This window comes from Bidens hawaiensis, unplaced genomic scaffold, assembly GCF_021521415.1.
Source record: "Bidens hawaiensis isolate Kalapana, Puna unplaced genomic scaffold, B.hawaiensis_p1.1 tig00008505_1, whole genome shotgun sequence".
NCBI lineage: Eukaryota > Viridiplantae > Streptophyta > Magnoliopsida > Asterales > Asteraceae > Bidens > Bidens hawaiensis.
The window spans coordinates 348626-409573 of record NW_027491606.1 but is presented as its reverse complement, the minus strand read 5'-3'; the positions used below and the strand labels follow the sequence as shown (position 1 = coordinate 409573).

Below are 60948 nucleotides of genomic sequence, written 5' to 3'. Positions count from 1 at the left end.
TATGACAAACACATTTGCTTTGTATGCATCTAATACTAATTCAAATGTTTCTATAATATAACATCATATTCATCTTTCCCTTTCATGTCCAATCCATACGCACACGACATTTGGCGCTTACATAAAAGACATCAAATGTAGTTTCCAAATATATGTTTGATTAAGATCGTTAAGACCTTATATTTTATAGCAAACAGCCTGCAAATTGCTACATTCAGAATATACAGCCGGCAAATCGTATTATATGAAAAGATATTTCAAGCAACCTAGTACTTATATAACTGCATCTACCGCTCCTGTTTTCTGTTTCATATTCTGGGGATATCATCTTTGTTTCAAAGAGCATGGGAACTCAATATTCAGAAGACGTGAAGTCGACCGTTGACCTAAAGAGTCAAACCGAAGATACACCTAATGTTGTAAGTATCTTACTAAATGCTAAGCTGGTTGGATTATTAAAGATGTGTTTTAGGATAACAGAATACAAAATATGTTGTTTATGTAATAATATTGCGTCCGTAAATATGTGACAACAGGATTTAAGGACAGCAGAGCAAAAGGCCATAGATGATTGGCTTCCAATCACTTCATCAAGAAACGCAAAATGGTATTATGCGGCTTTTCACAATGTAACCGCCATGGTTGGAGCTGGAGTTTTAAGTCTTCCGTATGCCATGTCGAATCTTGGATGGTAAAACTACTTCTACAATAATAAATAGTTATTTGTACTTAAAAAAAGAAAATTACCGACGGAAATACAAAATCAATCTGATTTCAAGTAGAAAACTTACAAGATTCTCAATCAGGGCATGTAACATCATGACTAAACATATTTTTGGGTAAAAGTGAGAACCCGTTATCGGAAAATTCACTGGACCATCAATACTCAGCTAACCAATGAGATAAGGTAAACCGTGGCCTTCAAGGGGTTAAAGGTTGAAAACAAAACCAAAAATTTGGTTTTTGGGTTTTTAAAAACCGTTTGGTTTTAGTTATTTTGGTTTTTGGTTTCTACAATGGGTTCCGTTCAGTTCGGCTTCAATTTTTCACTTTTACCATTTGGGTTTGAAAATTTTGGGCCAGAAAAACTGGCCCAAAATGATGAATTTGGGTCTAAACTTTTTACTTGAAGTTAATAATTAACTGATTACTACACATTTGGACATAATACTGTTTGCCACACCCTTTATTTGTTTCTTGTAAATTACTTGTTGGTTTTTTCAGTTACGGTTCATTATTTTGATTTGGTTCAGGTTTTAGTTATAAAAATGTCAAAGCCGAAGCAAAAGATCAGTTATTCAAAATAAAACCAAAACATTGGTTTTTTAGTGAGTTCGGTTATTTTGATTGGTTATGTCGATTATTCCAGTTACACTTACTTCGGTTTCATGCACATCCTTTATTTGTCGTAACAAACGTTGATCAGAGGATGCAGTCAAAGAACAAAATTTATAGAAAAAAAAAAGATCTTTGATTACAAAATGATATAAACATAAATTTTATTTTCAAATGCTAACAGGAGACTTTTGATGTTGAAAACAGGGGACCTGGTATGGTGATACTAATTCTATCATGGGTAATAACCTTGTACACACTATGGCAAATGGTAGAAATGCACGAAATGGTACCGGGAAAACGGTTCGATCGGTACCATGAACTCGGACAAGAAGCATTTGGTGAAAAACTAGGTTTATATATTGTGGTCCCCCAGCAACTGATATGTGAAGTGGGCGTGAACATAGTTTATATGGTCACAGGAGGAACATCCTTAAAGAAGGTCCATGAAACTGTCTGTGAAGATTGTAAAAAGATCAAAACCACATATTTTATTATGATCTTTGCTTCAGTGCATTTTGTACTGTCTCATCTTCCAAACTTCAACTCCATATCGGGTGTTTCATTGGCAGCTGCAGTTATGTCCTTAACGTAAGCCTTTACATTCTTCTCGTTTTGGTTTATGATTGTAAGTCTAGGGGGTCTAAACGAGCCGATCTAAACCCGAGCTCGACTAGGCTCCAGTTTAGCTCGTTTGACTTGTGAAAGTTCGAATTTGAGTTTGGCTTGTTTCGAGCTTTATTTCTAAAGCTCGAGCTCCGCTCATTTATTATTTATTAATTTGTTTCTATACGTTTTAATTAATTATTATACATATTTTTTTTATCAAAAAGTGTATATATAACAGATTATTTATTATTTAATTGTATTTACCGTGTTTTAATATATAAGAATAGATATTATACATAAAGGTTGTGGAAATAGTAGGCTCGTTTAGGCTCTTGAGCTCACACTCATTTATTAAACAATCTTATTTTTAGGCCTCAACTGGCTTAAGCTCAACTCAATTCGAGCTTTCTTTAGCGAGCCAATCTCGAGTAACTCATGAGCCGTTTGGCTGGTTTACATATCTAATTATAAGCCATTAATAAGATATATAAGAAACACAAAGTATTTAAGGGTTAAATACTTGTGGAAACCACATATACAATTATATCAAATCATCAAACATTATCCAACTAATGAAAGTGATTATGATGTTAATAATACAGTTACTCTACAATTGCGTGGACGGCTTCTGTTAGCAAAGGGATGCAAGAAAATGTGCAATACGGGTACCCAGGAAAGAACCCATCAGAAACCACATTCAATTTTTTCAATGCATTGGGTGACGTGGCATTTGCATACGCGGGCCATAACGTTGTGCTAGAAATACAGGCGACGATCCCTTCGACACCCGAGAAGCCTTCCAAGGGGCCCATGTGGAGAGGGGTGGTTGTGGCTTACATTGTAGTTGCCTTGTGTTATTTCCCGGTTGCTTTGATGGGATATTATATGTTTGGAAATGAAGTGGCTGATAACGTTCTTATTTCATTGCGGAGGCCTAAATGGCTTATTGCATCGGCTAACATGTTTGTGGTCATTCATGTCATTGGCAGCTATCAGGTAACAATCAAAATATCAAATGGTCAATCCAGCTTCTTACTTCAATGATTTATAGTATTTAAATAGATTGGGCCAATTCAATGCACCTTCTTGGATGGGTCAAACCAAAGTACCAAACATTGGTATGTGTGTGAGTTTTCTGATTAACGGGTTCATATGATTGACCAAACAAAAAGACTCTCATGGTTGAGTCTAAAAAATAAGTTTGTTTTAACTAAATAATAAATATCATGTTATAAATAAAAGTTAAAACTAAAATGTACAAATAAAAGATTGTTATAAGTGTATTTTAAAAATTACATAATAAACAAGCCAAGCATGAGCCACACTCGAACTTAAAAAACTGCTCACGAGCCGAGATCGAGTTTTAGAAATAGAGATCGAAACGAACCGAGTCCGAGCTCTTGTAAGTTCAGTGAGCCAAGCTTGAGCCTAGACAAGCTTGGATCGGCTTGTTTACACATATTTAAGCTTTCCTTGATGATGCTAACAGACTTCTATTGTTTTTTTTTCAACTTTTCACAGATTTATGCAATGCCAGTTTTTGACATGATTGAAACCTTGTTGGTGAAGCAGTTAAACTTCAAACCAAGCAGAATCTTGCGTTTTATAACGCGTACCGTTTATGTAGGTTAGTAACAACCTCAATCAATGGTTACACATTTTTAACTTATTATCTTTTAAATAAGGATTATTGACCTATTTCAATAATTTGTCTTCAGCATTCACCATGTTTGTTGCTATAACCTTCCCTTTCTTCGGAGGACTCCTCGGATTCTTTGGAGGCTTTGCATTTGCCCCAACGACCTACTTTGTAAGAACGTTAGACTTTACCGATAATAACTTATACTCATTTTCGGCATTTCTTAGAATCATAATATTTTTTTGTTTTGTTAAATTTTTCTGTTCCTGTTAGCTCCCATGCATAATGTGGCTTGCTATTTACAAGCCCAAGAAGTTCAGCTTATCTTGGTGCACTAATTGGGTACGTTAGAGCCCATAATAGGATTATTTATATTCTATAATTTTTAACATTGAAACTTTTTCTTTTTCGAACGACCAATGAATAAAGTCCAGTTATCCAGGGTAACCGGAAGGCAAATTTTATAATATTGAAGCTAACACTTATTTTTTGAATTTCAGATTTGCATCTTTCTTGGTCTCTGTTTGATGATTCTATCTCCAATTGGAGGGCTTCGCAATATCATAAAGCAGGCCAGCAGTTACAAGTTTTATAATTAATCATCTTTCCACAAAGTAAACCTATAAATAAATAAAAGCTTACCAAACATTTGATGTGATTTGGATTTGGGCCATCATTCATCAAAGATATATACTATTCCTAATTCCCTACTTTGCATAATACATGTTGTCTCCTTTTCTTATTTGTTTGTTTTTTCAGTTAGTCATCCATTTGGCTTACTTTGTATCATATGCTCAATTGCCTATACTGTTATTGAACTTTTCATGATGCGTAAGTAAATTTAGAGCAGTTTGGTAGAATAAACTGTAGAGTATATTCACCTTTTCAAGAAGCAAAATTAGTGAGATAACTAGTAGGGATGAGCAAAAATCAAACCATAACCAAACTTGAACCGTTAACCTAAAAACTTAACTAAATTAACATTAACTGAACAAAATCAACGATTATAGTTAAGTAAATCTAATTAACCAACCATTCGGCTATAGTTACGGTTAATGGCTCTTTGTTAACCGACTTTAACCAAACCGAACCTAGTATGTTTGTGTTTTTCCAAATTTTATACCTCTATTAACATCTTTATACCTCCATTTTCAGCTTCGAACACCATAACCAAGCTTGGAACTAACGTATTTCAACTTCGAAACTTTACAATTGATCTTGGAACACCATAACCGAACCATTTTCACCTAAAGTAAAGAGAAAAAACCGGCTTGGACAATTAACCAAACTTCACCAAAATCGACGGCTAACCAACCATTCGGTTATGGTTAAGCAATCTTCAATAACCGAACTCGGTTATAGTTATGGTTAAGTCCTCATAACTCACCCGAACTGACTTTGCACACTCTAAAGGCAACTAACTCAAACATCATGATACAACCATGAGTAAAACAATAGTTTTATTTCATAAACAACAATTTTTTTGTATGATTCTCTTTGATATACAGATTACAGCAAACACTCCATTTTCCTACCTAATTTTCTTCTCTGTCAACCTTAAAGACTCTTTCCCTATACAACTCAATCCAGTTATTCGTAATCCAAAGAATACTAACCGAAATCGCCATAACCACAACACCAATCCAAGAAACCCAAAGCCACTTAGGCACCACATTATCCGCAGCACCAGTCGCATAAAACGAAACCATCCTATAAACAAACACAGGCGCGGCAAACCCCCGAACCACTGAATACAAAGCGTAAAAAGGCGGAGACAAAATGTCAAACACCTGGGCTGCAACTTTATTATCCCCCTTTCTGGCAGCGGCCAGCGTCCAAACATTCTGAAAGAAGCTGGTGATCTCGGCTAACAGCAGCAAAACGAGGACTGAATAGGCCCCGTGGAAGGCGAGGTAGCGGCAGGTTAGAAAGACGAAGAGGGTGGCCAAATGGTGGGCGATGAAGAGGATATCGGATGGGTAAAAGGTTAGGTAATGGCATAGGTCCATTATGAAGTAAGCAATGCTGTATTCGAGTATGGCGTTTTGGAATGGGGTGTTGGTTGAGGCGAAATTGTGTTTTGGGTCGGAGGTGATTAAGATTCCGGCGAGGATGGAGGCGGGAGTGCCGTGGGCGAGGGAGATGAGGCAGCTGGCGGCTTCGGGTCGGAGTTTGGGGCTCCAATTGCGGAAGATGATGAAGTGGGCGAGTAGGTAGATTGTGAAGAACATTGCGAAGAACAGGGGGAGTGGTGACGCTGTGAAATTCAAATTCAAATCCATGGTTGGGAATTTGGAGCCCTAATTGACGGAATATAATATTATGAAGAAGAAATGAAATAAATATTTGGGAGGAAGAAGGCGTGTGAATGAATTTATAAGGAGTTGATGGGGATCATTAGTCAACTCAACCGCCGCCAACCAAAGCTATTGGTCAAACAGAAAAGCTGTTGTTGGTAATATTTGTACGAGAAGAGACGCAATGTCGCTGGTTCATCCATAGATGCCGTAAGCCAAGTATATTTATTAAGGAAGTTGTTTGGTATGAAATAATGATAAGTGGAATGAAAATTGGATGTGATTTAATAATAGAGCACTCATTTTACCAGTGAGAGGTAGGGGTTCAAACTTCATTATCATCAATTTATATGAGAGATATGAGGACGGATGACCCTGGCTTGTTAGGGTTCGAGTCCTGATCTCACCCGGTTTTACCGGCTCCTCGCTGTCGTGTCGTTTGGCAGGCATGGGGTCAGGTTTTATCCGGGGAATCCCTCAATTGGTGGACCGCTAGGGTTTCCGTCCGTCCGGACTCGTGGCCGGCTCGGGTTAACTTTAGTCAATGGGGGCCGCCTACAGAGTACTCAACGTTACTTAGTTTGTCATTCCGAAAAAAAGATAGCTGGAATGAAATAAATCATTCCAAAGGAATAAAATAAAATAAGTTTGTTGTCATTCATCAATGGAATGAATCATTCTTAAGGAATGCAATTCCTTCCATATATAGCATTTTTGATTCCTTAGTAAATGGTGGTTTTTCTTTTATTTTTTCAAGGAATGAAATGAAAAATGACCAACAATTAATATTATTTTATTATAGTATAACTATTATTAATTTATAACAATTATTATATTGTATCATGTTATTCCCATTCCATTAATGATAAAAATATTATGTGTGTATAGCTTACTATTTAATAAAAAAAATATAATAACAAAGTTATGATTCATTTCAGCCCTAAGTGGTAGTCAAACAAGACAATGAAATGGTAGTGATTCATTTCATTCCTTTATACATTCCATTTTATTGTCCATTTCATTCCCTCGTTCTTTTTAAACATTGTTGGAGATATAGGATGAATATTTGAATGGTTTCAGGAGGGCCTAGACAAAAGGTTGAAAAAGAGTTTTACCGTGTTACAAAAATACACATCGGCGGTTAAACAATTGGCAACTGGTAATCCTCGTAATGGATTCCATTCGATGAGTATATAAGCATGAACAAAAGGACTTCACAAGAGTGTTTAGAATATTTCTGAAATACCATAATTATTTTATGAGGTAACGAGTTATTGTGTAAACTGACTAGCTACAACGTCGCACTTATACATAATGTACATTGAGAAAAAAATGACATTCAAAGGATCTATACAAGAAAAAGAAAAATACATATTATCTTTTGAATATATTCAAGTTCTTATAAGATGGCAGCAACTGCAAACATTACTCGAATATTTTCGTGTATTACGGTAGCTAACCTAGAGTCTTAGGTTACGACTCTCAAAAGAGTCAAAGTCGCTTGTTGTTCAAAAACATGAAAAATAAAAGTTGGTTTGTAAAGTGTCTTGAAGTTGACTCGATTGGTAAACTGGCTAAACTTATAATTCTACTTAAATTAACCATGCTTTTGAGAATAACCCAAGTAAAAGGCATTCAATCTTAAACCGGACTCTTCAAAATTTGCAATCCAATCCCATCAAGATTTCTTTTTACCTCGTTTTCCAATGTTTTTCATGTTGCTTTCTTTGGTGACACTTGAATTTGATACTTTGAAGGTGGTTGGTGATTGTCGTTTATAGTATGATTAGAAGTGACAATGGATCAGAGTTTAAGAATGCAGCGATGGATGAATTTTTTTCAAGAGTAAGTGGTCCTACTCATCAAAATACTTTTCGCTGTTACCATGGTAGGTCATGCCGTACTCGTTTCAACTTGAACATATAATAAACTTTTAATATGTAGAAATAGTTTTAAAAAAATAAATTAAAAAATAGCACACCAGTGTACACATTATTTAAAGCAAAATAAATATAATAAAATATAAATAAACTAAACCTGTGGTAAAGATTAAGATAAATTAAAGCAAGAGATAAGTATCAAGAAGTCATTTAATACAGCGTTCAAAATGACTTCAAAGTATATCTATAAATTCAACACTTTTATAGGTTTCTCTATCAAGTTTTCTATAGTTTGATGAAAATCTTTTAGTTATGGATAATCTCTTTAAATAGTACTCTAAGTATATAAGTCGCTAACTATTTTGTTGGTACTCTTAAATTTTTATAGCATATTTTAAGAGAACCAAAGAATGAGTAACAAAATACTTTTGGAAAAAACGTGTATAAAAAATAATCACAACCAAACACTCGCTTTTTATAGTTTGGAAAATTATCACGACTTTAGTAGAAACTCTTCACTAAAGAGTATTTGTTAATGGTTAAAACCGTAACCATTATTCGGCTAAATCAATAAGAAAACCTTTATAGTTAACTTAGTTAGGGCATGTGATTGGCCTATCAACGGTAACTCAGTTAAGTATGTCTACCCAGGTTATTGTTGATGACAAGTTGCCACATATGACCGATTACTGTTGATCAGAGTTACTATTGCTCATAGTTGATGTTGATTTCACTTGTTAGCCGGTGGCAACTTGGTAGCCACTAGCCAGTGGCAACTTGGTCCCTTGATAAGTGATAAATATTTGTTTCTAACGATCAACTTTTATACAACTTTCCATCGTAAATCGGTAACTTTTCCATTAGCGGTGTTCAACTTCAGATATCCGGAGTTTCAGATATAGATACATACATTGAAACCGATATTCCTATTCTTTTTTAGAAAAGAAAAAAAACTAATTCATATAAATTATTTAATAAGAAAAATCCAATAAACTTATTAGTTTATGAAACCAAGTTAACGGATATAAATCTTTATGTCGATACAGTGGTGAATCTAAACATGAATATGAAGGGTAACACTTATAACTTGTTTACCCGTATTTCATACAATATAGACGAAACAAAAATAGAAAACACGATAGTAACCGAATTAAAACGCATGGGGTGCGGATTTCTCCTCTTTGGTTTTTGAAAGCTTGAAATCGAGTCATCACATCATCTTCTTTTACTTTATAAAACTTTTCTCTTTCGATCACACAAATTAAAACATTGTTCAATGCTTATCACCCATCCAATTACGCCAATCTGTCTTGACAAGCTTCATTTTAGAAAAAACATCTTTCAACGGTTGCGGTTGCAACCGGTAAAACCAACGCTAACTTCAGTATTCGATAAACCAAAGGAAAAGTGGCATGCTTTCTGGTTTCCACCATTACACGAGTAAGGTTACACATTCCATCTAATTTTGCAAATTTATCATATGCCTTTAAAGTGTGATAAAACGAAGTAGCGGCTTGATGCTCGGCCTAAACCAACAAGTAACAAGCTAATTTTTTGAAAAGGGTTGATGGGTTTTAATTGGTTTGGGCTTTAAACTATGGTTGTTCTTTAATTGGTTTGAACTTTTAAATTGGTTGGACTTTAAATATATAGGGGTAACATTATCTTTTTTCAAGGGTAACGAAATGCAAAAATCGACCAAAAAAAAAATAAAATTTACACTACCGATGAAAAGTTGAGGGATAGCGGAGGCTACCCCTGGAAATAAGCAAGGTCCACCCTGTATCGATACATCAGTACATTTAAAACATTTTTTTAATATAAAGGTAAAATAACATAAATCATGAACAGTTACAATTATAATAGAGAGACTTGTAAATTGTTAACAATATGCGTCGCAAGCCCGCAACCTCTTTTGAAATGCCAAAACCAATCCTATTAAAAATAAAACTATTGTTCTTAGGCATCAATAAGTTACTATGCATGACCCGTCGGACTCGTTTCAGAAACGCAACAACTTCGGAGGCAAGTGACCCAAATATTTCAAAAGAAAAGGGTATGAAAACTCGTTGATTCTCAGCATAGACCTTTTCATGCTTTGCAACTTTCCATGATTCCACCTTCAACACATTTTTCCTAGCAACAAACTCGTTAGCCTAACAAGATGGGACACTCCTATAAGAGCATCCACAATAAGAAGTTACAACAACACCAAAAAATATACCTAGTCTGCTGACACTTCATTAAAACAATTTTTTTAAAAAACCCACCAAATAAGAAATTTTAAAAACACCCAAAAACATTGGCACATTATTATCACATTTTACATTTTTTTTTGTTTTATTCAACACTCCATCACCCCCACCCCCTCCTCCATCCCCTCACCTAAAAAAGAGCCTTGTTATTTCTAGTTTTGTGGAAGAACTTATGTATTTCTCCTAAAAAGGCCTTCCGCAATAGATAAAAATTTGTATAAAACTTTGGGGGGGGGGGGGAGTGGATAGTTTTCTTTTAAAAATTTCTTCTTTTTAAACTTTAGTTAAAGTTTAGAGTGGAAGAACACTTGTTGTACATGCTAATAATAACACAAGTAAGTACGTAAAGAGTTCAGGAAAATAGATATACAACAGATGTTAGAGGTTCACTGGATGCTAACTAATCCACCTTACGTCCTCTTTCCGATCCCCGATCAAGAGTTTTCTTCACTAAATCATCTACCTAAACGGTAGGGATCACCTGTACAAATGTCTGCCTCTTCTAACCAAGTGTCCACTATGTCAAGATAGTGAACTCTCTCAAACACTATATCAAGATAGTGTATTCTCTCAATAATAATAAACTCTATGTCGAGTAGAGTTTCCCAACCTGATACAATAATTACACTAGATCAACTATATCAAGATAGTGTGTTCCTCTCAAATCGTCACTTGTCAAATCACTAGAATAACCTATAGTGACGATCCCTCAAAATACTAGTGTGAATGAATGAATGATGTGTAAATTGAAGCTCTTATTTTTGCTCCTGATCTTGATCTCTTCTCTATGAATTGAAGCTTCAAATCTTCTTTAAATACGGAATATATTATCTATATACGTATGTGTGAATATTGTAGAGCAAATGAGTGAAGTCTTGTGAATGCATAAGTCTTTTATTTGTAGCCCAACATGTGAGAAAGTTGTTTAAAGCTATATCTATAGGTGAAGTCTTGTGAATGCTTGTCCTCAATAAGCGATATATCAGCAACTATATGTAACGCCCGCTAATTTTCGGTTCAAGGATTCGAAGCTTGTAAAGTATGTATATTTCTAGGGATTTAAATGATATCTCTCGGAAACCTTTTCGTCATCCCGGTACGTAAAATCATTTAGCTTTTCTTTCAAGTTGCCATATCTTTCAACTTTAAGGAGCTAGAATGAAATATTTTATGTTATAACACAAATAAAAAAAAACCTAACCCTAACCTCCTTTAGTCCGATCGGCAGCTTCCAGCCCCCCCCCCTGCGAATTTCTTCTTTCCAACCAAGGTGTGAGCGTAAAACATTAATTGAAGGTTAGTTCTACGATTCCCCAAGTCTTTTACACCTTAATTGATCTTTATATTACGCGTATTGATCGATAAACGACTTGTTTTAGGTTAACCGGGTGGCTGTCCAATTGAGCGGTTTCGGGACCGTTTTGGTTGAGTTTTTTGCAACAAAATCTTCCTAGGTATGTCTAGTATAACATACTTAAAAATCATGTTCATTGGTGTTCGGTAGATTGGTCAACTATTTGTAGTTTAATTGTTAGTGTTCGGTTGACTAGAATTGTAGTTTGATGCGTTTAATGCGAGGGTTGAAGTGATTAACGACCAATTCAGCTCGGGGAACTTGGTTTGATGTACGGGCTGTTGAAAAATCATTTTTATAAGTTATGGGGCTGAATTGGTTGTCGGTTACTCAAACGGGTCGGTACAACGTGCAATTGCGTTTATTGAATAGTTGGTGTGTTGTACTTGCGAGTTACCGACCCATTTGACTCGTGTAGCGTCGTGTAGACTTGTTGGCTGTGATTTTATCATATTGGGTCCACACGGGGCTGAGTTGGATGTTAACGGCCTAAACGACTCTTAAACGCGCGTGTTAGTGTCACCTAGTGCTTTCGGGGGTAAAATTGGGAATTCGTTATTCCCGGGAGTGTCTAAGGGCCATGTTGGTGAATGTAAGGCCCCGGGGGCTATTATGATTGAGTTTGATGAGATCGAGGCTTTAGGTAACTTGAACCATGTTAGAACGTCTCGTAGGATAAACGAGTCCTTTCGATGTCAATTGTAATGTTTGTATGTAAACCGACAGGTGTTTGAGTTTTGGGATTACTGAGGGATTACCTAGCTCATGGTGAATATTTGTCTTGTGTCAGGTGAGTTCATGATGCCCCTTTTTACTCTTTTAAGATTTGGGTTAGCATGCATACCTAAGCGATTTTGCTTGATGAATTGTTTAAAATTATTTTGAACGGGCTTACTTGTATAGGGTAGGCCTTGAGATGATATTATCGTATGTATGTATGTATTATTGTATGGCCAATATTTGGCGATGTTAGTAGTCGTTATCGACTACGGATGTTACGTATGCCTACTTTGTGTTTGCATACGTTGGATGAGATGTTACGTGTTTGGGTTGTACGTTTGCTCGACCCTGATGTTATATATATATATATATATGGGGATGCACTTATAAGGATGTTTATATATATGTGTGTATATATATATATATATATATATATATATATATATATATATATATATATATATATATATATATAAGGATGATTATTTATTGATGATGATGGCTTAACTGATGTATCCCTTTTATATTTTAAAATCCTTGGAATGACTATTATGATTATTATTATTGATGTTATTTATTAAAACTTGAACTCACTCAGCTCAAGCTGACTTTGTGTGCATGTTAGTGTGAGTTTAAGGTTAGGAGGAGGATGCCTTATCGCTTGGACGTGCACGAAGCTACTTGGATGGTGAAGGACATACATGGATGGAAGATTTCAATATTAAACATTTCTTTTAAAAAGTTTTATCAAATATATTTGAATTGGTTTTGGGCATAATTCCTGGGTTTTGGGAACTATTTTATTAATTATGGTTTTCCGCTGAATTATACTCTGAATTGGTTGTTTTAATGAAATGAACTGTTTTCAGGTTTAAGTATTTTTATAAGTTTTATGGATGAGTACCAACTGTAGGACTACCGGGATTCAGGGCCTCACACTATATTAGAATAAATAACCACTAATGTTCATAATTTCTGTCTATAGGTGAATATAGCCTCAAAGAATAAAATGAGGTTATATACGAAGAAAAACGGGGAAAAATGGTGAATTCAAACTCAACACACCCCATGGTGAATCGAGGCATGACCATGCCTAGAACGTACAAAGAAATACAAAAATTAAGGAAGACATAACACGGCCATGTTTTACCAAAACATACCTAATGTTGAAAGTACAGGAGGAAAAGACAAAATAGAAGATTTTGAAGCTAAACATGGTCATGTTTTACCAAAACACACCCCATGTTGGAAGTACAAGAGAAAAAGACAAATTTGGATTCTTCTGGAAGTCACCACGACCGTGACTAACTCTAAACGGCTATGTTCCCCTCTGCGGTACGATCTAACGACGAGCATTAATTACCACAAGACAAAAGAGTCACCATGGCCGTGTTTTGCTTAACATGGTCGTGTTTTGATAGTCTGAATAGCCTATAAATTGAATGCTCATCTTCCATATTCAATACACCTTAGAAGACCTCACACACCTCCTTTCACCACCATTAATAAGGGAATTATCATATTAAGCTTGTGGAGAAGTCATTAGCATCAAAGACTAGTCATCCAAATTGGTTAGATTGTTTTGATTTAATCATGTTTGTATCTATCACTTTGATGGATAACATCATGTTTACTATTGGCTAAACTTTTATAGTATCATCTTGGTTTTTAATGAGTCTTAATTGATGTTTGATAATATAAGTTAAACATGTGATTGGTTCTTAATAATTAAAGTTTATGTTGCAATTATCACTTAATAATCACATGTGGCTAAACATGTGATTGTTTTGATTTAATCATGGTTCTTTTTCTCTACTTTCATTCAAGAGAGTACTAAACATGAAGAAGAGAAAAATAATGAAGAGAATTACTATTGTATGGATTGTTGTTTGAGTTTGCGCTTTCATTGTGTATTATGCCAGTGATAACGAAAGCTGTAATCAAACGTGTTAATATCAACGTCAACACCAAGCCCAAATCCGCGTTAGCATACGTGTCAAACGGTTCAGGTAAGTCCGAACTAATATCTCAATCTGGTGCTCGTTATGTTGGAGCAATGACCGAATTTCCACCTATCTGTCCAAAGTATGGGCTCCCGTTATCGCTGTCATTAGCGGATACCGCAGATCCGAGAGATTCAAACTCATCAAACTAATATCTCGATATGGTGCTGGTTATGTCAGAGCAATGAATTCTTATACCGCACATCTACTATATATATATATATATATATATATATATATATATATAAGCCGATAATTCTTTAATATACGCAAGATGATCAACTTAGAATACCCCCAACTAAACATAAAAATAATAATAAATCCTAAGCTTAAACTTAGTGACGACTGATATGTGTTTGAGTGAACACAACTACGGTCGCTGGTGGTGGCTGAAGGTCAAGATAGTTGGAGTTTGAAGAAATCGAAGAGCCAGATTTGAGATGCCAATACTGAAAACATCCAAGAAAGGGTTCGTTTGACACTGTCCGTTTTTCCCAAAGTAATCACTTTAACTGATCAAGTTGTCCATAACGACAGCAGCCAATAAGTTGGAAGGTCGTTTCGCAATGTCAATTTTCCCATATAAGTCAAGCTACTGAAAACGCCCTTTGCCGAATTCCGAATAATAATATGTTATTAATAAATAAAATAATATTAATAATAACAATTATAAATAACAAAAAAAAAAAAAAGAAAAGTAAAAAAAAGAAAAAAACAAAAAACATAATAAGACAAACTGGTGGGTTTTTCTAGAAAAGCCCACTAATACGCCGCTTATAGCTCTTACGCGGCGTATTAGTTGTGTTGACAACGTAGTCGGCAAAAGCTGGGCTATGTGTCAAATCGTACCCTAATACGCCGTGTATAGAGCTATACGCGGCATATTGTTTTTATGAATTATTGAAGCCCGGCTCCCCTCCTTTTCCCTTATTTCCTTTTTTTTATTATATATACTCGTGTGTTCTTTCGACGTTCAACCAACAAACAACATGGCATTTGTAATATATATACCCACAATGTCTTGGTTTAACCATTTGTTTTCGGAGGAGGAGCCGGGTTACGCCGCTAACGATCAGCCTGGCACGTCGTGGTTACCCGACTTGAACTAGGTTTCGTTATATATTTATTTAGTATGAAGTTGGTAGTTTTTTTTACTAGCACTTGCTACATTACGTTTTGTTAGGAGTATGTCGGGTATGATACCCAGCCCCAACAACTTTAAGGTCAGGCTAGCTCGTCGGGATTACCACATTTGAACCAGGTTTCGTTATTTGTATTTATTTATTATGAAGTTGTTAGTTGCTTTTTTAACTAAAGCATGCTACATTACGTTTTGTTAGGAGCAAATCGGTTATTATGGTCAGCCCGAACAGTTTTATGGTAACACTGCTCACCGGGCTTCCCAAATTTGAACCAGGTTTCCCGTACTATTACCATTGTTGTTATTTTTTTATTACAGTTTTACTAGTGTTATTGTTAAAATGTGATTGTTATTAAAATATTATTATTGTATTATTATTGTTATTGTTATTATTGTTATTATTATTGTTATGAATATTATTACAATGTTAGTATTACTAAAATAGTCTTATTGTAAATATATAGTTACGTTATTATTATTTTAATATTATTATTTATTATTAAAATATTAAATGTTATATTATTATAGGTATTATTATTATTATTATTATCACTAACACTGTTGTTTGATTTTCTAATTTATATATGGTTGGAGTACTTCGTGTCGGATTATGTAGATCAGCTAGCTGGTGTTTACGGTAGTCAGCCGTCGTACCCGTCACCTGTCGCCTGGCCGGATTATGGAGGTCAAGCTTCGTCATCGTACCAGCCAGCTGTAGCAAATGATCCGTTTTACGGAATCGAGTCTTCATCGCACCATTTGCAAAACGATCATGCTGGCGCAAACCCAAATAACGAAGATGAGTACGATGATGACTGCATAAGCGAGGTGACAGTTTCGTATAAAACAGATGCTGTAAGACATCGTGTGTTTTGTTTAAGTTAATATTATTTATTTTTATGTTATTTAATAAACGGCTTAATAAATAGCGTAAAACTGTTCAGATTTTTGAGAGCCGTGAGGAGCTGGAGAAATGGGTCAAAATTAGAGGACGCGAGCATGGGTTTGTTGTTGTGGTCCAGCGGTCAAAGAAAAACGGTGTGGACCTTGCATGTAATCGTGGAGGCGAACCCAAAATAAAGGCGACGGTGAGACGTACCGGAAGCATTAAAAAAGGTTGTCCGTTTAAGATCCTTGGCAGGTACGACTTGAGGGGTGCATGTTTAAGGGTTCAAGTGGTAAACGAGACTCACAACCACGATCCCGTTGAATTCGAGGAGGGGTGTGCGGCTTTTAGAAAAATAAACAGCAACCAGCTGGATATGGTTGAGAATTTACACAGGACTGGTTTGAAGCCCCTTCAAATCGAAGCAGCCCTTCGCGAAAGTTTCCCGGTGTGCAACCTGCAATAAGGGACATATACAACCACACCGCCAAGATTAGGAGGGATGCGTTACTAGGCGATACCCCTATGAAGGTAGTTTTAAACCTTTGTAGTTTGGATGTGTACTTGCTGTGCTTGTAATATTTACTAAAGTTTATTTCATCCAATGCAGGCGCTAGAAAACTTTCTCATAGGCAACGGTTTCATGTTATATACCCGGGTGAATGATACCGACGATAGGACAGAGGAAATTTTCTTCTGTCATAATAAGTCGCATAAGATGTGGCGTGTGTTCCCCGAGGTGTTGTTGATTGACACGACGTACAACACCAACATGTACGAGTGGCCGTTGGTTCAGTTTATCGGTGTGACGTCGACATCACAGTCGTTTTGTATCGCCCATGCGTTTGTGATCAGGGAACGGCAGAGGAACTTCACCTGGGCTCTGGAGAAACTTAAACAAATGCTCGATGACTGCATGGAGCCACGCGTGATCCTGACTGACGCGGACCAGACCCTCATGAACTCCAGCGACGTGGTCTTCCCTAATGCCACCAAATATTTATACAGGTGGCACATATCCGAGAATATAAGGAGAAAATTTAAGTGTAACACCCCGACCTATGGCGGATTATACATCGGGGCGCCACGTATTTGTTTCATTACTCGCGACACTATTTGGGTGTCCATATTTAATAAATACATTTTCATTGCGCACGCGCAGAACACAAATCTCATAAAGTAACATAAATCATATCGTAACTCAAAATATCCAAATAACATAATTTGTCTTGTTACATTTTAATCTAGGTCCAAAGAAAAGAAAACATCCTACGTGTCCTTGAGATTCCAAAAGCAGCTACAGCAAACCTGAACATGTGTTAAAATAAAACGTCAACACTTGCGTGTCGGTGAGAAGTCAAGTTTAATAGATATAAATAGATAATACAAACACTGCGCGCAACATGTGCTTAACTGGGGTTTAACAGAGGGTGTAATCAGATTGTGATCAAGCCTTAGATCATAGCTCATAGTTCAATCCGTGCTCCCAATTGAGCACAAAAACGATAAATCATACGTGCATGTGTAATAAAACAAGAAAACCGTAAACGATAGGTCTCCCGTGTTCATCTAATGGATCCATGAAAACTTCGGAATAGGCCGTCAAAGCGGTTAATGATTCACACATACAAATAAACAGCCAAGTAAACATCCATAACACATGGGGTTTTGCGCACATAAAGTTCATAAACAAGTTTAAGACTCAAGTTGTAAGAACACATGAACATCCCAAAACGTTAAAAATAAAAGGGGATTAAGTACGAGATTACTCACTTGTAAACGGGGCGTTGAAAGATAATGCAAGAACCAACTTTTAAACAAGCACAAGTTAACCTATAAATAAGAGGTTATTGGTTTAACGATTGGTTTTTATGACTTGATTATATGCAGTTACTTAAACAAAATATGTATATATATACCGAGATCAGGGCAGAACAGAAGAGAAGACGGAGACAAAGAGAGGAGTGGAGCTGCTGAGGAACTAGGGCAGAGAGCAAAGGGAGATTTGGGGAGTGATTAAGTGTAGTGTGTGTAGTGTTAAGAAAATAGTTTAATTTATAGGCAAACCCTAGGGAACACAATCCCTAGAAAAGAGGAAAAGATCTCAACAAATCAAGCAAAAGATATTAAAAAGCACAAGAAAACAAAAGCAAAAGATATCCAAAGATATGCCGGCAGCTGCAGGGGATGGGGAAAAGCTGACAGGATACAGGTCAAAGCATGGGAGATGTCAGATAAAACACTGTTCAAGACATGCAAAAGAAGATTTCAAAAGATTATGTCAGTCACTTTTTCTGTCAACCAATAGGATTGGTGCGCATGCTGCGCCGAAAGTGGCTTTTCGGACAGATGTCGGAACTGACCTAAAGCTCAAACAAAAGATAAGATATCAAAAGATACAGGCTGACCTAAACAGAAGAAAAGACTTAAGGTCTAGCGCGAGAAGATTCGAGCGCACGCGAGGGCGAAGGCAGACAGAGAACAATCCTTAGCGCGTCGCGGGAAGAACTACCGTTCTTAGCGCGCCGCGAGAAGAACTACAATTCCTAGCGCGCTGCGAGAAGAACTACAATCCTTAGCGCGTCGCGAGAAGAACTACCGTTCTTAGCGCGCTGCGAGAAGAACTACAATCCTTAGCGCGTCGCGGGAAGAACTACCGTTCTTAGCGCGCTGCGAGAAGAACTACAATTCTTAGCGCGCTGCGAGAAGAACTACAATTCCTAGCGCGCCGCGGGAAGAACTACAATCCTTAGTGCGTCGCGGGAAGAACTACCGTTCTTAGCGCGCTGCGAGAAGAACTACAATTCTTAGCGCGCTGCGAGAAGAATTCGTCTCGCGTATCGCAGGAACAGCCGGTCTTCACGCAGGCTTCCATGTAAGGAGTCTGGCGCGTGGAGCTGCGCAGACATCCTTAGGCGGGAAGAACCAAAGGACAAGCAAAGAGTTAAGAGAAAAAGGGGTTCAAGGCTCAAGGGTTAAGCAGAGGGGCGGGACGGCGACAAGAGAGAAAAGAGGCGGGACGGCGGGATGGAAATTATTATTATTAGTAAGTAATATAAAAAATATATATATATATATATATAATTTATTAATGTTAAATTTACAAAGGTTAATAATCAAATTTTAAGTCATAAAAAGAATCGGATTCGAAAACGGGTACCTGGGTCGGGTCGGATTGGGCAGTTGTCACAGTCTCCCCTACTTTAAGAAATTTCGTCCCGAAATTTATCTCGAAGTAGGATGCGCAGAGAAAAGGTGCGGGTACTTGATCTTCATTTGATCTTCCCTTTCCCAAGTGAACTCGGCTCCGCGCTTGGACTGCCAACGAACTTTGACAATAGGGATGCGACTGCGCTTGGTTTGCTTTACCTCGCGATCCATAATCTCAACAGGCTTCTCAACGAAATGCATAGACTCGTCAACTTGAACTTCATCAAGTGGTATGTGGAGGTTCTCGTCAGCTAAACATTTCTTGAGGTTGGATACATGGAACGTTGGATGCACATTGCTGAGCGCGGGCGGCAGGTCCAGTTTGTAGGCAACTTTTCCCACCCTCGCAAGAATCTTGAACGGACCAACATAACGAGGCGCAAGCTTACCTTTCTTCCCAAAGCGGACAACACCCTTCCAGGGCGACACTTTGAGGAGAACAAGATCACCAACTAGAAATTCGAGAGGCTTCCGCCTGCGATCTGCGTAACTCTTCTGTCGGCTTCTGGCAGTCAGCAGATGATCACGGATCTTGGCGATTTTATCGGTTGTCTCTTGAACTAGTTCGGGTCCTGTGATTTGAACTTCACCCACTTCGTTCCAACAAATCGGTGAGCGGCACTTTCGACCATAAAGTGCTTCAAATGGGGCCATACCGATGCTGGAATGATAGCTGTTATTATAAGAGAACTCGACCAGAGGTAGGTGTGAATCCCAATTACCTCCAAAATCAAGAACACAAGATCGAAGCATATCCTCAAGGGTTTGGATGGTTCGCTCAGACTGTCCGTCAGTCTGAGGATGATATACAGTACTTATGTCCAAACGAGTTCCTAGCGCAGATTGGAGAGATTTCCAAAAGCGAGATATAAAACGGCCATCGCGATCGGATATGATGCTCAAAGGAGTACCATGACGGCAGACAATTTCCTTGACATAAAGATGCGCAAGTTGTTCAACACGGTAGGTTTCACGAATGGGAAGAAAGTGGGCAGACTTGGTCAATCGATCCACTATTACCCAAATGCTATCATGTTTGCTTGCGGTCAAGGGTAACTTGGTGATAAAGTCCATTGCTATACATTCCCATTTCCACGTAGGAATTTCAGGTTGTTCGAGCAAACCAGATGGGCGTTGATGTTCAGCTTTTACCTTAGAACAAGTTAGGCATTTAGCTACGAACACAGCAATATCCTTTTTCATACCAGGCCACCAAAAAGAAAGGTGCAAATCTTTGTACATTTTGTCAGCACCAGGATGAACGGAATACCGAGATTTGTGCGCTTCACTTAGTATGACAGAGCGAAGATTCTCATCATTGGGGATCCAGATGCGATTGAGATAACAGAGAATTCCATTCAAGTTAGGGACTAGATGCGCTTCTGCACCACACGCTAACTCGGCGCGTAGGTTGCCTTTGCTGATTGATGCGCGCTGCGCGTCGCGAATGCGCGATTCAAGATCGTTTTGGATCGGCGCGAAATGAAGCTGCGTGCGCGGCAAGATACAGTTGAGTTGACTGGGTTTGCGGCTGAGCGCATCGGCTACCACATTAGCCTTTCCAGGGTGATATCGGATCTCACAATCGTAATCGCTGATGAGTTCGTTCCATCGGCGTTGTCTCATGTTAAGTTCCTTTTGATCAAAAATGTGCTGGAGGCTTTTATGGTCTGTGTAAATGATACACTTAGTCCCATAGAGGTAGTGTCTCCAGATTTTTAAGGCAAATACAACTGCACCAAGTTCGAGGTCGTGAGTCGTATAATTCTTTTCATGAATTTTGAGTTGCCTAGACGCGTAAGCGATAACCTTGCCTCGTTGCATAAGTACACAACCGAGACCTTGGTTGGAGGCATCACAATAAACGACAAAGTCGTCAGTACCCTCAGGTAACGCTAGGACAGGAGCTTCGCACAACAAATGCTTGAGCGTTTGAAAGGCTTCTTCTTGCTTCGAGCCCCAAATATACGGTTTGCCTTTGTGCGTTAATACTGTTAAAGGCAGGGCGATCTTTGAGAAATTCGAAATGAATCGCCGGTAGTAACCAGCTAAGCCCAAAAAGGAACGGATTTCGGTAGGAGTGGACGGTGCAATCCAGTTCTTGATTGCTTCAATTTTGGATGGGTCGACATGAATACCCATCTTGTTTACAACATGACCAAGAAACTGTACTTCATCCGACCAAAACTCACACTTGGAGAGTTTGGCATAGAGTTGTTCAGTTCGAAGCTTTTGCAACACCAACAGAAGATGTTGTTCATGCTCGGCCTTGGTTTTGGAATAAACCAGAACGTCATCGATAAACACAATCACAAATTGGTCCAAGAAAGGCCTACACACCCGGTTCATTAGATCCATGAAGACAGCGGGTGCGTTGGTTAAACCGAAGGGCATGACCAAGAATTCAAAATGACCGTAGCGGGTTCGAAAGGTAGTCTTGGGAATATCTTCTTCGCGGATACGCAACTGGTGATAGCCCGAACGGAGATCGATTTTGGAGAAACAAGAGGCACCTTGGAGTTGGTCAAAGAGGTCGTCAATACGCGGTAAGGGATACCGGTTCTTAATGGTGAGCTTGTTCAGCTCGCGGTAATCGATACACATGCGAAACGAACCGTCTTTCTTTTTAACGAACAACACCGGAGCACCCCATGGCGAAGAGCTAGGGCGAATGAATCCTTTATCGGTCAACTCTTGAAGTTGACTTGCTAATTCTTGCATTTCAGCGGGTGCAAGTCGATAAGGAGATTTGGCTACGGGGGATGCGCCAGGGACAAGATCAACACGAAACTCGACTTCCCGAGCGGGAGGTAAACCAGAAAGATCATCGGGAAAGACTTCAGGAAAGTCACGCACGATGGGGATTTCAGAAAGTTTCTTCTCTCCTTCATCGGGTTTGACCACATGGGCTAAGAATGCGACACATTTCTTCCGCAAAAGTCTTCGGGCTTCAGTGCATGACATTAGTTTAAGACCGTTAGATGGTTTCTCGCCGTAGATATGAAGATCTTGACCATTTTCCCGAGGAATGCGAATCAACTTCTTGGCGCAGATAACTTCGGCGCGATTATGCGAGAGCCAGTCCATTCCAATAATCACATCAAAACTTCAAAGAGGCATGGGAATGAGGTCGATTAGAAAATCATGTTCATTAAGATTAAGCGTGCAATCCTTGATCACGGAGTTTATTAAAATAGTTTCACCATTAGCCAATTCAACTGAAAAGTTTTCGTTTAAGTTTACTCGCGGTCGCGCGAGTTTTTGTTCAAATGCGCGAGAAATAAAACTTCTGTCGGCGCCAGTATCAAAAAGTATAGATGCATATTGTCCGTTAAGTAAAAATGTACCATTAACCACGTCATTATTCGCTTGCGCTTGGTGCGCGGTTATATTAAAAGCTCGTTCGCGCGTCACTTGGTTTGAAATTTGGTTAACCGGATTAGCTTGCGTAATTTGTACTTGCAGTCTTGGGCACGCGTTTCGGAAATGACTGGGGTCACCGCAGTTATAGCACGACCTGGGTCGTGGATTAGGGTATGTTGGTTGTGGGTTTAGCGGGTAAGTTGGTGGTGTTTGCGCGATTGGGTTGGCGGGAAGGACTCTACAGTTCTCAGCAGTGTGACCAGTACGGCCACATCGGTTACATTGTCGACACGGGACTTGAGTTGGATGGTGAAGTCTACAGGTTGGGCAAAAGGGTTGGTTTCCTGTGTAAGGTTTCTTAGTTGACGGGGCAGGGAGTGCGGGATTGGTTAAGGCATAGTTATGGACTACAGGGGGTGTCGGGTAGGTTGACAGTGGGTTAGGAGCGTGTACTAGAGGTTGGTAGGCGGGTTGCTGGACAATGAGCGGGTTGGTAAGCGCGTAGGCTTGATGATTGGTTTTGCGCCTGCGCTTAAGGTTGTTACGGTTTGAGGATTCTGGTTTGGTTTCTGTTGGTTCTGGGACAGTCTTGGTGAGTTTGGTCTTCTCGGCTCCCCGCAGGAACAGGGTTCCTGCCCTGACATGGTTGTCGCTGAGCACAGCGGCCAACTCGATGGCGTCAGAGAGGGTTACTGGGTTCCTGGCCCATACAGAATCTTGAATTTCCATGGGGAGACCCCCAAGAAACTTCTCGATGGCTCGGCGGGAAGGGGTAACTAGGTGCGGGACAAGCAAACTTAGTTCGTGGAAGCGCGTAGCGTACTCGCGCGCTTCGCCACTGTACTGCTTCAAGTTCCAAAATTCCTCCTCAAGGCGCTTTATTTCGTTGGGAGGGCAGAATTCTCTAGTCAAAAGTTCCTTGAATTCTTCTCAGAGCATGCTAGAAGCAGCCTCTGCGCCACGCGCATGAGCTACTCCGTTCCACCATGTAAGCGCCCTTGATTCCAGGACACTTGAGGCGTATAAGGTTCGTCGGTCTGGAGGGCAATGGGTATGGAGGAAGGTGTTCTCAATTTTCTCGAGCCATTGGAGCATTACGGTGGCTCCTTCAAGCCCTGTGAATTTCGGAGGGTTACCCGCATTGAAGGATTTAATATTGTATCCGGAGGGGTTGGTATTATTTTGGTTTAAGGCTTGGGCTATTGCGGCGGCCATTTCCTGGGAACGTTGCTGCCTACGTCTGCGCGCGGCCTCTCTCCTCTGATAACGAGCTGATAGCGGAGGCATTCTATAAAAGTTTTAGTTTTTGTTAATATCTTGGTATGGAAAACCGTTTTAGCGCAAAGTATATCGTCGTAAAGCTTGTTTCGCGAAGTTAAATGCTATCAAATTTTGAAGTAAAATATGAATTTAAATGCAAACTTAATACAGGTAATGAATTCGAATTGAAAATCGACCATTCATGCATCACCATGACTTTTCGAATTCTCAATTGAAAGTATCGAGTAAATGAATATTGGAGATTGACAATTCATGTATCACCATGACTTTTCAAATCTTCAATTTAAAATATCGGGTAAATGAATATTGGAGATTGACAATTCATGTATCACCATGACCTTTCAAATCTTCAATTTAAGAACATAAAGTTAATGGTAATTGAAAATCAACTATTCATGTACCACCATGACTTCTCGGATTTTCAATCCCCACAACAAACGAATTTGTAAGTAAAGAAATAAATTGAAATTTAATAAAAATCGAAAGATCGCGAATAAAACATGAAATCAAGTGCTGCGTATGCGCAAGCATAATTTATAAATATCGAGTAAATAACAATTAGCGCGCAAACATGAGATATTTCTCATGCGCGAGAAGGGACTCTTAGGTATTCTAGGTCGTTACGTCTAACCACCTATCCTAAAGTCACGGAGCTCTGATACCAATCTGTAACACCCCGACCTATGGCGGATTATACATCGGGGCGCCATGTATTTGTTTCATTACTCGCGACACTATTTGGGTGTCCATATTTAATAAATACATTTTCATTGCGTACGCGCAGAACACAAATCTCATAAAGTAACATAAATCATATCGTAACTCAAAATATCCAAATAACATAATTTGTCTTGTTACATTTTAATCTAGGTCCAAAGAAAAGAAAACATCCTACGTGTCCTTGAGATTCCAAAAGCAGCTACAGCAAACCTGAACATGTGTTAAAATAAAACGTCAACACTTGCGTGTCGGTGAGAAGTCAAGTTTAATAGATATAAATAGATAATACAAACACTGCGCGCAACATGTGCTTAACTGGGGTTTAACAGAGGGTGTAATCAGATTGTGATCAAGCCTTAGATCATAGCTCATAGTTCAATCCGTGCTCCCAATTGAGCACAAAAACGATAAATCATACGTGCATGTGTAATAAAACAAGAAAACCGTAAACGATAGGTCTCCCGTGTTCATCTAATGGATCCATGAAAACTTCGGAATAGGCCGTCAAAGCGGTTAATGATTCACATACATATAAACAGCCAAGTAAACGTCCATAACACATGGGGTTTTGCGCACATAAAGTTCATAAACAAGTTTAAGACTCAAGTTGTAAGAACACATGAACATCCCAAAACGTTAAAAATAAAAGGGGATTAAGTACGAGATTACTCACTTGTAAACGGGGCGTTGAAAGATAATGCAAGAACCAACTTTTAAACAAGCACAAGTTAACCTATAAATAAGAGGTTATTGGTTTAACGATTGGTTTTTATGACTTGAATATATGCAGTTACTTAAACAAAATATGTATATATATACCGAGATCAGGGCAGAACAGAAGAGAAGACGGAGGCAAAGAGAGGAGTGGAGCTGCTGAGGAACTAGGGCAGAGAGCAAAGGGAGATTTGGGGAGTGATTAAGTGTAGTGTGTGTAGTGTTAAGAAAATAGTTTAATTTATAGGCAAACCCTAGGGAACACAATCCCTAGAAAAGAGGAAAAGATCTCAACAAATCAAGCAAAAGATATTAAAAAGCACAAGAAAACAAAAGCAAAAGATATCCAAAGATATGCCGGCAGCTGCAGGGGATGGGGAAAAGCTGACAGGATACAGGTCAAAGCATGGGAGATGTCAGATAAAACACTGTTCAAGACATGCAAAAGAAGATTTCAAAAGATTATGTCAGTCACTTTTTCTGTCAACCAATAGGATTGGTGCGCATGCTGCGCCGAAAGTGGCTTTTCGGACAGATGTCGGAACTGACCTAAAGCTCAAACAAAAGATAAGATATCAAAAGATACAGGCTGACCTAAACAGAAGAAAAGACTTAAGGTCTAGCGCGAGAAGATTCGAGCGCACGCGAGGGCGAAGGCAGACAGAGAACAATCCTTAGCGCGTCGCGGGAAGAACTACCGTTCTTAGCGCGCTGCGAGAAGAACTACAATTCCTAGCGCGCTGCGAGAAGAACTACAATCCTTAGCGCGTCGCGAGAAGAACTACCGTTCTTAGCGCGCTGCGAGAAGAACTACAATCCTTAGTGCGTCGCGGGAAGAACTACCGTTCTTAGCGCGCTGCGAGAAGAACTACAATTCTTAGCGCGCTGCGAGAAGAACTACAATTCCTAGCGCGCCGCGGGAAGAACTACAATCCTTAGTGCGTCGCGGGAAGAACTACCGTTCTTAGCGCGCTGCGAGAAGAACTACAATTCTTAGCGCGCTGCGAGAAGAATTCGTCTCGCGTATCGCAGGAACAGCCGGTCTTCACGCAGGCTTCCATGTAAGGAGTCTGGCGCGTGGAGCTGCGCAGACATCCTTAGGCGGGAAGAACCAAAGGACAAGCAAAGAGTTAAGAGAAAAAGGGGTTCAAGGCTCAAGGGTTAAGCAGAGGGGCGGGACGGCGACAAGAGAGAAAAGAGGCGGGACGGCGGGATGGAAATTATTATTATTAGTAAGTAATATAAAAAATATATATATATATATATATAATTTATTAATGTTAAATTTACAAAGGTTAATAATCAAATTTTAAGTCATAAAAAGAATCGGATTCGAAAACGGGTACCTGGGTCGGGTCGGATTGGGCAGTTGTCACATTAAGGGCCTATATAGGACGGATATGGGACGGACTTCGCGTATTGGTGGAAAGTCCTGTATCAGTCTCTGACAATACAACTGTTTGACAACCGTCGCATCAACATGGAATGTCATTTGATACGGGACGATAGAGCAGGTGAGTCCTTCGTATTAGTTGACAGTTTTTAATAGTCTAAGCATACCTCTTATTAGGGTTTCCCTTTATTTTTCAGAGGTCTGGCAATACATTCGTAACAACTGGCTGGATCCATACAAACACAAGTTTCTAGCCTACTGGATCGACGAACGGCGAAACTACGACGAACGGAGTTGAGAGCCATCACGCAAATATGAAAAGGTACCTCAATGGAAGCAACAACTCGCTTGACACAATTGCCAGGCATGTCCTTAAAATGGTCAACTCGCAGATGAAAGAAATCGGTAAATCTTTTCAAGAATCCCGTTGTAAGGTCATGGAAGGACATCGACAGCACGCCTGGTTGAAAAAGCTACTATACAGGGTGTCGATTCACGCTCTGAGGCTACTTGTGAACGAGTATGAGTTGATACACAAGATGCATGATGGCGACGCTTCATGCGACTACCATTTGTATTCATCTTTGGGGCTGCCATGTGCTTGTCGGATTGAGGGATACATAGTTAACGACACATGTATCCCAATCAAGGATGTTGACCCGTTCTGGAGGAGCCTTAATTTTGATCCAGCCTATCCGCCGAACAACGAGCCAGACTACGAAGTAGGTCTACGAGACATCACAGATATGCTATCGTCCGTAGATGACCCTAATCAAAAGAAAAGTTTTTTCGCCTAGCTCATATATGTTATTCCAGGGAGATCTAAAAAGAAGGAGCCCGAAGAAAGTGAGGATCCTCGGGGGCATCCCAAAAAACCAGATCCCTTGAGGCACAACTCATACACCCCCACTCCAGATCTCCCCAGACACAGCTCCTACACCCCCGCTCCAGATCTCCCAGACACAGCTCCTACACCCCATCCTTGTCAAAGGGGCCCAGCCAAGAAACCCCCACCCCATCCTCGCTGTCTCGTTCGTTGTCCCAGTCAGCTTCGTGGTTTAAAATTCCTCGGGGGGCGACCTAAGACATCGAAACCTACGGAAGCTCACCTCAGGTTTCCTTTGATGGTTTCGCCAGTGCAAGTACTGGCGATAGAAATGTTTAAAAGCCTCATTCCTAGCTGGGCACAGCCGTTCGTCTCAGACATCAAAGACGTACACCCAGACGGTAACTGCGGTTTTCGAGCAGTCGCTATGGGTTTGGGGAGGCATGAGAAATACTGGTCGGATGTTAGGTGGGCAATGCTGAACGAGCTGGAAACGAACGAAGGGTGGTGGAGAGCGATGTTCAAGAAAGAGGGTGACAGATTGTACGAATGGGTTCGTTCCAGCCTTCCATACTACAACACGGTCAAACCGGTGCCGCCGAGTCATTGGTTCAGCGTACCCGGTCACGGGCACGTGGCTGCTCAAACATACGGGTGTGTGTTAGTCAACCTACACGGCAATGACACCGAATGTAACTTCCCATTGAGACTCGGTCCTGACTCGATTCCGGATCCAGGGGTTATAGGCATCGCTAACTAGGGAGGTGATCGATGGATACATATCAAACTGGTAGGGCATTTCCCAATGCCAACGCCGAACCGTAATTGGGAAAGAAACGCCGAACCATCGGCGCTAGAATGGAAAACACGGTACGGAGAGCGTTTGAACGAGTACAAACATTTGTTCCAGGGCTGGCATAGGGAACCCGAAAACGTAGATCTAGACAGCTTATAGAAGACAATTTAACAATGGATATATATAGACACACACACATACATATTTATAGAAGACAATGTATCAACACATATATACAGAGTTATACAAGACAATGTATCAATCTATATATATAGGTACACACATAAATAATAATAAATAAATAACAAATAAATAATAATATTAATAACTAATAAATAATAATAATTAATAACAATAATAATAATAATAAATAACAAATAAATTATAATATTAATAACTAATATAATAATAATAATATTAAATACTAATAAAAATAGGCTTAATATGCCGCGTATAGATCTATACGTGGCGTATTAAGTCCCTTATATGACCCCGTCTGCTCAACTGCCCCTTTATTTCAAATTTCGAACTCCCTCTCCTGAGAATTCGAGCATCCAAACGCGAGTCTATATTGGACCGACACCGACACCACATGATACGAGCCTAGGAGATTTGACATGCCACCGACACGACATGGAGGTAATTTTTTAATATTATGTTGATGATGATGATTATGTTAAGATGATGATGATGTGATGATGTTGATGATGATTATGATGTTATTGTTGGGATGGTTAAAACCGTCGACCGAAGTCCGACTGTAGTATGGCCGGAGTCCGGTTGTCGGTTTACAGTGAAGGTCAGCGGCGGCGTATAGCCCTATACACCGCCTTTGATATATATATTTTTTAATTAATTAATTTATTATTAATTTTTTTGTTATTTATTAGTAGTATTATTTCTTGTTATTATTATTATTATTTATTAACATTAATATTATTATTATTTTTATTATTTATTATTATTGTTAACCGATTATTTATTATTTATTTATATTATCATTATTATTATTATTATTTATCATTTATTAATATTAATATTATTATTATTGTTATTATTATTTATTATTATTATTATTATTATTATTATTATTATTATTATTTGTTATTATTATAGTTTGGGGACGACGAGATTGAGGTAGAGCTCGAGTAGGAGGAGGAGTTGGGGATGGGGCAGGAAAGGGTCAGGGCCAGGGCCGGGGACCCCCACCGGGTAACGACGTGTTGGTCACCTACCCTCATTTGCTGTTCACTAAGGGTTCTGAGCCCCACACACGATACAGTCGCCTACGCCAGATACTCCCGTTTAACAACACGGTAATCTCCTGGTCGTTTTTGGAGTCTTGTGATGCTCACCTGCGGGCTACTGAGTACATCGGAGAGGATACGTCCTGGAGCCGGTGCTTCAGTATACCTCTATCAACCTATCAGGAACTGACACTAGAGGTTTACTCCACGATAAACGTTAGGTATGTTTGCTCCACGTTATTAGTTTTATATTATATTATATTATATTATTGCAGGCCCCGTGCGTTTGGTATGCCATAGAGTCCGATGAGGGTGCCAGGCGCCGATACGACACAGTCGGAGGTTTCCTTCCGCATGTTTGGGCAGGAAGTTCATCTCTCCATGGTGGAGTTCACGGTTTCTCTGGGCTTATACACCGCGCAGGAGGTACGCAGCCCGATATACATGGAGAGCATACACCATATGACGTACGACGACCTGCGGGAATGGTGGAGGGCCATCAGCGATCAGCAGTTCGGGGAGAGGACCTTGGACACCAAGGCCAAGGTCTCGGCTATTAGGGACCCGTTGCACAGGTACATTCTTAAAATGTATTGTATTGTTTAATATAACGTAATATATATTATATTATATTATATTATATTATATTATATTATATTATATTATATTATATTATATTATATTATATTATATTATATTATATTATATTATATTATATTACACAGGTGCCTACACAGGCTTATTGTGACGTCCATCGCGAGTCGCAATCAGGGCGCGGAGCACTGTAGCATGCGCGACCTGGTTTTTTTAGGTGTCTGCTGGCTCACAGGCACTTCAACCTCGCTAGGGGTTTGCAGACTATTTTGTCACCTACCAGTATAGGCAGGCACGAGGGTCCTTGATGGGTGGCGGGTACGTCACCCTGCTTGCGATATCTCTGGGCCATGGAGTGCTGGTGGATGGCCTGCTTATCGAGCCGACCCCAGCCGTTGCGGCAACATGCACATTGTGCGTTCGTTCCCTAGGCCCAACGGCCTGTTCGACTGATTGGTTGGCGGGCCAGGGGCACGTGGGCCTTACGTCCCGGTGCCTTTAGTCAGGCCTCCCTCGCTCGCGACACCGGAGGTGCGTATTGTCCATGAGCCTGTGGACGCGGCGGAAGGGGCCGACGGGGATTCAGACGACGGTGGTGACGAACATAAGGGTCCGGGCGCACGTCAGGTACGTTTTAATATATTATCGTTTTATTGTTTCTTTTAATTCGTCTTCTAATTAAACGTAGATTTATTGTTTTGTTGTTAGGCGTCGCCGTTGCACGTTCCACGCACATATCGTGCGGTGCGTCTGGATCCCGCCACCGACGCCAAGTTGCAGGCCCTTGAGCGGGGAATGAGGCAGATGTTGCGCTAGATCAGCTGGCTTGTTAGTAGTCAGGCAACGGAGCTGTCTGGATAGCAGTACCCCGTGCCACCGCCACCCCCTCCCAGTTTTGACCACGAGGCGAGCACGTCTGGCGTGAGACGCGGATGGGGCGACGACGTGGATGCCACCGGTGAGGAGGGTTCGGGGGCTAGGCGTAGGGGAGAGGATGACACCAACGTTGGCGACGCGATGTTCGAGGGCCACGACGACAACTTGATGATCGACATGGACTTTCTTTAGATTTTTATGTTTTAGTTGTCGTATTTACTATTATTTGTATACTTTATCAATATAACACTGATTTTTGGTATATATATGTGTTAATTGTTTTGACCGAAATAATAATAAATATTAAATAAATAATTAATTATTTAATGATAATAATGATAAATAACAATAATAATAACAAAATAACAAAGAAAAAAAAATAAAAAAAACATAATAAGACAAAATTGGTGGTGTTTTCTAGAAACACCGACTCATACGCTATGTATAGCTCTATACGCGACGTATGAGTCGGTGTTTTAGCAATTAGGGGGGGGGGTGGCTGTAGAATATCCGATAAAACATAACGAGTTTGGTTGTCATTCATCAATGTTATGAATCATTCATAAGGAAGCAATTCCTTCCATATGTAGCATTTTTGATTCCTTAGTAAATGGTGGTTTTTCTTTCATTCCTTCAAGGAATGGAATGAAAAATAATCAACAATTATTATTATTTTATTATAGCATAACTATTATTAAATTATAATCGTATCATGTTATTCCCGTTCCATTAATGATAAAAATATTGTGTGTGTATGGCTTACTATTTAATAAAAAAATAATAACAAAGTTATGATTCATTTCATTCCTACGTGGTAATCAAACAAGACAATGAAATGGTAATAATTCATTTTATTCCTTTATCCATTCCATTCCATTCCATTGTCCATTTTATTCCCTCGTTCATTTTAAAAATTGTTGGAGATATAGGATGAATATTTGAATGGTTTCAGGAGGGTCTAGACAAAAGGTTGAAAAAGAGTTTTACCGCGCTACAAAATACACATCGGCGGTTAAACAATTTGCAACTGGTAATCCTCGTAACGAATTCGATGAGTATATAAGCATGAACAAAAGGACTTCACTTTGATGTTTAGAATATTTCTGAAATACCATAATTATTTTATGAGGTAATGAGTTATTGTGTAAACTGACTAGCTACAACGTTGCACTTATGCAAATGTGCATTAAGAAAAGAATGACCTTCAAAGGATCTATACAATCTATACTAGAAAATGAAAAATACATATTATCTTTTGAATACATTCAAGTTCTTATAAGATGGCGGCAACTGCAAACATTACTCGAATATTTTCGTGTATTACGGTAGCTAACATAGAGTCTTAGGTTACGACTCTCAAAATACTCTCAAAGAGTCAAAGTTGCTTGTTGCTCAAAAACATGAAAAATAAAAGTTGGTTTGTAAAGTGTCTTGAAGTTGACTCGATTGGTAAACTGGCTAAACTTATAATTCTACTTAAATTAACCATGCTTTTGAGAATAACCCAAGTAAAAGGCATTCAATCTTAAACCGGACTCTTCAAAATTTGCAATCCAATCCCATCAGATTTTTCTTTTTACCTTGTTTAAACATTTTAAACGAGTAGAGTGCGACTGAAATCCAATGTTTTTCATGTTGCTTTTTTTGGTGACACTTGAATTTGATACTTTGGAGGTGGTTGGTTATTGTCGTTTATAGTATGATTTGAAGTGACAATGGATCAGAGTTCGAGAATGTAGTGATGGATGAATTTTTTTCAAGAGTAACAGGTCCTACTCATCAAAATACTTTTCGCCGTTACCATGATAGGTCATGCTGTACTCGTTTCAACTTGAACATATAATAAACTTTTAATATGTAGAAATAGTTTTAAAAAAATAAATTAAAAAATAGCACACCAGTGTACACACTATTTAAAGCAAAATAAATATAATAAAATATAAATAAACTAAACCTATGGTAAAGATTATGATAAACTAAAGCAAGAGATAAGTATCAAGAAGTCGTTTAATACAGTGTTCAAAGTGACTTCAAAGTATATCTATAAATTCAACACTTTTATAGGTATCTCTATCAGGTTTTCTATAGTTTGATGATAATCTTTTATTTATGGATAATCTCTTTAAATAGTACTCTAAGTATATAAGTCGCTAACTATTTTGTTGGTACTCTTAAATTTTTATAGCATATTTTAAGTGAACCTAAGAAAGAGAAACAAAATACTTTTGGGAAAAATGTGTATAAAAAATAATCACAACCAAACACTCACTTTTTATAGTTTGGGAAACTATCACGACTTTTAGTAGAAACTCTTCACTAAAGGGTATTCGTTAGTGGTTAAAACCGTAACCATTATTCGGCTAAATCAATAAGAAAAACTAATTCATATGAATAATTTGATAAGAAAAATCCAATAATCTTATTATTTTATGAAACCAAGTTAACGGATATAATTCTTTATGTCGATACAGTGGCGAATCTGAACATGAATATGAGGGGTAACACTTAAAATAATTTGTTTACCCGTATTTCATACAATATAAACGAAACAAAAATAGAAACACGATAGTAACTGAATTTAAACGTATGGGGTGTGGATTTCTCCTCTTTGGTTTTTGAAAGCTTGAAATCGAGTCATCACATCATCTTTTTTTTTTACTTTATCAAATGTTTCTTTTTCGATCACACAAATTAAAACATTGTTCAATGCTCATCACCCATCCAATTACGCCAATCTGTCTTGACAAGCTTCATTTTAGAAAAAGCATCTTTCAATGATTGCGGTTGTAACCGGTAAAACCAACGCTAACTTCAGTATTCGATAAACCAACGGAAAAGTGGCGTGTTTTCTGGCTTCCACCATTACTTGAGTAAGGTCACACATTCCACCTAATTTTGCTAATTTATCATCTTCCTTTAAAATGTGATAAAACGAAGTAGTGGCTTGATGCTCGGCCTAAACCAACAAGTAACAAGCTAATATTTTGAAAAGGGTTGATGCGTTTTAATTGGTTTGGGCTTTAAACTTTGGTTGTGCTTTAATTGGTTTGAATTTTTAAATTGGTTGGACTTAAAATATATAGGGGTAACCTTATCTTTTTCAAGGGTAACGAAATGCGAAAATTGACCAAAAAAATTTACACTACCGATGAAAAGTTGAGGGATAGCGGAGGCTACCTCTGGAAATAAGCCAGGTCCACCCTATATCGATACATCGGTACATTTAAAACATTTTTTTATATAAAGGTAAAATAACATAAATCGTGAACAGTTACAATTATAATAGAGAGTCTTGTAAATTGATAACAATATGCGTTGCAAGCCCGCAACCTCCTTTTGAAATGCCAAAACCAGTCCTACTAAAAATAAAATTATCGTTCTTAGGTGTCAATAAGTTACTATGCATGACCGTCGGACTCTTTTCAGGAACGCAGCAGCTTTGGAGGCAAGTGACCCAAATTTTTTAAAGAAAAGGGAATGAAAACTTGTTGATTCTCAGCATAGACCTTTTCCTTTTCCTTATTCCACCTTCAACACATTTTTCCTAGCAACAAACTCGTTAGCCTAACAAGGAGGGACACTCCTATAATAGCATCCACAATAAGAAGTTACAAAAACACCGAAAAAATATACCTAGTCTGCTGACACGTCATTAAAACAATTTTTTTAAAAAACCCAACAAATAAGAAATTCTAAAAACATCCAAAAACGTTGACACATTATTCAACACCCCATCCCCCATGCACCCTCAATCCCCTCACCTTGTTATTTCTCGTTTTGTGGAAGAACTTATGTGAAAAATTGCTCCTAAAAATCCTTCCACAATAGATAAAAATTTGTATAAAACTGTGGGGGGGGGGGGGGGGGGTTTGAATAGTTTTCTTTTAAAAATTTCTTCCTTCTACACTTAAGTTAAAGTTTAGAATGGAAGAACACTTGTTGTGCATGCTAATAATAACACAAGTAAGTATGTAAAAAGTTCAGGGAAATAGATATACAACAGATGTTGGAGGTTCACTGGATGCTAACTAATCCACCTTACGGCCTCTTTCCGATCCCCGATCAAGAGTTTTCTTCACTAAATCGTCTACCTAAATGGTAGGGATCACTTGTACAAATGTCTGCCTCTTCTAAGGAAGTGTCCACTATGTCAAGACAGTGAACTCTCTCAAACACTATATCAAGATAGTGTATTCTCTCAATAATAATAAACTCTATGTCGAGTAGAGTTTCCCAACCTGATACAATACTTACACTAGATCAACTATATCAAGATAGCGTGTTCCCCTCTCAAATCCTCACTTGTCAAATCACTAGAACAACCTCTAGTGATGACCCCGCAAAATTCTAGTGTGAATGAATGAATGATGTGTAATTTGAAGCTCTTATTTTTGCTCCTGATCTTGATCTCTTCTCTATGAATTGAAGCTTGAAATCTTCTTTATATAGAAGATTTTATCTATATATGTATGTGTGAATATTATAGAGCAAATGGGTGAAGTCTTGTGAATGCATAAGTCTTCTATTTGTAGCCCAACATGTGAGAAAGTTGTTTAAAGCTATATCTATAGGTGAAGTCTTGTGAATGCTTGTCCTCAATAAGCGATATATCAGCAACTATATTAGAATAAATAACTACTAATGTTCATAATTTCTATCTATAGGTGAATATAGCCTCAAAGAATAAAATGAGTTGATATACGAAGAAGACCAGAAAAAAAATGGTGAATTCAAACTCAACACGCCCCATGGTGAATCGAGGCATGGCCATGCCTAGAACGTACGAAGAAAGACAAAAAATCAGGAAGACATAACATGGCCATGTTTTGCCAAAACACATCCAATGTTGAAAGTACAAGAGGAAAAAACAAAATAGAAGATTTTGAAGCTAAACATGGTCATCTTTTACCAAAACACACCCCATGCTGGAAGTACAATAGAAAAAGACAAATTTGGACTCTTTTAGAAGTCACCACGGCCGTGCCTAACTCTAAACAGCTGTGTTCCCCTTTGCGGCACGATCTGACGATGAGCATAAATTACCACAAGACAAAAGAGTCACCATGGCCGTGTTTTGCTTAGAATGGTCGTGTTTTGTCTGTCTGATTGGCCTATAAATTGAATGCTCATCTTCCACATTCAATACACCTTAGAAGACCTCACACACCATTAAATGCACTTCACACACTTCCTTTCACCACCATTAATAAGGGAATTATCCATCCATCCAACCCTTGAAACTTTAGGAGATTAAGCTTGTGAAAAAGTCATTAGCATCAAAGACTAGTCATCCAAATTGGTTAGATTGTTTTGATTTAATCATGTTTGTATCTATTACTTTGATGGATAACATCATGTTTACTATTGGCTAAACTTTTATAGTATCATCTTAGTTTTTAATGAGTCTTAATTGAAGTTTGATAATATTAGTTCAACATGTGATTGGTTCTTAATAATTAAAGTTTATGTTGCAACTATCACTTGATGAGGAATGTTCAAATACTATTAAAAGATACCCCAAGTTCCTAGCTTGATGATAAGCCAAGGAATTGCTAGTCTTGTTAGGCCTTGAATTACTTTAAAATAGACAACAAGTTCCGAGTTTGACGATAAGCCGAGGAATTGCCACTCTCGTAAGGGCTTGGTTGATAAATTAAACAACTTTAAAAGAGACACCAAGTATCGAGCTTGATGATAAGCTGGGGAACTGCCATTCCTATAAGGGCTTGGTTAAGGAAAAACATAAATCCTAATATTGACATGGATCAAGTGAAGTATTAGTGGTAATTGATCATCTTAAAAGGGGAATGTTTAACAATGTTGTGAAAACGGATTGTTGACATTCATTCAATAAAATTGGTTAATTACTTGTCAAGTGAATGTGCAACATAACCTATTTTAACAATTTAACTAATCTTAATTTGTCAAGGTTGTGTGGGTTAATAATTGATAATTCAAGGTTAATTCTTTACAACTTAACTAGTCTTAATTAGTAGTTTAAGTATAATACAAAGATTATTTTTACTAAATTATCAATGAAAATTCACTTAGTAATTTAAGAGATTGTCTCATCTTTAAAGTAACTTATCTTATACGTACTTATTATACACCACTTGCTTACATAAAATGATGTTCTAGTGGAGGTCATGAAGTTATGCATAATTCTTTCTTTAATTATCATGGAATAATATGAACTAAAAATAAGGTGTTATTCCCACATTTAATCACCATAGCAAGCTTATATCACATGTTTACCAAATAATTATTAAACCAAGTTAAGATGAGTTTTAACCAAGATGATACACTTTTATCCTTGATCATCTCTTTAAAAATATAAAACCCAAAAATATTGTCTTTAATATATGCTTTTAAATTTCTCTTTAAACCTTATTTATCAACTCAAAATCACCATGATATTTACTTCCAGTTAAATAAATACAATGATTTAGTAGTGAAAATCGAACAAGTGTGTTCGTGAATCGATAGTTGGTTCTTACCTATATTTACTATATATACGACAGGTACACATGTCTATTCGTCTGTGGTTTAGTTAAGATAACAATCATTATTATAAATTTAAAACTAGACATTGTGTTAACAAACTTTTAAATGAACTTAACAACTTTTTCTACACCCATCACGCATACCAAGTTTTTGGCGTCGTTGCCGGGGACACACGGTGAATTTTACAAATAATCCAAGTATTTATTAAATCTTGTTTATAGAGTATATATTTAAAAAAAAACTTATCAAAAAGAACTAAAATTTTTCTATCTTTATTTTTATTTTTATTTTATTTTTATCTCTCTAGTTTTATAAGTCGCTCAGTTTAGTTTAAATTTAGTTGTGCTTTTAGATCTTTTTACTTTCCTAACTTAGTGTATGTCCTCTACATCTACTCTCGAACTCGTTTCACCGCTTTCCAAACCCGAATGCCACTTTACCGAAGAACACGCTCTCGGGCACGAAAAGCAACCGAAGGAGTTAAGGACGAACCAATGGAAAGTACATCAACCGAGGAGAACCAAGAGGAGCCTATGATGGAAAAACTAAACAACGAGCTAAACATTAGCCAATATGGAAAGCCGACACTCGACGGCTATGGCAATAGTGTTGCACCACCTGAAATTCTATTGAACTTCGAAATCAAATCTAGTACCATTCATATGATTGAAAACTCTGTCCAATTTTATGGACTTCTCGACGAAGATCTTTTATCTCATATTTCCTAATTTCTTCGAATCTAAGAAACTTTCAAAATCCAAAATTGCTCCGAGATCAAGCAAGAATTAAACTCTTTCTATTTTTGCTCAGAAGCTACACCTTGGAATGGCTAGAATCTTTACCATCCGGTGCTATCACCAATTGGGATCAGATGATAGAGCAATTCCTTCTAAAATACTTACCACCCGATAAAACTGCCATGTATCGCGCCAGTATCATTGAAATCCAGACGGACGATAACGTGTCACTAGACACAAGATGGGAGAGATACAAGATCCTTCTTCAATGATGTCCGCATGACGTGAGGTCGAAGATTCACTCAAAAATAAACCAAATACAACTAAATAGATAGTGGTAAATGGGTATCGAACACAGGGAGTTTGTGGAATATGCGTTAACAAAGTAGTTTAGCAATTAAACTATTGTAAAAAGTAAATGACAAAAGTAATTTTCAAGTTGGTTTTTTTGATTTGATTGTAAGAACTAAATTAACTAACACGAAAGTTGTAAACAATTGATTAAACAAGCATTCCTCTCGGGGTTCGGGTTATTACTCAACACTTATATTAACATTCAATGGATAAACCATACTATCTTGGTTTTGTGTAAATGCAATTGTTTGTGATTAATCAACAACTAAGTACTCTGATTAGTAGAACGCGAGGTTGTTACTTTGTAATCAATCAATACTATTAACCCTAATTCATTCCACTAAATCTCAATTGTCAACGGCACCAAGAACGCGTGGTTCAAAATTAGGTTTAAACAATATAGACAAACTACAAACAATCACATAAACATCATGATCATACTAACATAGAAATTAGAAAATCAATCCAATTCAAGAACAAATAACATAAAGTGTCTTGTAATTAACCTTACATCCCAAGAGAAATACCAAAAGATTAGCCACACATGATTAATATCATCAATCCAATGTTTAATCCAAAGCAATCAAAGATTATGGTGTTAATCTTCAATTGGAAGCACTCAAAAACTTGTTCTCAAGCACCCAAATCACCCAAAATAATTGTCTAGTTCGGAATGCCAAAGAATGGAACCCAAAAGACCTTTAAAACCACTTTTTCGAGTTGTAACCGACATCAAGATGCTGAGGCTACCATAAGCTACGGTGGCTACCGTAGCGTACGGTTGGCCTAAAAAACTCTACGGCAGCCAATTTTTGTGTACGGTGGACCATTACGCTGGGATACCTACCGTAGCTTACGGTGGCTACCGTAAGCTACGGTAGACCCAGTTCAAGCTTCCATTTTTCTTTATCAATTCTTGGCTGTTGACTTTCGACATTGACTCTCTTGTTCCTTTTCATTTGAACACACTCGAGCAATCTTTTCTCCTCATTTGTACTTGCATTCACACGATATAGTGTAGTAATCCAAATCCTTGAAATTAAACATAAACGCACACGTTTTAACTAGAATTACTACACTTAAGGGTGGCTCTACAATCCACCCGTCACATTCCCTCACTTCAATGTTGCTTGCCCTCAAGCAAGTCAATCAATCTCTTTCATATATAATCTTTTAAGCTTAATAACACTTTCTTTCATAAGGTTTCGGTCAAGGTCCAAGATCATACCCTATTCCTTGTATTTCATATAAACTATAGTCCTACTTCACAATTTCAAAACAATCAAACAATTAAATCTCTAGCCAAACCTAACATGTTTCTTTAAATTATCTCATGCAACATCCCATACACGATTACATCTTAATCCGGCGCCTTAATCACAATCACCAATACTCGGACACATGTGCAATCCTACTATTATAAGCTCATACAACTGTCAAACCTCCACCTATATAAATACTTTAGTAATTGTGCAAATCAAGAGGTCTTATCTCGGGTTGTAATGGGGCCAAGTGTTTAGGTGCGGAATGGGAATTTTTTTGAAAGTAGCCCGCGTGATCCGATCCGGCCAAGTTATTACATACTACTCATTTAACCACTATAAACTTTGCTAACTAAAATACTGAACTTTTTTTTTTCACAAGCTGACTTCATGCTTTTTTTTTTCACATAATATGTAACTTGAATAAACTAACAACTAACAACTTTACTATTTCTTCAAACTTCTTCAATAATGCACAATTACGTAACATACCTATAAATTAGGCCGGATCTTTTCACGAATAAATATTTTAAGGGTAATCGATAAACAATAAGCACTAGGTTCAAAATTGGGTATCTAAAGACCAAACCCCTGCCCCTCTCATTCCCCACGCTTATATTTGTAATGTACGAGGCCCAACCCCCAAGACCCACACTCTCACTCATCCCAGGCGAGGCTATCCTGATTGCCACTATCCTTTTTGCACGCATACCAAGCTAAGGTGTCTGAAAGCAATCATTGCATGAGTTCTAGCAAGGAAAGTCACATTGTCCATCTCACTACTATATGTACCCCGAATCTCGAATTCCTCCTATTACATGAGATAACTAACTCAAAACATGTCACCTTTAGCTAGAAATTTAACAAAACTCGTACCTAAAAACTAACCCATAATCATACAAAGGAACCTGACCATGATAAAGGACCTCAATCTTAATCCAAACACATTTATCTCTCTCTCTTTTTTTATTATTATTTATTTTTTATATATTATTATTATTATTATTTTTAATTTTTCATCATTTTTTTCGTCCTTCATTCCCACACTTGAGATACATTGTCCTTAATGTAGGTTCTTTATTTAAAACACCAGCGACAAACACAACCCTTAAATCCAAATTTGTCATCACTCCACCCAACCTCTCAATCCCAAACATAAACATAAAATAAGATACAAAAAATGTACAAGGGAACACCTGATTCGTTGCCGACGTAGCTCAATAGTAACGTGGTTTCGGTGGTCCAAAGATGGACGTCATCACGTCCGTGAAGTCGCCAAATCCAAATGCCCCTTGCTCATCATCACTAGCTTGACCTCCTCCACTATCTTGACCTGAACCTTGAGTTTGTCGCGGATCCAACCATTCGGAATGATGCAATGGTGGCATGGGATAATTTACCGTACCGTCATACGGTGGTAGCGTGGTGTAGTCAACGATCGGTGGGTCCACTACCACAGGTTGCCCCGAATGCCATGCTTGATGCATTCGCCTTTGACGATCATCCTCATACCTATGGTTGATTTCTCTTTGTTCAGCATAAGCGTGGGCCTGGTTCCACACTTCTTGGCAATCATATATTTGCTTTTGAGCTTGTTCCATGCTTGCGCCCATGAATGTTTGGTGACCAAATAATGTTTGGGCTGTCTCGGGCCAATGATAGAAGTGTGTTGGCCTGGTGTTAATTATCACATCATGCATGCTTCCATGGTGAGCCCAATTTGGGTCAAATGTTTGACCCAAATAGTTAAATGTTCGGGGACCCATATGGTGAGAAGGAATTTATCCTCGTCCCTGTGCACTCGAACTACCACCTCCCCTTTCGGTTTCTAAAGCAACCCGCTCACTAGGCTCATCAGCATAATCATCTTCCCCACTTTCTTCCTCTTCCTCTTCACTTTCTACTTTATCCTCTTCCCCCGGTTCCAACGGTCTAGCATCAACTTTCAAAGCTCTCCACCTTTGGCCCCCACTTTTTAACATATGGTACCCGTCACTTTCTCGATATTCCCAACCAGTCCCTAGCTTTGTCAGATCCAATGGCTTGTGGTTCCTTCCAAAGCGAACATCATTATCCCCAATAACACCAAACCGCATCAACAACGCGGTAATCAACCGACAATGGGGGATAATCTTTCTTCTCACATTATTCCGACATAACCAAATATTGTTAGGTACTAAATATCAGAATGACACAAGTGGTCCCCCATGCATCAAAGCGTATAAGATTGGGACCTCGGGATTCCGAACTTCTTACATATCCCATCTTCTTGGCATAACGTTATGTAGACAAATAATGAGCAACATCTTTGGCTCGATCTTCAAGTTCTTTCTTAACAACTTCCCACTATGTCTACTAGGAAAAAACAACGCTTCCAACATGGTGTCCCAAGTTGGATGCTTGTCTGGTTGGAAATACAAATCATTTAAATCTAGATACACATAACTGTTTTGAGGCTTACTATCAAATCGTGCAATTTTCCTCAATGTTTCAAACAACATAGTGACCTCAATGTTGTTAACAATTCCTATGAGCTTCATCCCCGAGGGTTTATTAAACGAAGGACATCTCAAAGTTGCTATCCATTCTTCAATTTCATCGATGAAAACATACTTCTCATTATAATCGTAACACTTGAGAGCTGCTTCCCAACCCAATGCCTTGAATCGATCAAAAACATCAAACAGACCAAACTCATGTCCCGGAACCACTTTCTCACAAAGAAATCCGTCCGACTTTTTTGTCAACTTGTTCATCTTCTCGTGAAATAACTCTGGTTGCCATCTCATATCATGATCTGTTAATGGCCCATGAGTCCAATAAGGTTTAACGTAGTGGACTTGCTCTTCTCGTTCTTTAAACCTCCGTCTTTTTTCTTGTTTGGCAGTGGTGTTGCTAGATGAACCCGCAATCCCCTTTCCTTTATCCTTACCAGAACGTCCTATCTAAACACAATGACAACCATTAACCAAGTTAGTATTCATCTCCTTATATATTTCCACACTTGCTTGTTTCTACGGCTATGAATATATGGAAAAATCATAAACAATTAATTATCACAAAATTTTGAAAGCATTTCATTTAAACATATAGCATTTTCCACTTTCAAACTGTTGTCAAACTTTATTTTTCCAAAACATAACACAATTTCACATTAACATCAAACTTTCTCACATTCACCAAGCAAGTGTAAGCAATGTTCATTCATGAAATCTTAACCTATGAAATTGTAGCAATTGAGTGAAGAAAAACATACCTTTGAGTCGAATTAAACTCTCTAATCACACTAATCACTAGTCACTTGCAAAACCCACTTCTTGTTCAAAAAGTTCAAACCAAAATTATCCAAAATCGAACCCCAAAAAGTCAAGATTGATGAAAACCGAGCAAAGAAGGTGATTCCTTGAGAAAATCTAGTCAAGTTAGACCCGAAAATCGTTGATTTTGGTGAAGAATTGAAGAAGTTATGAGTTTGGGAATTAGGGTTTGGTGGAGAGGAATGTTAGGATGATGATGGTAATATGAATGGAAAGAAGAAGAAGATAAGTGTTATGTGGTTGGTATTTTCGGATTTTATTAATTTTTTTATATGTACTGTGCTGCATGAACGTCACCCTTTCACAGACCACCGTAAGCTACGGTGCCTACCGTAGCTTACGGTAGGTTCCTGGCGTAACAAATCTACCGTAGGAATTTTAGGTCCACCGTAGCTTACGGTGGACACCGTAGGCTACGGTGGGACCTGATGTTTTTTTTTCCAGTATTTAAAATTCCAAAAATTAGAAATTAAAAAAATAAAAATTACCCTACCCCCCATGAAAAACTCGAGTTGTCTTCAACATGGTAAAGAAATCCATACGAATTTCCCTACACTTGAATCGGACACACTCATAACGAGAAAGGTAATTTATTTTAACAAAAACTAGACTACACAATACAACAAACCTGGACCGTTTAATTGGTTGTTTCCTCAGGCGACCGCAACAGGTAGCCCACCTTGTCCACTTCACACATATTAATATCCTTACCCTCCAAGTATGGTTTAAGTCGGTGTCCGTTCAAAGTTTGTCTTGCTTGATTTTGAAAGTCTTCAATTTCCACATCACCAAACTTACCCACTCTTGTTATAACATACGGGCCTATCCATTTTCTTTTCAACTTTCCGGGAAAAAGCTTAAGCCGTGAACTATATAACCAAACTTTTTTCCCTTCTTCAAATACCCGTTTTCTCAATTTGGCATCATGAACTTTTATCAACTTGTCTTTGTATGCCGATGCACATTCATAAGCCTCATCCCGGATTTCCTCCAATTCATTCAACTTCAATTTCCTCAACTCACCGGCTTCCTTGTAATCCAAATTAACATTCTTAATTTCCTATAACGCCCGGTGAGCCAACTCTATGGGCAAATGACATCCTTTCCAATAAACCAACCAGTAAGGAGTCGTTCCTATGGGTGTTTTGTAAGCAGTTCGATACGCCCATAGCGCATCATCCAACTTCACCAACCAATCCTTCCTATCAACCCGCACCGTCTTCATCAATATTTCTTTAATTTGTCGGTTGGAGACTTCCACTAATCCATTTGTTTGCAGGTGATATGGAGTAGCAATTCGATGATTCACATTATACCTCTTTAACAATTTCCCGAAATTGAAGTTCTTAAAGTGTGTTCCACCATCGCTTATAATCACTCTCGGGATTCCAAATCTTGAAAAAATATTGGATTGAACAAACTTACATGGTGTGATCATTGGTCCTTGTCGCTATGGCCTCAACCCACTTTGACACATAGTCCACCGCCACCAAAATATATAGGTACCCCGACCAATGAAGGCGGAAACGTCGAGGCGCGACATGATTGTTCATTGCACAACAACACTATAAAGTTACAATATTTAAATAACTCATTTAAATCCATATCATCATAATAACACAACAATTGTTCATACAAAATGCCAAATAGATAGATAAACAAATAACTTGTTCTTTCATTTTCTAATATCCTAAAGCCAAGATGATAAGTTTCTTCAAGTAATCCAATCAAGCTAACATCAAACCTGTAACATTGCATAAAATAGAGTTTGTTAACACAAAGGTTGGTGAGCAATTTTCGTAGTTTTGGACAATAAGTATATAGTATGAAATCCACAACTAGTATATGAAAACAATAAATAATAGCAACAATTTAGATAATAAAACCGTCAATAAGAATACATTGACGAACCGTCAATAAGAATACATTGACGACAATAATGAAATCGTCAATAAGAATACATTGACGACACCTTACTATATGGGGATACCATAGATACTCGGAATTAACGTATGATCATACTTTGATGAGGCCACCCGCCTTAGCATTCAAGAGGCTACCCACCTTAGCATTCAAGAATTTGTACATAATCATGCAAAACATATAACACCAAATCGAGCATTTATTTAAGTAAACATATACAGTAAGTATTGTGGTTTAAGACTCAAGTATAAATCATTTGAATTTGAATAAGTATGCAATGCCACCCCCAAAACGAAAGATTGAAAACGAGGGATGAAAAAGTACTCACATTAACAAGTAACTTGAAAGATAGTGTCATGAATAATCGGAGAGATCGGTTTAACGAGCAAGACCTATATTAAACGGGTCATGTGTTAGTATGTAGTCTTGGAAGGGATTAAAATAAAATACATGACAAATAAAGTAAATAAATAAAGTTTAGGATTTAAAATGTAATTATTTGAGAAATTAAAGAAACAAGTTTTGTAAAATAAGTTTACTCGAAACCGGGTCTTGGTATTCTATTCATTAGTTTTTTTTTACTCCACCTATGTTAAGTAATAATGTGGGTTAAAAATGCAATATTGCAAAACCCTTGGTTATAAGAATACCAAAACGAGGTTTAAACGAGTATTCGGGTTTGTCGGTTCGAGACTTGATAATTGACCAAACTCAAAGTTAACTTCCCAAGATAATAAATGTTTATGAGATAACTCAATAAAATCAAAATAGACTTAACCAAGTATGTAGTTCTATTGTGAAGAACCTTAACGTTCGTTAAGCGAGTATACGACTTTATCGGTCTGAACTTGTTATAAGATCAAGTTGGTTACCGACATGCCAAGTATGTTTAGAAATTAACTAAAATTGATTTAAAATATAATCTTGAAGAAAAATATGAGTTTTGGTGGCTAAAAACACACTTGTGTGTCTTAAGCGAGTGAACTCGGTTTAGTTCGGTCCTTGACTCGAAATAAGACCAAGGATGGTTACCACATACCCAATTACCATGGAACTTGTAAAATAACTTATAAATAATAATACTCAAGTTTTACGTTCAAAAAGTTAACAATAAAGCTTTTAAACGAAAGTTCGGTTTTTGTTTCGGTTCTCAACTCGGGATGAAACCGAGGCTGGTCACCACATACCCAATACCATGGAACTTGACAAATATGAACAATAAACTAAAATATGCAGAAGTTAAGCAAGTATAACAAGTTATATGGTTAGATTTGTTAAATATATAAACAAGGACTACAAAGTCCTCCATGTAACCTTGCCTTACTAGCCCGACATTTAAACCGGCCGAGACCGGAGAAATGAAAGACCGAAGGTAAACAAGGAGTGTATATTATATATATGTTGTAACATCAAGCTTTAAGTATCGAGAAGTTAGTTAAAATGAAAGATTAGCTTAGTTTGACCTTGAGATTCAAACTATGAAGAACAACCTTAGAATTCAAGAATTTGAGAGAGAAATGAGGAAATGAGCAAGCACAAATGAACAAGATGGGTGTGTATAAATAGGGTAAGTTGAATGGGTCTTTCATAAAGGGTGTTTCATGAAAATGGGTTGGTTATAGACCCAAGAAAGCACAAACTAGAAATGGGTCTTTCAAGTCTTCATTTTGGTAGTTTTAGTCCCTGGAGTTCGTTTTGAGCATTTTCGGGGCATTTTAAGAACCGAAAAGTTCTTTTGGAGATCCGACAACTATAAAACAAATATATAACATAAAATTCATCATTTTGATAATATCGAAAGGTTCGGGATACAAAACGGGTCAGGTTTACATTAAGAATACAAGTATAAAATAACCCGAAATTGACAAATGTCACAGTATCCCCTAGTTTAGGAAATTTCGTCCCGAAATTAAGATGATGTAAACAAATGTGGATATTTCTCCTTCATCAAGTCTTCTCGTTCCCATGTAAACTCCATGCCACGCCGTGATTCCCATCGAACTTTAACTAACTTGATGCGACTTCGCTTGGTTTTCTTTTTGTTGCGGTCCGTGATTTCAACGGGTCGTTCAACCATGATCATCAATTCATTGATTTGTACTTCGTCGAGAGGTATATGGAGATTACCTTCGGCTAAGCACTTCTTGAGATTTGAAACATGAAAGGTCGGATGAACACCGGTGAGTTCTTTCGGTAGTTCGAGTCGGTAAGCTACTTTTCCGACTCGCTCAAGAATCTTGAATGGGCCTACGAAACGGGGAGCTAGTTTTCCTTTCTTTCCAAAACGAACAACTCCTTTCCAAGGGGATACCTTGAGAAGGACGGGATCATTGACATTGAATTCGATCGGTTTTCGCCGTTTGTCGGCGTAGCTCTTTTGTCGACTTCTAGCGGCAAGTAGGTTCTTGCGGTTTCGGTTGATACGGTCGGTGGCTTCTTGGACCATTTCGGGTCCGGTAATTTGAGCTTCACCGATTTCGTTCCAACTAATCGGGGAACAACATTTGCGACCGTAGAGAGCTACGAAAGGAGGCATACCGATGCTAGAATGGAAACTGTTATTGTAAGAGAATTCAATGTAAGGAATGTGAGAATCCCAATTCCCACCGAAATCGAGTACACACGCTCGAAGCAAGTTCTCAAGTGCTTGAATCGTACGTTCGGATTGTCCATCCGTTTGAGGATGATAAGCGGTGCTAAGATCAAGACGAGTTCCCAAGGTTTCTTGAAGTGATCGCCAAAAATGAGACGTGAATCGAGCATCACGATCGGAGATGATAGTCAAAGGTAAACCATGGCGACACACGATTTCGCGAACATAGATTTGGGCAAGTTGCTCAACGGAGTATTTTTCTCGATGTAAGGCCCCGTTCCCGGTAACCCTACTTTGGAGTTGGATTTACTCATAAACACAGTTCTAAAATCAGAATTAATTTAAACTTTTGCGGAATAATTTAAAACTTCAAACATCACATTACAAACATTCATTTTTGTCTTAACATACAAATTGTCTTTTCATAACATAACATAAAATAGTTTTGACACTTCATCATGGATGCCAATCTCTTCCGTCCATGCCATGTGTCCCTCCTCAGGCCAGCTGCCTCAATCTATTTGCTTGCATGCATACTAAAAGTCAGCTACGCTGAGTGAGTTCTAGTTAATCATTTAGCATACAATACATTCATACCCTTACTCATACACATCCGAAGATACGTATTAATATGTTATTTACTCTTACTTCTTTCATACAAACTTTATATACATGCACTCGCGCTTACATAATTTCTTTCATAAGGCCTTGTAATTTACCATAGGCTATTCTATTTCTACCATCACATATATTATTAGGGTCTGTTCCCTTCTGTCTCAGATATTATCAGGGTCTGGTCCCTTCTGTCTCAGATATTATCAGGGTCTGGTCCCTTCTGTCTCAAATATTATTAGGGTCTGGTCCCTTTGTCTCCATAACCATACATGTCACGTCACTCGATCATACATTCATTTTCATTCATGCACACTATACATATCTTCTGGTCATGTATATACGTATATATACATATTCATTCGTATAAACATTCCGTAATAACATTCAATACTTAGTCATACATATAACATACACATATCATACACTTACCACTTAAGTTAAGTATATTAACAACTATCAAAAAGGAGTATGCACACAGCCCTAAAAACATAACGGATAAAGGGGCTAGAAACTCACCTGAAGTCGGTTTCTCTCGCCGTTAATAGTAATACCCTTCTTTAGCTGTGCACGGCTAACTGTATAACGCATTACGAGTGTCAAATATCCATTACTACTACTTCTTATATCTAAGTCAATGACACCCTCAACTAACGGGGGTCCGTGGGCAGCGCCCCTGGTAGCGGGGTCTAGGGGCGGCAGCCCCTAGCAGGGTCCAAGGGGCAGCACCCCTATTAATGAAAAATTTTATTTTCATTAATAGTCCTTTAACAAAAATACATCAGAAAATGAATTTTATAAAATTTCGCATGGAAGAATTTCGCTTCAAATGCATGGAATTTCGCTTTGCATGGAACTGTTTCGCTTCTCATCGCTGAGCGAAGCGAAATGACTGTTTCGCTTCTCATCGCTGAGCAAGCGAAATGACTGTTTCGCTTCTCATCCCTGAGCGAAGCGAAAGGCTTGTTTCTCTTCTCATCACTGAGCGAAGCGAAATGCCTGTTTCGCTTCTCATCGCTGAGCGAAGCGAAATGACTGTTTCGCTTCTCATGGCCGAGCGAAGCGAAATGCCTGCCTTTCTTCGCTTTTACCATTTTTAAGCCATTTTACTTCGTGGCTCTTCCTCAGGACCTGATTTTTACTCTTTCCCAACTTTTGACACATTTTGACCCCATGCACCTGATCCTGAACCCATCTCTCAAAGTCCAAACACCACCTTTTATCACAAAGTGCACCCGAGAGGTTATAACTTACCAAGTTTATATTTTTCTTATATTTTACAACCCAATCTATCAATATATCTGTTTGCATGACGATTCTAACCATAAAAATTAACCATTTAAACCGAAACCCACCTTTTGCTTTGGGTTCGAGTTCAGATCTGGTCAATACGTAGATTTGGACGTGATTCTTGTTGCTTGACGATGTTAAACACGAGATTCCACCCTTCTTTGGCTTGGATTTTAAATCCGAGTGCTAGAGAGAAAGTATGTGAGTGTTTCTTGAGTATGTGTGTGTTTGTGTGTTTGGATGAGAAAGGAAAAGAAAAGGAAGAAGTGGTTGGGTTATATATAGAGGGGGTTTCATGGGTCCCACCACCCATTCCCAATTCCTACTTCCCAAACACTTAACAAAAGACTACTTTAACGACACATACTGTTAACAAAACTTTCTGTTATTTATTTAACAAAAGTTGGATGTTACACTCGAATTGGAATAAAGTGAGCGGAGTTGGTTAATCGGTCAATAATAACCCAAATGCTATCATTTCCTTTTTGAGTAGTGGGTAGTTTCATTATAAATTCCATAGCAATGTCTTCCCATTTCCATATGGGAATCGGTGGTTGCTTGGGTAACCCAATGGGTTTTTTGATGTTCGGCTTTGACTTCAGAGCAAGTAAGACATTTCGAAACGTACGTTGCTACGTTTTTCTTCATACCCGGCCACCAAAAGGTAGAACGAAGATCGAAATAAATTTTATCCACACCGGGATGAACAGAATATTGTGACTTGTGAGCTTCGTCGAGTATGCAAGTACGAAGGTCATCGCGATCGGGAACCCATAAATGATTGAGATAATACAATAAGCCATCGGGTTTTGTTTCGAGTTGAAGCTCGGCTCCACATGACATTTTGTCGTGCATGTTGATTTAAAATATAATCTTGAAGAAAAATATGAGTTTTGGTGGCTAAAAACACACTTGTGTGTCTTAAGCGAGTGAACTCGGTTTAGTTCGGTTTTTGGTTCGGTCCTTGACTCGGAATAAGACCGGGGATGGTTACCACATACCCAATTAACATGGAACTTGTAAAATAACTTATAAATAATAATACTCAATTTTTACGTTCAAAAAGTTAACAATAAAGCTTTTAAATGAAAGTTCGGTTTTTGGTTCGGTTCTCAACTCGGGATGAAACCGAGGCTGGTCACCACATACCCAATACCATGTAACTTGACAAATATGAACAATAAACTAAAATATGCAGAAGTTAAGCAAGTATAACAAGTTATATGGTTAGATTTGTTAAATATATAAACAAGGACTACAAAGTCCTCCATGTAACCTTGCCTTACTAGCCCGACATTTCAACCGGCCGAGACCGGAGAAATGAAAGACCGAAGGTAAACAAGGAGTGTATATTATATGTATGTTGTAACATCAAGCTTTAAGTATCGAGAAGTTAGTTAAAATGAAAGATTAGCTTAGTTTGACCTTGAGAGTCAAACTATGAAGAACAACCTTAGAATTCAAGAATTTGAGAGAGAAATGAGGAAATGAGCAAGCACAAATGAAGAAGATGGGTGTGTATATATAGGGTAAGTTGAATGGGTCTTTCATAAAGGGTGTTTCATGAAAATGGGTTGGTTATACACCCAAGAAAGCACAAACTAGAAATAGGTCTTTCAAGTCTTCATTTTGGTAGTTTTAGTCCCTGGAGTTCGTTTTGAGCATTTCGAGGCATTTTAAGAACCGGAAAAGGGTGTTTTTTTTTTGTGATCCGACAACTATAAAAAAAATATGTAACATAAAATTCATCATTATGATAATATCGAAAGGTTCGGGATACAAAACGGGTCGGGTTTACATTAAGAATACAAGTATAAAATAACCCGAAATTGATAAATGTCACACATCATCATTAGCTAGTCCTCTAAACCAAATGACCACCAAAACTGAACAAGTACCAGAGAATGAAACTGCTGATATGAACATGACAAATGTTGAATCAGAAGTTTCAGCACAACAAATTGTTCAAACTACTTCTGTTGAAAGAAATCATCCTGCAGAAAACATAATTGGTGACCTGCATGAGAGAATGACAAGAAGTTCTTCTGAAATAGCAAACATCTGTCTTTATGCTTGCTTCATATCCCAGGTTGAGCCAAAGAACATAAATCAAGCCTTGAAAGATAACCGCTGGGTGGAAGCTATGCAGGAGGAGTTGGCTCAGTTCAGAGACTTACATGTTTGGGATTTGGTTGACAAACCCAGAGGAAAATATGCAATTGGCACCAAATGGGTTTTCAGGAACAAGAAGGATGAAAGAGGTATTGTCATCAAGAATAAGGCAAGGCTGGTGGCTCTAGGGTGCTTACAAGAGGAAGGAGTAGACTTTGAAGAAGTCTTTGCTCCAGTTGCAAGACTAGAAGCAATCAGAATCTTCCTAGCATATGCAACATCAATGAACATCAAAGTCTATCAATTGGATGTCAAGTCTGCATTTCTAAATGGAAATATTGTTGAAGAAGTTTATGTGACACAACCACCTAGATTTGAAGATCCAATCCATCCAAACAAGGTGTATAAGCTTAGTAAAGCTTTGTATGGATTACATCAAGCTACTAGAGCTTGGTATGATGAGCTGTCAAATCACCTGTTGGATAATGGATTTTGCCATTGAGCTATAGACAAGACTCTGTTTTACAAGAAATGGAAGAAAGATCTACTGCTTGTACAAGTGTATGTTGATGACATCATTTTTGGTTCTACAAATGAACAGATGTGTAAGAACTTTGAACAAGTGATGAAGTCAAATACAAGATGAGTTCTATGGGAGAAATGATTTTCTTCCTTGGACTTCATGTGCAGCAGAACGCAGATGGCATCTTCAAAAATCAAGCAAAATATATTTAAGACATTCTTAACAAATTCATGTGCTAGGATTTCAAGACTGTGTCGACACCAATGGACACACATGAGAAGATGGTATCTGATGAAAAAGGGGAGCCAGTGGACCAGCATGAGTATAGGGCCAAGTTAGGATCATTGATGTATCTAACATCATTTAGGCTAGATATTATGTTTGCTGTGTGTTTGTTTAAGATTTCAAGCCAATCCAAAGGACTCCCACATGTTGGCAGTAAAGAGGATATTCAAATATCTTAAAGGAAAACCAGACTTAGGGATTTGGTACCCAAAGAACCCCTCTTTTGACTTGATAGCCTATACAGATAGTGACTATTATGGCTGCAACATGAGTAGGAAATCAACTTCAGGATGCTGGCAGTTTCTTGGAAACAGGCTGGTGTCTTGGCAATGCAAGAAGCAGACTATAGTGTCCATCTCAACCGCTGAAGCTAAATACATTGTTGCATCTGCATGCTGTACACAGGTTTTATGGATACAAAATCAACTGCTGGACTATGGTCTGAATTTCTTATTTACTCCTATCTTATTGATAACACTGCTACCATGTTTATTGTTAAAGAATCCTGTTCATCACTCTAAGACTAAGCACATTGAAATTAGACATCACTTTATTAGGGACTGTAGTGTAAAAGACTTAATAGAAATGAAAAGGGTAGATACATCTGATAACTTGGGTGATCTGTTCACCAAACCGTTAGATAAAACCAGGTTTCATTTTCTGTTAAAATGCCTAGGTATGATAAATGCTAATGAAATCTAATTGATGATGTGTGCTTAAGTGAGATGCTTACTGACTATCTATACTACTCACTGTGAATGTTTGCATGATTTGTTGCTATGCTTGACTGATAATTTTTGATTGCATGAATCATGATTTGTGACTTGTTTGTGTGAAAGACATCATGCATTTAATGTTCATGTTCTCTGTTGTGCATAATTGATATATTTTGTAGGCTTAAGTATTTCGAGCATGGATCTGTTCTTGGTGCTGTGTTTGTTGCTCCTCGAGCACAAGCAATGCTTCTTGAAGAATTTTCTAACTATTTCGAGCACAAATGACATCTCTCAACTGCTCGAGCATAGACACTTGCTTTGGAAAACTTCCCAAGTACTTCGAGCACATGTCTATTTCTCGAGCACATCATTGAGAAAAATGAGACTAAGTCCTTCGAGCACATGCATTGTAATGATAAATTTCAAGTCAATCGAGCACACGTTTTGACATGATATATTTCAAGTTTGCTCGATAAGACTTGTGCGCTTGAATGAAAAATTCATCACGTCTGAATGAATTGTGTGAATCTATGTGCAAGTTTTGAAATGTTTGCAAGTCAACTGTTCTTAAAAGACAACATTGTTTTCAAATCATGCTTTACAATGAACTTTCTGAAGATATAGCTTTGAAACTTTGAAAATGTTTTTGACTTAGCAAAACTGTTTTTGGTGATCTCATAAGAGATATGATAAGGTTATTCAGTTACAAGCTTTATAGAAGCTTAAGAGTTTTTGGATAGAAATTGTATCCAACCTTTAGGAAATGATAGAAAACTGCTTAAGCCAACTAACACATGGATTATAAGTTTAAAAGGCTTGAAGCACAGTCATTGACATGGTATGGTAGCTTTCCATAATGTGTATTTGCCTATGTGATATAAACCTAAATCCTGCTAAGTCTGATGTGGTGAACCATTAGAAGATAAGGTATGCTCTCTAGTATATCTCTCCGAATGATAGGCAGAAAGGTAATTATCCAATCATACATGAGCCTGTTGGTGTTTTGGTCTTACAAAAACAAATTTACAAAGTATCTGAGCAGATATAAATATATTGCTATATAAAAGCTTATCAAAATAAAAGAAAGAAAAAGAAAAGTATTGAAAAGGAAAATGCATCAAAAAGAATATTTTATAAAGTATAAGTAATAAAATATGATGACTTAAGGGGCACCAAGAGAACTACAAGGGTGGGGTATACAAATAAGTCCTAAACACTCTGAATGTAAGGCATGTAAGTTCGGATGGCATGTAAGTCCAACGTTCAACCTCATAGTCTGATATACAAATATATATATATATATCAGACTATGAGGTTGAACGTTGGACTTACATGCCATCCGAACTTACATGCCTTATATATATACATACAAATAAACTGCTCATAGTACTTAAAAACAATTTTGACCAAGGCATCAGGGAGTTGAAGTCAAATTGGGGTGATTTGGAGAAAGCTAAATAAGCCTTGAGAAGAGATTAGAGACAACCTGAAAATATAATGATAACCATTCTTATCTTATGCCTTAATTGAAATTAACATATATCACAGAAGCATTGAAAATTATGCTAAGTATACCTGCTGTCAACCTGGCTTAAGTCAAAATAATACTGACCATGAAATGGTGTGAAATTGTTTAAACAGTATGATCCCATGTTGAGATCTTTCTATGAAAATAGCTTTCAAAGAACAATTAACTTAAATTTGATCTATTACTTCACCATAAACTGAATGCTTAAGTCGGCTCAGTGCCCAAATGATCACATTTTATGAGTTATTGCATATCGAGCAAAGTTTGTGTGTGAATATGTCTAGACTGCTAGACAAATGATTTGTTGGTGTTTGAAATCAATTCTGAAAAGCTTTTAAGTGTTTCGAGTACAGAATATTGCTTGTATGTGTGAATACACTGCTTTGAGTATGCTATATGACCTATTAAATTCATCTATGTATTTCGAGCATGCATTTCACTTTCGAGCATATGGTATGAACTGAAATTCATAATTAAGTGAATCGAGCATGCATCTTACTGTCGAGCACTTGCTATGATTTGATAATTGATGTTACGTGTTTCGATCATGATTGCATGTTAACTGCTTAGGCATCAGGATTCGAACTTGAGAGTTGGAAAGAGTTTGTTAAGTAGTTCGAGCAAGGCTAAGTGCTAGATAATGAAGGTCATGAGTTCGAGCCTAAGGAATTAAAGGATACATTCGATTTAAGTATTTCGAGCAAAGTTGTGTGCTAGATACTTAAGGTTGTGAGTTCGAGCATAAGAAATTGAAGGATAAATTTGAGTTAAGTATTTCGAGCAAAATTTGTGTGCTAGACTAGGCTAAATTGTTCGAGCACAAACAGGAAGGAAATAATCTGTTAAGTCTTTCGAGCAAGATTAGACAGTGAGTGTGTTTCGGGTATACATGACCAACTGAATATTGTTAAGTACCTTCGAGCACATTACATGTCATGAGCACACGAGCATGATCATTGAATATGAACTTCGTTGAGTATGACTCAGTACTCGAGCAAGTGTTGTATGTAATTTTTAAATTAACATTTGGCTTAAGGTATCGAGCACAGGTATATTCGAGCAAACTATCTCAAGTATACTAGCTCTTAAGCATCTTATACATAAGTATGTCGAGCATAAATTATGATGTCTATGAGTACAGTGGGAAACAACTGGTCTTTTGGTTGTATGCTCGAGCAAGGGAGGTACAATTAATTTGAATTAAATGACAACTGTCGTGCACTAGACGACAAATGGTACTGTACCAACCAAAGGTTAGGTATAAAAGGGGGTCTTAGAAATTTTTTCAACATTTTCATTTCCCTCTTTCAACCAGATTCCAAACCCTCTTGCTTGTGTATCCACTTCGTACTCAGACCATATATTTGTGCTTTATACTACTTCGATTACAGCCATTAGCTCTGTTTCGACTTTGGTAAGATATCGATACACGATTATCGTATCTCCGATTTCGGAATTAGGGTTTCTGATTGATTTTCTTACTGATTGATTGCTTATTTGTGCAGGTACGCATACTACTACGGAACAGGTTACTGAAGACACTATTCTTCTATAACTACCTTCGACTAACGTTTATGCATTTAAATGTACTGACTATTCTTCTATTTTGCAGAACTGATGGCCATGAAATTTGAAAAGAGGCATAATATGTGTGCTTAGTTGGAGTTAGACAATGACAACAGGGAATTGGAGCTCATGATCAATTTCCTACAAAATTTGATTCGGTCAAAGACGTCATTTAAAGTTGTGATCAAGAAAATTTCAGAGATAACGACTTATTATTCAACTGTTACAGAATCGGTCGTGCAGGTCAGTTTATCTTTTAATAGGATTGAAGTTCTGAAGCTTACAAAAATTGCTGATCTCATGGATTGGAAAGTTCGTTTTGAAGAATATATTGGTTTGGTTGATAAAGATTTGTTGATACCGATAAAAGAAAGTGCTTATTATGTTCCGAAGTTGGAAAAACTACTCCCTCGGGGTTTGCCAAAACAAGTTTCAGAGCCTTATTCTTGTGTACAAGCTGCGTATGAGTGTGCACATAAGGCATTTGATGTCAAATTGACAATATCATTTAATATATTATATGCAATCAATGAATCCAAAGGAGAACTCAAAAGATGCGATAATTCATATGAGATATGATTCTCTTGATCGACAATATGTTGTCGTTTATAAACGTCTTAAACCCGCGCTTGATACATTCAAGCACTTGCCTGATAAAAGTCTAATGGTGATGATTGAGAGATTTTTGGATCTGTTGAAGGCATTGGATGAAAACACAGCTCGCGTATCAGATGAAAAGATTAATGTGAGATTGTTTGACATTCCTTATGGTCAAGATTCAGGAGTTATTCTTGGAAAGATTGTTTCAGCATCATCATCTGAATCTTCTCAAACATCAGTGGTAACTGATGAGTTTCCTTTTTCATCAGTGGAATCTTTTGATTTTGAAGTTGACGAAGGGTAGTTAATGGATTTGAAGAAAGCTCGTGTTGATGAAGACCGGTCATTGCTTGCTGATGATATATCCAAGACCACTTCATCAATGAATGTGAATGATGATCCAAATGCGATGGAAATTATCATGCCTACCTAGGTGATTCTTCTTGATAATCTTTATGAATCTTATGATTGCGTGCCAACGTCACCTGAGGTATCTTCTAAATCATCTAAATCATTTGTTTGTGAATTTTGTGCTAAGAATTTAAATTAATCTGTTGTTGATGAAACTCAGATAATTGATTGTTCTCAGTGTGGTGAATACAAGTCAAAACTTGAATCAATTCGTCACCACAATGAGCAACTAGTATTTGATTTAACATGTATTACCGACAAGCACTGGAAAATGATATAAATCTAAATATAAGATCGAGGAATTGTCGAATAGCAATCATGATTTGAAAGCTGAGGTTGGGTGTAAATTAATAATCATTGAAAAACAGTTTCAAAAAATTTTGGAATTTAGAACCAAAATAACTGAGCTTGAAAATGAGGTGCCGGAGTTAAAGAATAAATTTAGAAATTCATCTTTTTGTTGGGTTTTAACAAGATTATCAAAGTGATAAAACCTTACTTTTACAAAAAACGCAGCGTATAAATGTTTTAAATCTTGTTAATTTTAGATGTATAAAACCAATTTTATACATGCAAAACCCAAGCCCGGATCCAAATACGAAATACATACTATCAAACACATGCATGTCACTATAAGTCCATCCATGTCAAACTACCTTTCAAGTAAACCCAAAAGAAAATGAAGGAGATGGTGAAAAGTAGGCAAGAACTTCAAGGTAGGAGTTCCTCAAGTTTGTATACCCTTCAAGCAAACACCTTGTAGCTAGAATTTTACACTCAAAATTTCTTCCTCCCTTTGGCTCCTCCTTTTGGCCGAAATTATTGAGAGAAAAATGGGGAGAGAAAGTTTTGTTACTTGAAAATATTATGAGAGAATGAAAGAGTTACTTGGTCTTTCAAAATGGCACCTCACAAGTCAACCATTCACAACCTTTGCATGTACCCACTAAGGGAAATATAACAATAAAATAATAAGAGAGTTATTATCATTTTATTTTTTATAACTTTCCATTAATGTGTTGTGTTATAAAACTTATTACACTTTGTTATAAGTATAACACAATATAGGTAACATACTAGGTAACATTATTCACATATTGTTATTTAACTATCTTAAATAACATTATGGAATGCACTCTCTCAAAACATAAATCATCCATATGATTTATTCATTTCACAAGTACATTATATTTAGAAACCCTTTCCAAATAACATAAGTGTCAATATTTATTTACTTATGATCATATCATATATAAACAAATATAATTGGTGTTTGTCTAGCTTGTTACTGGGTATGACCCGACTTGGATCATAACGTACTAGCCACATTAATAATAATATGTGTCTTGGGCAGACCGAGTCCAATAATCTCCCACTTGCACAAGATACATAGAAGATTGATGCAAGTAGCAAATACTGCCTAACTACGGTTTGCTACCCCTAATACGCATGAAGTGCCATTCAATAACATCATCCCCTTCAAGTCCCTTACTTGAAATGATTTAGGTGAATCTATCATTTATCCTTTTGTCTCAGATGTCATGTTAAATCCAGAGACATAGAGTGATCATTCTCTGTTGATTTAACTTTGCAGGCCTTAGACATCTTACTCTCAACGAATAAGAGGGACAAATCCCCTTTTGACTACATACGTCTTTCACAATCACTTAGTACCATACCTGATCTTAGACTTATGTACCGTCATGTTTCAGTGCAGCGAAGAACTAAGTCAAAGCATAATACTTTGTGAATATCAAGACCCAATATGTATCTCAGGTCGGAGGATACTATGATATTCACCTTTCCTCAAATTTACTTATGATTAATCACAAAGATTCCGTGTAGTAACATTTGAGAGCGGGTCAGTCCAATATTTATATCTCATAAATATCTATGAACCTTGGTAGCAACCTTTTGCTCTATATTCATACCTTTATGAATATCCACCAATCCAAGTTCATAATAGTCTTACCTTCATGTTTATTCCCACAAATATGAACGACCACGGACATTTAGAATAAGTAACTAATTTGTGGATTTAAACATGCTACAATGGAACACAACTTAAAATATCATAATCATAAACTATAATCATATGAATGAGTCAAAATAACAATTGTTCCGATATCCAAATACAAAATTCGATCATATCCAATCACTAGAATGTCGAAGTCCTAAGGCACAAGTGTGACCTTCATGCTTTGGCCTTTCAAAGAGCTTCGTGAGTGGATTCGCAATGTTTTGATCGGTGTGAACTTTGCGAATACATATCTTTCCATTCTCAACTTCATCCCATATGTAGTTGAACCTCCGCTCAATGTGCCTCATCTTTTTATGAGCACGAGGTTCCTTGATTTGAGCAATCGCACCCTCATTGTCAAAAAAGATTTCTAGAGGGTCCTGAATGGTATGGACCACCCCTAGATCGACAATGAATTTCCTTATCCACGCAGCTTCTTGAGCTGCCAATGAGGCGGAGATGTATTCCGATTCTGTGGTGGACAATGCTACCACATCTTGTTTCGAGCTCTTCCAAGAGACTGCCCCACCATTCATAACGAAAACATATCCCGATTGTGATCGAGAATTATCTCGATCGGTTTGGAAACTCGCATCCGTGTAGCCCTTTACAACGAGTTCCTCCTCACCCGAACCGTATATTAGAAACATGTCCTTAGTCCTTCTAAGGTATTTCAATATACTCTTAACCGCCATCCAATGGCTACTTCCCGGATTATGTTGGAATCTACTTGTCATGCTTAAAGCGCATGACACATCCGGTCTAGTGCATACCATTGCATACATGATGGATCCAATAGCCGATGCATATGGGATCCCATTCATTTTATCTTGCTCTTCCTTTGAGCTTGGATATTGAGATTCACTCAATATCGTTCCTCTTTGAATAGGTACCAAACCTCTCTTAGAGTTCTCCATCTTGAACCACTTCAAGATTTTGTCAATGTATGCACTTTGGATTAAACCTATCAACCGCCTTGATCTATCTCTATAGATCTTTATTCCAAAAATATAGGCGGCTTCACCAAGATCCTTGATAGAAAAACAATTTCCAAGCCATGCCTTTACACCTTCCATGGTTAGAATGTCGTTCCCAAATAGTAGCATGTCATCAACATACAATACTAAGAAGGTAATGTTGCTCCCACTAGCTTTCTTATACACACAAGCTTCATCACCATTTTTTATGAATCCAAATTTCTTAATTTCTTCATCAAAGCGGTGATTCCAACTTCTAGATGCTTGTTTCAATCCATAGATTGATTTCTTTAACTTGCATACTTTGTTAGGATGTTGTGGATCGACAAAACCTAAGGGTTGAACCATATAGACATCTTCCTCAAGATGCCCATTTAGAAAAGCGGTTTTGACATTAATTTGCCATATCTCATAGTCATAATGTGCGGCTATGGCAAACAATATCCTAATAGACTTTAGCATTGCTACCTGAAAAAATG

At 37.8% G+C, this 60948-nt stretch overlaps 2 protein-coding genes and 1 pseudogene across 2 annotated transcripts; 2 read left to right on the top strand and 1 right to left on the bottom strand.

The window, feature by feature from the left end:
• Positions 1-297: 297 nt before the first annotated feature.
• LOC143529137 (lysine histidine transporter 1-like) lies at positions 298-4222 on the top strand. The gene is made up of 8 exons (XM_077024991.1): positions 298-419; positions 537-691; positions 1543-1926; positions 2547-2940; positions 3466-3571; positions 3663-3754; positions 3857-3925; positions 4084-4222. Exons 1-8 carry the CDS (start codon positions 345-347, stop codon positions 4180-4182), a joined length of 1374 nt encoding a protein of 457 aa, XP_076881106.1. The 5' UTR covers positions 298-344; the 3' UTR covers positions 4183-4222.
• Positions 4223-5118: 896 nt separating this feature from the next.
• LOC143529149 (TLC domain-containing protein At5g14285 pseudogene) lies at positions 5119-5865 on the bottom strand (annotated as a pseudogene).
• A 22092-nt stretch (positions 5866-27957) lies between these two features.
• Positions 27958-28386, top strand: LOC143529148 (uncharacterized). The gene has a single exon (XM_077024996.1). It carries the CDS (start codon positions 27958-27960, stop codon positions 28384-28386), a length of 429 nt encoding a protein of 142 aa, XP_076881111.1.
• Positions 28387-60948: the final 32562 nt, after the last annotated feature.

Coding starts and splice junctions, on each gene's coding strand:
- LOC143529148 (XM_077024996.1), top strand. CDS start 27,958: ATGTTTAAAAGCCTCATTCCTAGCTGGGCACAGCCGTTCGTCTCAGAC.
- LOC143529137 (XM_077024991.1), top strand. CDS start 345: ATGGGAACTCAATATTCAGAAGACGTGAAGTCGACCGTTGACCTAAAG. Junction 692..1,542: donor GCCATGTCGAATCTTGGATG/GTAAAACTACTT, acceptor TGTTGAAAACAG/GGGACCTGGTATGGTGATAC. Junction 3,926..4,083: donor TATCTTGGTGCACTAATTGG/GTACGTTAGAGC, acceptor TTTGAATTTCAG/ATTTGCATCTTTCTTGGTCT.